At 38.9% G+C, this 72,089-nt stretch overlaps 3 protein-coding genes across 3 annotated transcripts; all 3 read left to right on the forward strand.

Annotated features, from left to right (window-relative positions):
• The first annotated feature begins 15,592 nt into the window (after positions 1–15,592).
• On the forward strand, positions 15,593–19,011 carry LOC145113230 (uncharacterized). The gene is made up of 4 exons (XM_079049339.1): positions 15,593–16,553; positions 16,650–17,270; positions 17,388–17,566; positions 17,935–19,011. Exons 1-4 carry the CDS (start codon positions 15,593–15,595, stop codon positions 19,009–19,011), a joined length of 2,838 nt encoding a protein of 945 aa, XP_078905465.1.
• Positions 19,012–36,965: 17,954 nt separating this feature from the next.
• On the forward strand, positions 36,966–37,757 carry CML30 (Calcium-binding EF-hand family protein). The gene has a single exon (XM_079049288.1). It carries the CDS (start codon positions 37,025–37,027, stop codon positions 37,574–37,576), a length of 552 nt encoding a protein of 183 aa, XP_078905414.1. The 5' UTR covers positions 36,966–37,024; the 3' UTR covers positions 37,577–37,757.
• A 27,775-nt stretch (positions 37,758–65,532) lies between these two features.
• Positions 65,533–70,556, forward strand: RAD54 (DNA repair/recombination protein). Its single transcript, XM_079052030.1, has 19 exons — positions 65,533–65,983; positions 66,225–66,930; positions 67,005–67,130; positions 67,204–67,260; positions 67,424–67,510; positions 67,672–67,767; positions 67,868–67,918; positions 68,003–68,077; positions 68,174–68,260; positions 68,335–68,426; positions 68,507–68,639; positions 68,720–68,839; positions 68,910–69,023; positions 69,124–69,207; positions 69,306–69,380; positions 69,473–69,531; positions 69,618–69,813; positions 69,912–70,010; positions 70,131–70,556. Exons 1-19 carry the CDS (start codon positions 65,790–65,792, stop codon positions 70,464–70,466), a joined length of 2,787 nt encoding a protein of 928 aa, XP_078908156.1. The 5' UTR covers positions 65,533–65,789; the 3' UTR covers positions 70,467–70,556.
• The last annotated feature ends 1,533 nt before the right edge of the window (positions 70,557–72,089 follow it).

Consider the following 72,089-nt stretch of genomic DNA (forward strand, 5'->3'; position numbering starts at 1 on the left):
TTCTTCTTTTATCACTAAAGCAACACACAAACACTCTCAAATGGCTTCTATAACACAAAGGCACACAAAGGGAGCTAACATTCGAGGTGAGTTTCCTCCAGTAGGAACGAGTCTAAGGCACCAAGGCCGGCCCGTTTAGCTAGTAGTAGTTCAGAACTATGGTCCGATGTCGGGCGGGGCCAGATGTAGGTTTATATGCTTTTTTGAATTTCGATTCGATGTCAGGGCGGTCCCAAGGAATGCTTTTATTCTTGATGTCTTTGTGATTCTTGCATGTGTTTGTAATGTATGTTTCCGGACTTCGGTCCGATGCTGGGGCGGTCCCGAGGAATGTTAGAATGTTATCGGATTACGGTCTGATGTCGGGCGGGGCCCGAGGAACGTTTAAGTGTTAAAGTTATATGCTTAGGGATGTGTATTATTGATTATGCTCACATGTATTCCGAGATGTGCTCGATTTCAGGCGAGGCTCGATGTCGTGCGGGGCCCGATGCCGGATAGGGTTCGATGTCGGGCGGGGCCTGATGCCGGGAAAGCCGATGCCGAGCTTGACTATATGTAGCAGGGTCGGGCCCAATATATGTTTATATGTTATGTGTATGGTATGTGGTAGTTGGGAAGACTCATTAAGCTTTGTGCTTACAGTTTTCAGTTTTGGTTTCACGTACTTCCGCTAGTAAGGGGAAGAGCTCGGGATGACTGCATGTCACACACCACTGTTTTTAGCCTGGGAGGATTTACTCTGATTTATGATACATAGTTTTGATACATTGACAGATATGATGATATTTTTTAGATACATAATTATGATTTTATGTGATGGATAATATTTATGGTTTTTATTACTGATTTAAAACGAAATTTTTGGTCTATATTTTTGGGATGTTTCAAGTTGGTATCAGAGCCTTGGTTTGATGGATTCGGGCACACTCTCAGGTGTGTCTGAACTCAAACTAAGGACTTGGTATGAAAATTTTCAAAGAAAATCATTTTTACAAAAAGAATTTTGAAAAGAGAAAAGAACCTTGAAAAGAGAAAAAGGGTATGGTGCATGCAATCAGCCGAGCTCAAGTAAGTACTCCCAAATTACCCATACAAGTTTATGTTATGATATGTTTATGAGAATTGCATGCTAGATTAGGACTAAGGATCTAGGAAGGATGTCTTACGTGCATATTATATGTGTATCGGCTTTATGAGAACTGCATGCTAGATTAGGACTAAGGATCTAGGAAGGATGCCTTATGTACCTGTTATATGTGTCTCAGCTTTATGAACCACATGCTAGTACAGATTAGTCAGTGATGGCCTGAATTAGATATGCTTGATTATGTTTACTCAATGCTCGAATACTGCTTTCTTTGTGCTTTTAGGAGTTTTAGTTATCTTTTACTAACTAGTAAATGAATATGCTAAGTTACATATTGTGAGGACTAAATAATTTCAGAAGGTTAGGTCTAACTCTATTGCGCAACTCTTGTTTGAGTCCAACCATTATAGGGTAGGATCTCTCATTTGAAGAATTATCTAGTCTTAGTGATATGTAATAGTAGTCACGAGCTAGTTAGTGGGAGATAGCAGGGACTTCTTATGCAGCTGATAGCGGAGAGTGGGTTGGTGATTACCCTAGGGCAAGCCTAGGATGAGTTTAGCATGAGATCAGCAGTAGTAGTAGAAGGGACTTGGTGGAGTCGAGGTAGTTCTTGAGGAAAGTACGGATAGATGTGGAAGGTATTTTGGAGTTTATTTCGTCTGAGATCACGCGCAAGATATGTTTATGTGTTATGTGTATGGTATGTGGTAGTTGGGGAGACTCACTAAGCTTCGTGCTTACAGTTTTCAATTTTGGTTTCAGGTACTTCCGCTAGTAAGGGGAAGAGCTCGGGATGACTGCATGTCACACACCACTGTTTTTAGTCTGGGATGATTTACTCTGATTTATGATACATGGTTTTGATACATTGACAGATATGATGATATTTTTGAGATACATGATTATGATTTTATGTGATGGATAATATTGATGGTTTTTATTACTGATTTAAAACGAAATTTTTGGTCTATATTTTTGGGATATTTCAATATTCTACATATAACTTTTTAAAAGAGGTCATATACAATATTATTATATTAGAATATTCTATATATAGACATTATTTACATGTAGTAAATCAATTTATATAATTGAAAATGCAGAACATTATTCTATTAGAATATTCTACATATAACTTAGAATATTCTAGAACATTATGCTATAAGAGTATAAAAAACCTAATTTTAATAGAATGTTATGCATACAAACTTTAAATATAAACTCATGTAATATGATAAAGATGTTACTGACATTACATGACATAAACTAAAACATTACAAGTACTATTCTTGTAAATACATAATTGAATATCAACATTATACATCATATATTCTAAAATTACAACTATAATGCCATATGTACTTGTTCATATTTTGTTGACGTGTCTTGATCAAATGACAAGCTATCAGACGAGGTATCATGAAGTATGACTTTAATTTTTTTTGCCTTTATCTATTTTCGATGATAGAAATTGTTCAACATTTTTTCTTTTAGGATCAAAAACTCGTGTTTCCCTTGATTTAGTAGTTTCTTCATTTCAATTATATCAAAACATAAACGATACTTTTATTAAAACAATAAACTAGTATATAAACAAACAATTTATTATACTAGAATATTCTAACATTCTGACAATAGTTAACAATATGAAAATTGTTAAATAAATAATTTACAATTAGAGAATTTTATTTTATTTTCACATTTAATTTTACACAGATCTAATATGATCAATGCATTATTAACAATACACAAAGTAGAATCTATGAGATAAAATAACAAAAAAACATAAATGTCCACATGGTACTGGCTCCAAATAAAGTTTATATTTCTTTAATTTCGATCAATAATATATAGTATAATTCAAACAAGAGATTTAATATTATATAAAACACAAAAGGTCAGATAACCTAATCACCTAATCAGACTTTTATGTTAATAGACACCACCAACCTAAACCAACAATTTCATTAGCTTTCGATGTGTATCAAACACTAATCCTAGCTACAGTAAAAAATTTCAAAAATATTTAACCAAAACTACAATAAAGAAGTTCATTTCTAGCCCTAACTATAGTGAATCTGGATCAAACACTAACCATAACTACAATATAAATTTTAGAAAAATAATTCATAAATTTGAATAAATAGAATAATAACTTCCTGAAGCCTATTACAATAGATGATTTAGAATCTACATTATCTAGAATCCAAATCTGAATCATATATTACTGAAATAAAACATAAATAGATGAATTCGATTATGTCAAGATAGAATAACAAATTCTCAAAACATATTATAGTTTTGACTTATCAAAGTAAGTAGTAACATTTGGTTAATCAATAAAATAACATCTAAAATCAAATTTATAAAGTAACACCTAACTTAACAAATCAGAATACCTAGAATATTAAGTTATCAAATACTATTTTACTAATATTTTTACTGGATCATCTAACTAATCAAACAAAGTAACATCTTAATCAAATTAAGAAGCACCATATGACTTATCAAACCAAAATACTCATAGTATCAAGTTATCAAACAATACTTCACTAAATTTTTACTCGATAATCCAATTACTCAAACAAAATAACATCTAAACTCAATTTAGGAAGTATGGTATGACTTATCAAATTAGAACAAGTAGAATATAGCTGCATCATTTTATAAATTCAATCAATAATCCTCATTCCATTGCATCTCTTTCTGCACTAGGTTAAGATGCTTTGTTCGATCATATTTTCCAAACTCATTAGCTTCTTCAATTAGCTTATATATAGGTTACCATTCAATCTGGCTGCATCATGAAAAGTAAAATCAATGTAAACAAATATTTATCAGAACAAAATAGCATAATATACAAACTACATTCAATTAGCAACAAACATCAAAAGTTTGTAACATTCTAAGAATAATTAACAATATAGATGAAACATGTGATCAATTTAAACAGAATTCTAACTAAACACCTATACAAAAGATAAACAAAAACTTAGCAAAATAGAATACCTAGAATATTAAGCTATCAATTTAACACTATTTTTACAAACTTAATATTGGATCATTCATTAATCCACATGTTAGCATCTATGATTAAATTTATAATCGATCAAACCTAGTTTTAGTGATTTACTACTAGATTATGTCATTAATCAACAAATTAATATCTTGTGCTTGGTGAAGGACTTGGAAGAACTAGAAGGTCGTTGAGCTTGAGGAGAAGCACTAGATCTGGGATCTCGTTCGTCTTTGGCAACTTTCTGAGGTAAAAAGTCTCAAACTTGATGCTTAATAGCTTAGATCTCTCTTAGTTTTGTTTTATGGATCTTATTGACCCCATTGTTGGAGCATGATAAACCTTCATAGTCCTGATGCTAAAAACTTCCATTCTCAGTGTTATTTGGTCCTTAGATTCATAAAAGGGTCCTAAACCCGTTCATGCTAAAAAAAGACCATATCCATAGAAGTTGGTTGCTATATCTCAAGATTAGGTCCATTTGAGGCATGCAAAGCCATCAAGTTGTCGACTTTACAAATGTATACCATGGAAACAATGTAGATCTATATTTTGGCACCTTAGATATGAGGAAAGGGATTAATAGACTAAGAACTATGAGGAACTCGGTGAGTTCATGAAGGACCTCGACGAGTTGGGTCGAACAGTCCTGATTTTGTTAAAGGGAAGAACTCGGCGATTTGGAGGAAAACTCGACGAGTTGCATCGGGATTTCGCGATTATGTGATTCATGGGAACTCAACGAGTTGAAGGGTAAACTCAACGAGTTGAGTCAACTCGGAGCGTTGACTTTGACTTTGACTTTAACTTCACTTTGACCTTGATCATAGCTGACCCAAAAGGGGTTGTGAGCATGAAATGGTATCTAAGGAGTTATTGTGGTTCAGGAAGTGAGTAGAGTTGATTACCGGGCAGATACGTTTCAGCTATCATTCGACATTGAGGTGAGTTTCCTCCTGGTTTGAACGGGTCTAAGGCACCGATGCTGGCCCGTTTATAGTATGTGTGATGATTAGCAGCTAAGTGGCAGGGCCCGTATCTTAGCATTATTTGAGTATGGATATGAATTTGCAGATTTTGGTTATACTTGTTGTCTGTGTGATACTTGTATGTATGTATTAGTTAGCGGAATGTGGGCGAGGCCCGTATCTCCTAGATAGCGGAGAGTGGGCGAGGCCCGTATCTTCTAGTCAACGGAGTGTGTCCGAGGCTCGTATCTCCTAGTTAGCGGAGTGTGGGCGAGGCCCATACCTCTTAGTTAGAGAGTGTGGGCGAGGTCTGTATCTCATAGGTAGCTGAGTGTGGGCGAGGCCCGTATCTCATAGTCATTCGAGTGTGGACGGGGCCCGTATCTCCTTGAGTGTGGATGGGGACCGTATCTCCTTAAGTGTGGGCGGGGGGGCCCGTATCTCCTAGATGCATGTTATGTGTATGGTATGTGGTAGTTTGGAGGAAATTCACTAAGCTTCATGCTTACGGTTTTCAGTTTTGGTTTCAGGTACTTCCGGTAACAAAGGGAAGAGCTCGGGATGACTGCATTGCACACACCATGATTTTTAGCCTAGGATGTTTTACTCTGATATATTGACATGTGTTTTTGATATGATGATTTAAGATACTATGACTTAAATTTTGATAAGATGATTTTGATAACTATGGTTTTATTTAATGATTAAAAATGAAATTTTTGGATCGTAATTTTAGGATGTTACAAGTGTAGGGTTTTTTAGCATTATAACACTCCTAAGTGTACATGCAACCCTAAATACTTTGGATCTATGTTTTCTCTATTATACATGCAAATATGAATATTCCAAGTTATTATCCTAACTAGCATACAAAACATTGATTCATATGGAATAATATAAGTTAGAAGACATACCTTTTGATGTAGCTTAATTCCATGAAGCTTAAGAGCCTAGTGCCCCAAGTTTGACACCTCAAATGGTTCACACAACATCAAATACACTTGGAATAACTTAGAGAGAAATGAACCACTTCTTGAAATTCGGCTAGCCCTCACCATTCCTTCATAGTCTCTCATGGTGGCCGATTTTGACAAGAATAAGATGCTTATATAGTGTGTCACAATTAGGGTTACACCATGTAAACCCTAATTGTCATTGCCTTTCATTTCCATGATCCATGGGTACAAAAACACCATGGAGCATCCTATGGGTTTTAGCCCAACTTGATAATCCATGGAGCATTAGCCCACTATACAAGTATGGATGATTTACACAATCAACCCATATATTTAATTAGTCTCCTTTTGATCACTTAATTAATTCCAAATTAATTCTTGATCAATACTAATTAAATAATCTTATTAATATATTAGAACTTATAATATATTAGCAAACCTTAAGTGTTATTTCTCTTATTTTAGTATATCCAAATGCATGATGCCATGCAACCCAAATGGACCATGCCAATCGGGTCAAGTACATACCAAATATAGTTGTGGACTTAGACACTAATCCAACAGTCTCCCACTTGGATAAGTCTAAAACTATTATTGCGTATGACTTCAAATCCCGACTAGCAAACGTAGCTCTTTAAGCCGCTGCCGTCGAACTCTGAACAAATCAATGACGCGTCCATTAGATAAGGGATCGTATATTCCTCCATTCTAGATATCATATGGACTGAGACATGGATTATAATCATTCTCTCTGTCCATTTGTTGTTTCCTGGTTTCCGATTTATGACGACCGACTAATTAAACAAATCAAATCAGTCATGGCTTGGCCAAGCACTCACAAGTGTCATCATTAAATCATCGAGGGGCCTACATATATCACTTTTATCCCTTTAAGGGTAAAAGTAATGGATAAACTTCGACTCATATGGCTTGTTCTACTACTTGTTGAATCATACACAATGGCACGTTTTATAACATCGAGTTACCAATGCGTTTTCGTGCAATCAATGTATAACCAACTCATAGTAACAACTCATATCTCTACGTTTGAAGAATATAAGATATTACCGTCTCATGATCACTCGTGATAAAATCCATGAAGTGATTCCAATGAGCGTGGGTTGAATCCAATACTCAGAACTTATGAGTACTAATGAATGTTGTAGCACCACTTGCTATGTCCCATACCTTGGACATCTACAATCCAGCTTCATGACAGTCTTGATTCAATCTACTTCCAACATATGACCGACTGTGGATAGTTTGAATAACTTAGTCATTCAGGAAGAATGACCAAGTTATTCTGGAAGTCAAAACATGCAAAGTGAAACACAAGAATAATCGAATCCAATATGGTCTCAGGACGTATGAATATAAATAAAACATCTTTTATTTATCACCATATTGATTACCCATCATTCATTGCATATTGTTTCAAACTATCAACTTTATACTTGAATTTAAAAACAATAGTTGTCCCATGCTCCAAGCATGTACACTATGTTTTTCTAAACACTAGTCATGCCATACTCCAAGTATGCACACTATGTTTTTTCCAAGCATTAGTTATGCCATACACCAAGTATGCACACTAAGTTTGTCTATGATCTTTACTCTGTGAAATAGATCGATTGAACATAATTCCAATGATACTCATTTCACAATCCCAAATCCTTACCGCAAATGCAAGAATTCCAAATTCCTGCCATTTACCTAAATCTGTTATATTCTAAACTTATATGCATTGGTCCTCTTTTAATGATTATGCACAAAGTCACAAAGACTTGTCAACAGACATTACAGAGTGTTCTAATGGAGATCAACTCCATGGAACAGAAGTCTCAAATTCAATGTTCATTGCCTTTAAACATTCTTCTTGCATTAAGTTTCCTAATCTTACACAGATTTAATGAATAACTTCCACCTATGGGAATATTTCCATATTCCGCTTTTGACCATCACTCCTGAACAAGAGTTGCCTCTTTTCAAAATATGTCAATATGGTCCTTCCAAATTAACATTATACTTCCAACTGTCCCTGAGCAACCAATTTTTGGTAAACCTTAGATTGTCCTCAACAATTGCTTAATCATTTTAGTCATATCCAATTCTAGATCTTTTCCCTTCTTAATGCCCCAGCCATTTGGAAAATTTTAGAAAGGATGAATATTATAGCACATGCAATCGATCCTATATCTGAAGCATATGGGACACGGTTCATGATGTCTCACATAAAGACATGATACTAGACCAGTCCTTTTGCTACAATATTTCTATTTGCCAAGTTCTCATAATTCAGATTATGAAAAGGGATGTCGTAATCATAATCGAATTTTAGAACGCAAATAATGGACCCATATATAGAATTTCCTTATGTTGAGCCATTCCAACACAAAATTCATATATATCCTTAACTAAAGATGATTAAAACCTCAATCTAAGCTTTTAGAATTGAAATGAAGTATAATTTCCTCTCCCTTAATTATAGCAAAACAGCTTTTCAACCCCTGCAACTTCACGAATTGAAACTTTTTTTTTCTATAATTGACATTGCTATCTTGCAATACTAATAATAATTATCATGCTCCCACTAACATGATGATTATTAGCATAACACTTATGCTCCCACTAGCCTTGACATGTACTTAGAAATCAGTTGGACTTCTAGAAATCAATCCTTTATTGACTTTCTTACAAAAGTTCAGATTTCTGATACGATATGCTTTGATAAAACTTTATCAAAATCATACACCTTTCCTTAGATAGCACACATGTGTGTCTAAGCAATTTTAGAACTATGAAAAGGGATGCCGTAATCATAGTCCCAATTGTTTAGACCTTTGCCATTTCTCACAAGTCCATGTTAGTGTGCCGGTTAACCACACACGATCCACTAACGACTTTGAGAATGCAAATATCACAACTGTTATCTACTTAAAATCTACTTAGTGAAAGTGTTTCCTTACCATCATTTTCATGAATCAGAGAGAAACCTTATGACACTTAGATTTTATGGTGTATGTGTTCCTATCCATGTGAATTTGTCAAAACCATAATCACAAGACAAGGTTAGTGACAAATCCAAACTCATATGGTATGAACTTGTGCAGTCTTAACTTCTTGCCACCTGGCAGCACAAGGGCCTGCCATTGCTTCCAAGTTGTTATGCAACCGATTGAGAACTCTCAGAACTCATATGCAAAGCCAACTTTAACTAGAATGGGCACAGGAATAGGAATATGTCAACACGATAGGTTATAAACCTCACGTCGTGTGCTAGTGTCAAACTACAGGTTTTTATTCTTGATTAGATCTTGAAATTCTTTCAGGATCTTTAAGACTCCCAATGTCCTCTTGACATATAAGACTATCTTGCCAAGACTCAATCCTTGACAAAAAAAATATTCAAGAGATAGTGCGGATTCTTATCAAGACAAACACTTCACACAATTGGCCTTAGTTGGTCTTTGTTTTATCCAAAACATCACAACTTACCAATTTCAAATGTACAAGAGTAGAAATCCTTTTACTCTTACATTTTACAAGTGTTAATAAACCTTCTTTAAGATGTATCACTCAATTTACAATCTTGGAGTATGACTCTAAGACTTGTTTTTTTTTTTGGAATGAAGTATGACTCATCTCCTTGATTTAACCATTTCACCAATTCATGATTCATCTTCTTAGCCATAGGAATGCACTAATATATCCTTATAGGACTAATTATGATATGATTTCTTAATCATTAAGATGATCACAAAACATGATACTAAAGTACTCTCCCATCTTTTCAGATTTGAGAAACTTTTATCTTTCTGCCAAATTTGATTCTTCTTATTCGTTCTGCCATACATCGAAACTTTTCCAATGCTTCAAAATTATACTTAAACTTGTAAGTATAACCATATTTATTAAACTTTAGTAAATCATGACGAATAGTCTTATAGATCTTTGTGGTGGACTTGATCAGTGCACAAGAATGTGTACTCGATCCCTTAGTCCTTCACTTGACTCACATATACATGTGAACAAGGAATTAGTCTTAATTTTCCAAAGATGAAAATTCTCATTCATCATACTATACAACTTGCATGATTCCAAGTTTCAGTCCAATTAAAACTTGGGTGATGAGAATATTTCCTTATTTGGTAAATTAGACATTACCACAAATGAAAGAAACAAATCCATTAATGGAATCATATAAGCAACAATTTTTCACAAATGCCATTGTAAGGATACTTAGAATAAATAAAAATCAAAAAATTTCCTTTTATTTTAAAACTTTGCGGAAAAACTTATCCTTACAGTGCAAAAGCATATGAAAAACTTGTTGTTATCTATTCCTAAGCAATATATCATAACTCCTAAGCAACAGCTCAAAATTCTGATCACCGAACCATGCGATCGAAATCCAACTTCGCGATCAGAAACAACATATACTTCCTTTAAGTTTCTTCACTTTTCTTTGATTCTTAAAACATCAACATGTGACCTAGTCACATCATGTAATAAGAATCTCATAATAGAAACTTAACAGAGTTAGATAGTGGACTTTACCTGAAGGAGAGTCAAACTTTTTGACTTGACCTTCCTTATGATCTTTCAGGTAAATAGGCAGCTTCGCAATCAATGCCCATTCCTTTGGCAAGAGAAACATATGGATTCTTTGGGAATGGTACATGGGACTATCGCAAACTTAGTGTTTCTCTTTACCATTTGGTCAACCGAGTTAACTGTGGCCGGTCCCTTTCCATTGGGAAGAGAAAGCCTTTTCTAGATATCCAATGTTACCATTGTCAATGTCCATTGGGAAGTTGATCTCCTAATCAAATTTGCTTTACTAGTCCTCAAATCATTGCTGATTCAGCAGCACCAAGCAAACAGATAAGATCATTAAGGGTCATGTCATAGTCTGTTCCATAGTAGTCCCAAAGGAACTCACTATGTGACTTAGAAAGTGATTAAACATCCAACTTTCTTAAGACTTTGACACCCAACTCTCCCAGCTTGTCAATATGTGACTTCATCTCCAAGATGCGATCACACATAGACCTTTCTTGCCAATAGGGCTTGAGTGACCTTGAACTTGTGGGTTAGGGAGAATAATTGGAGGAGGTGGAGGAAGTGAAGTTCCAAGAGATTTGGGAAGATCATAGATGTCTGAACTAGACATCTTTTGGGAGATATTCAAGATAGTTGATCTAAAGTCCTTAATATAACACCCAATATGAAATATTAAGGCTAGGACCCAACACAATACTTTTATAACTTGGAAGAGGGATGTCGTAATCCAAGCTATAAAATATTTGAAGGTAGGCGAATGACGATTCACCAATTTCCACCATGAAAACAAAATAATTTATTAGGTTTTAATTGGATTTACTGTTGGATTTCAATCTCGATTGTGCCCTCTCAAGTTTTGTGACTAGGATGCCGAGGATCACAAAATAAGGTGTGAATAACCATGCAAATATACTTGGTACCCTTAATATTTACCCCTCAATCGATGTGCCGGTTAACCACACGCGCTCCACCGATACTATGATAAACATTAAGTTACCCTTTTCCTACCTTGTTAAATCAAGCTAGTGTGTCGGTTAACCACACACGCTCCACTAACCGACTTAAGCAAAGTGCAAAAGTGTAATTTCATGGGTTAGCACCAAATTCACATTTTCCTAAGTAACTAAGATTGGGAATTTATAAAAGTTTAGTTACTTAGTATTTATCATTAATACTTTTAATGAAGGGAGAATTCTAGTCCTTGTCCTACCCGTTTGGCTAACAACCCTCCACCAGTCAAGGAAGCGGTGGGTGAGAGTGGACACCCATTAAACTGCCATTTTATAGGCAGTAACCTTATACCCCCTTATAGACCGGCTTCGTGAATGAGGCCTACTAACGGTAAGACTGACTTGCTCTTATATATATATATATATATTATTAACTTGTAATACTATAAAGTATAAGGGTTGAATTTTAACTTTTAAAATTCTAAGGGCTTAACTTGGAATTAAAGTATTCATAAGGGAAAACTTTACAAATTCCAAAACTTGAGGGCAAGTTTTGAAACTATTCAAAACTATTCAATTCCATAACTTATGTGTTTAAAGTGGTTGTAATTCAAAAAACTCTTCAAGTTCCATAACCTGAGGACAAGTTATGGAAGACTTTAAACTATTAAAAGAATATGACTTTTCTTTATTTATGAGTTTTATGAATCTTAATTGTGACTTTTCATGTAACTTGAGGACAAGTTACAAAAACACATTTTAGAACCAACTCTTAGATTAATTTGGATTGAAAACAACAATTTCACATAACTTTTCTATTAATCTAAGCAACTCATAAGAACAAGATAATTCAATCAAACTTTTTCATGTAATTAGCCTAACCATTAAACTAATACAAAACATGAATCTATTGACAGTTATCTTTGAAATTGGATTAGCATGAATATTACCACATCAAAAACAGGTTTATAAGTTGAAAAACAGCTTAGGGTAATGTTCCTAGTCCAATTCCATCCAAAATAGTCGAAGATATGCTGTCTGGGGGTCCAACTCGTTGAGTGCATGAACCAACTCAGCGAGTTGGATGATAGCTTCATTTTATTTACTTCTTTTTATAGTTTTTTTTAGCACATTTCATTTACATTTTAGTTGATTTCCATGCATATTTTCCTTTTTGTTATTTTTATGACCATTTCGGGTACTTTCTAGTTTCTTGAGCATTATTGCAGATTTTTTGGAGACTAGCGGAGCAGGATTTTTGGGAGGCCATTGGACTTGAAGGGCAATGGGGATTTCATGCTTGATGGCTATGGAGGTGATTCATGGAGTGGACTTGTCAATTGCTTGAAGGCTTGGAAGTGTTGAACTTTAAATTTGAAAGGCACGGGAGAATTCTTGAGTGTGCAAGATCGATTATTGGGGAGTTTGCGGAAGCTTTGAGTGATGTAGAGAGGCAAATTGGGCTCAAATTGAAGAGAAATGGGATAGAAGTTAATTAGACTCGAACTGGGCCAATGGAATAGTTGTGGGGGCCCAAATCTTGAAGGAGCCCAAAAACTCCGTCATAGTCACGCGGCCCGCGTAAGATTCCCCGCGGCCCGCGTGGATTCCTGACAAGGGCAAATTCGGGATTTTGTCTAAAGCTCTATATTGGGAAGGTTGGTGTGCCTCTTCAGCCTTATCTTGGATGTCCGATTTTGACACTTTCTCTCTGGAGTTTGGAGCACTTTTGAAGGCCAAGAACACCTCAAGAACATCTTCTTTTCACCTCTTGATTATTGTGAAATGTTTGGTACAATCTTCTCTAACTTTATTTCTTTGAGTTTAGCCATGCTTGGCTTAACTAATCTTGGTTGACTTTTGTTGAATCCTTTGAACTTTTGTTGAATGTTGAAGAATCCATGAACATGTTCTTAAATCTTTATGGGAATGTTTTGTGTTTTAACATCTTATCACTACTTGTATGTTTTAGTTCAAGAGTTTAAATGTGTTTGTGGTGATTAGTTGGCTAATTTCTTGATTAAGTAAAGGATCCTCAAATTAGCAAGCAACAAATGATTTTTGTGTTGTTTTTGCTTCACACAATCATAAAAACATTTCCTCCAACATGGTGGTGAAAGCATTTGACCCCTCTTGGATTTGGTGACTTTTTGGTTCTTAATGCTAGTTGACTTTCACTAATTACATGCTTAATGGAAATTGTGACTTTGACTAAGGAAATTGTTATGAGCTTCTCTAACCATTTTAACAACTAAGAAAAGTCTAGGTAATCTCAAGCTTCTTGGATTACTATAGCCAAATTAAGGATTTAAAACAAGTATTGCACCATTGGATTCTAATGATATGTTCATCAAAAGTCAAAGTGAGGAAACCTTAAGTCAACCATCTTTCTCTTATTGATTTCACATCAAATTCTTATTTTTGCCAAATTGTTCATTTAAGTTCTAGTTTAATTCTAGTTTTAGTTTAAGTATTTCAAAAATATCAAAACTCCCATTTTTATTTCATTGTCATTTTACAAGTACTGTTGCAAAAAGATTTTCCATAGAGTCATAAATTGAACCAATCTCCGTGGATCGACCCCTTTACCACTATACACTATTTTAGTGTAAAAGATTTAGGGTTATTGATTTTTGTTGGCCTCGACAACCACCAAATTTTGGCGCCGTTGCCGGGGATTGGTTTATTTTTAATCAATTTGTTTCTCTATGCCAAGATCTCAGCGTACAGGTGACTTGATTTACAACCCAGAAATCGAAAAAGAAGCAAGGCGTTTGGCGAAGGAAAAGCGAATTGAACGTGGTCAAACTTCTAATCCTCACGGGGATCCGGAAGTTGAACCCACTTCATCAAGTGATACGGAACCCGATTCTAGTCCCGACCCCCGCCAAGAAATTCCCGAAACACCACCTCTACAACAAACCCGCCCCCATTATTGAACCAGTTGCAATGGCGGAAGGAGGAGAGGCTCCCGAAGAACTTTGAGGCAAATGATGGAGACCGATGTTACACAAACTCCAACCGGTATCAATTACCCGGTTTTAGAAGGAGGTTCGGAATTGAAGTCAAGTTTAGTCCATCACCTCCCAACTTTTCATGGATTGGAGAACGAAGACCCGCATAAGCACTTGAAGATGTTCCACATTATTTGCACTATCATGAAGCCACAAGGGTCAACCGATGACCAAATCAAGCTAAGGGCATTCCACTTTTCATTGGCCGATAGAGCAAAGGATTGGTTATTTTATCTTCCTCCGGGGTCGATCAATTCATGGACCGACATGGCAAGAGCTTTTCTTGATAAATTCTATCCCGCTTCAAGAGTCTCAAGTCTTAGAAATAAGATTTGTGGAATCCGCCAAGGTCAAAATGAGACTTTTCATGATTATTGGGAGAGGTTCAACAACTTGTGCTATAGTTGCCCACAACACCAAATTTCGGAACAACTCCTCACTCAACACTTTTATGAGGGATTGTTGCCAATGGAGAGAAGACTAGTTGGTGCCTCAAGTGGTGGTGATGTCTTTAGTAAAACTCCACAACAAAGAAGACAACTTTTCAACACCATAGCCGCGAATTCCCAACACTTTGGCCCGCGCCAAGACATGAAAAGAGATACACAACACAAAGTCAACGAAGTGGGAACATCAAATCTTGAGTCTCAAATCAAAGATCTAACCTCCGTCGTCCAAAAGCTAGCCATGGGACAAACTCCACAAGTGATGGTTTGTGGGATATGTGCAACAATGGGACATCCTACGGATATGTGTCCCATTCTTCAAGAAGATGCGGAACATGTAAATGCCACGGGAGAGTTTCAAAATTACCACAACAAGCCATCCGGTTACCAAAATGTTTACAATTCAAGTTGTAAGCCAAATCCCAACATGAGCTACAACCCAAGACCATTGCCTCAAAATGCATTGGTTAGACCTTCCTATCCATCACCACAACCTCACTACCAACATCCACAACCACACTATCAATGCAAACCACACCCTCCACATCACCAACAACCTCCTCAATCCCAATCAAGTAGCTCCGGAATGTCTCTTGAAGACATTGTCAAATCCTTAGCCACTAGTACCCAACAACTCCAAAAAGAGACAAGAACTAGTATCTCCAACCTTGAAGCACAAATGGGAGATATAGTTACATCCATAAGCAAGTTGGAGTCCCGTGGGAAATTGCCTTCTCAAACCGAAAAGAACCCAAATGTCAATGTGGTGACCTTGAGAAGTGGCAAACAAGCCGGAGAGAGTAGTTCAAAGAAAAAGCCAAAAGATGAAAAGGAAGAAATAGAAGTTATTCCCGTTGAAGAACCTATAGTCAAGAACGATGCACAAGCCGGAGTTCCAAAGAAGACTACCCCTCTAGTAACACCCATAGCCACTCAACCGCCATTCCCCTCCCGACTTGCGACTTCGAAAAAGAACATGGAGGAGAAAGAGATTTTGGACACCTTTCGAAAGGTGGAAGTAAACATCCCTCTACTTGATGCAATCAAGCAAATCCCGAGATATGCAAAGTTTTTGAAAGAAATTTGTACCAACAAGAGGAAGTTGAAGGGAAATGAGAAAATTTTGATGAATGAAAACGCATCCGCGGTTTTACAAAGGAAACTTCCACCCAAATGCAAAGATCCTGGAATGTTCACGGTTCCTTGCAAGATTGGAGATGTCACTTTTAGTAGTGCTATGCTTGATCTTGGTGCCTCTATCAATGTCATGCCCTATTCGGTGTATGAATCATTGAATGTCGGACCCTTAAGTGAAATCGGTGCCATAATCTCTCTTGCGGATAAATCAAGTGTCTTTCCTAGATGTGTTTTGGAAGATGTCCTAGTTCAAGTGAACCAATTGGTCTTCCCGGCAGATTTCTATGTGATTGATCTAGATGAGCAAGTGTCCTCCAAATCGGCTCTAATCTTGCTTGGGAGACCGTTTTTGAAGACGGCTAGGACGAAGATCGATGTGTATGCGGGAAGTTTGACAATGGAGTTTGATGGTGAAACAATAAGTTTTAATATTTATGATGCCATGAGATATCCTAGTGATGTTTCGTCTTTGTACTTTGTTGATGTTGTTGAGCCAATTACTCAAGAATTGTTTGAGTTATCTAACGGTGATATGTTGGAGATGATCTTAAGCAAAGGATTCGATTGTGGGAAGCTAGCCGAGCAATTAAAGCTTTATTCTTTGGATCCGGAAGTTGAGAAGTTGGTAAATAAAATGGAGATGAAGAAATCCACAAGATTAGATGTCAAACAAATTGAATTGCCCCCAACTCATACAAAATTGCCTCCATCCCTTGTTCAACCACCCGAATTGGAATTGAAGGTCCTACCTCAACACTTGAAGTATGCCTACTTGGGAAGGAATGAAACCCTCCCGGTTATCATTTCAACTCACTTAACCAAATTTGAAGAAGAGCAACTCCTCAAGGTGTTGAAGGAGCATAAAGAACCCATGGGTTGGACGATTGCGGATATCAAAGGGTTGAGTCCCTCCACTTGTATGCATAAGATCTTAATGGAGGATGAATGCAAACCAAGTAGAGATGTGCAAAGACGGTTGAATCCGCCAATGATGGAAGTGGTCAAGAAAGAGATTTTGAAGCTCCTAGATGCGGGAATGATTTATCTAATCTCGGATAGCAAATGGGTGAGCCCGGTCCAAGTTGTGCCTAAAAAGACGGGAATCACGATGGTCGAGAACAACAAAGGTATGATGGTCCCCACCCGTGTGTAAAACGGGTGGAGAGTATGTATTGACTACCGCAAACTCAATGCAACCACACGAAAAGATCATTTTCCATTGCCTTTCATTGACCAAATGTTAGAAAGGTTGGCCGAAAAATCTCACTATTGTTGTCTTGACGGGTATTCCGGTTTTCACCAAATCCCGGTGGCGCCGGAAGACCAAGAAAAGACAACTTTTACATGTCCATTTGGCACTTTCGCATACCGTAGAATGCCATTTGGATTGTGTAACGCCACGGCCACTTTCCAACGTTGCATGGTTAGTATCTTTTCCGAATATGTCGAAAACATAATTGAGGTTTTTATGGATGATTTTACGGTATACGGGAACTCCTTTCAAGAGTGTTTGACCAATCTCACCAAAATTTTGAAAAGATGCATTGAAACAAATTTGGTTTTAAACTTTGAGAAATGTCATTTCATGGTGAGTCAAGGTCTCATTTGGGTCACATTGTGTCTGAAAAAGGAATTGAGGTAGATAAGGCCAAGATCGATGTTATTCAAAGCTTACCTTACCCGACTTGTGTTCGGGAAGTTCGTTCTTTTTTGGGCCATGCAGGTTTCTACCGACGATTCATCAAGGACTTTTCAAAGATAACAAGACCAATGTGCCAACTCTTGCAAAAGGAGGCCGATTTCGAGTTCAATGAGGCGTGCAAAGAAGCTTTCGACAAGCTCAAGGAATTGCTTACATCCGCCCCCATCATACAAGCACCAAATTGGGATCTCCCTCTCGAGATCATGTGTGATGCAAGCAATTATGCTATCGGCACCGTTTTGGGTCAAAAGAATGGAAGAGCCTCCCATGTGATTTATTATGCATCAAGGACACTAGACAATGCTCAAAGCAACTACTCTACCACGGAGAAGGAGTTATTGGCCATAGTGTTCGCTTTGGAGAAGTTTCGGCAATATCTACTTGGCACCAAAGTTATAGTGTATTCGGATCATGTGGCTCTCAAGTACTTGATGACAAAGAAAGATGCAAAGCCAAGACTCATCCGATGGATCTTATTATTGCAAGAATTTGATTTGGAAATCCGGGACAAAAGTGGATGTGAGAACCTTGTTGCCGACCACTTAAGCCAGATCACTTCAAATGAAACTCCTCTCCCTTTGCGGGACGAGTTTTCGGATGAGCATCTCTTTTCCCTTATTCAATCTACTCCTTGGTATGCTGATATCGTTAACTTTTTGGTCACAAAAAGGTATCCCGACATATTCTCACGTGCTCAAAAAGACAAGCTTAAAAGTGATGCAAAATACTATGTGTGGGATGAGCCTTATTTGTGGAAACATTGTCCCGATCAAATCATTAGGCGATGTGTACCCCAACAAGAGCATCAATCCATTTTACAATTTTGTCATGAATTTGCTTGTGGGGGACACTTCGGACCTAGCCGAACTTTGAGAAAGGTTCTTGAATGTGGATTATTTTGGCCAACCATGTCACGCGATTGTTATATGTTTTGTAAAAGCTGTGAACGGTGCCAAAGGACGGGAAACATTTCACAAAAAAATCAAATGCCACAAAATCCAATCCTTGTTTGTGAAATTTTCGACGTATGGGGATTGATTTTATGGGCCCATTTACCGTCTCGTTTGGCAACGTTTACATCTTGCTCGCGATTGACTATGTTTCTAAGTGGGTTGAAGCCAAAGTCACAAGATCGGATGATGCCAAAACAGTTATCGACTTTTTAAAATCTAATGTCTTCGCGAGGTTTGGTGTGCCTAGGGCTTTGATTAGTGATTGAGGGACGCATTTTTGCAATAAGATGATGGAGGCCTTGCTGAAAAAGTACAACGTGACCCATCGTGTCTCTACCGCCTACCACCCTCAAACGAATGGTGAAGCGGAAGTCTCAAATCGTGAGGTGAAGAGTATTTTAGAGAAAACAGTGAATCCGACAAGGAAAGATTGGAGTTAAGGCTTGATGATGCCTTATGGGCCTATCAGACCGCTTACAAGACCCCGATAGGAATGTCGCCCTTTAGGTTGGTTTTCGGAAAGTCATCTTGAAGCTCGTTTGTGGGGTTGTTTTAGCGATTAAAGCGTCAAATACGAAGCAAAATCATAAGCTTGGGGTGTGCCTTGGAGAATCTCTTCGGTGGCTCTAATTCCGCCTCCACCATTCGTTCCGGGTCTAAGAAAATTGGGTACTTTCATTCCTTTATCTTGATTATTTGCATCCCAATTTCCTATTTGTTGTTGGAATTGTGTGCCTTTGGTGTGGCTTGAAAGTTATTATTGATAAATTTTTGTCCGGAGTAAATGTCTAAACGTGCAAAAACAGGGACGGGAGCTACTTCCTCTAAAGGGGGGTCGAAAGGAAAATCCAAGGATCCCCCGTTTCGTTTGTTGAATCGCGAGGACCGCAAAACATATGATTTTCTCGTTTCCAACAAACGTCAAGTCAAGTCAACAAAATTCCTCCATAGGGAATCTTTTGCTAGTCTTGGGGTACTCGATGGAGTCCAAGCGTTATTTAACAATATTGGGTGGGGCCAATTCCTCTATAACCGCGCCGCCACCTATGTTGAACCAACCTTGGAATTTCTCACCACATTCAATCCCGAAGAGGAAGGCGAAACCGTCACCTTCCAAATGCTCGGCGAGAAACGATCCCTACCATATCGGGTGGTGAACGCCCTGATGGGCACTCCAGTGGACAATCTATATCACCAACAAGACCTATGGCCCGGAAACTTCAATGAGCATCACTTTTGGCAGCAAATTACCAACGAGCCACAATATTCATCGTCTTCGTCAAAGGCCTCCTCCATAATTCACCCATGTTTGCGCCTAGCGCATCGAGTACTCACATGCACCATTTTTTCCTGCTCCGAAGTGGGACAAATTTCAAAGGCGGAATTATTTTTTCTTTGGTGCATGACTCGTGAGAACAGTCCGCGGCCGAATTTTGCCTCCTTTTTCTTCACCAAATGTTACAACCTCACAACTATAGACAAAGGAGACATTTTCATTGGGGGATTGATCACCCTCATTGCATCTCGGCCACCGCTTCAACTTCATCTCTCCACTCTTCCATTCGAGAAGGCTTCCGACCCCTCTAGCCTTGACGGCCACGCACTTCGCCGAATGCAACTAGTCCGGGATTCGGTCGTTGGTCCCATGTGGATTCTTGACAACCAACCATACCTCATTCTTCCCCACGAGTATATAGGGAGTTTCGAGCCAACCGACCCTGATCAATGGATCATTCCATCCGACTACCCTCCTCCTATAGATGATGAAGATGACCAGTTTCAGCCTCCACAACATTTTGCCGAGCCTCAATATCAGCCACAGCAGCAGGGGGGACACGAAGTCCCACCATATTTCCCCCCTACGTTCTTTGACCAATTCGCCACAATGTTCTCCACGGTACAGCGCATCGACACCCAAACGCAAGAGAACACCCGGGCCATCCAGGATGTGGTGACACGTGTTAATCGGCTGGAGCAGTCCTTCCCGTCAACTTCCCGCCAGGTCCAGGATATGTGGGACTACCACTATCGCCACGAGCATTTCCCGCCGCCCGACCCTCCGATTTAGGTAATTTCCGTCCTTTCCTTAAGCATTGAGGACAATGCTTCTTCTTAAGCTTGGGGTGGGGCATTTCCCTTTTCTTTTACTTTTTCATGCATTTTTTAACTAGGTTGCATAACATTTTAGTTTTAAGCTAATTTTCATTCATTTTTTTATTTATATAAAATTCCAAAAAGATTTTATTTTCTTCTTGTTCACCTTTTATATTTTTGCATAACATTTAGCTTAGGGCATTAGCATTCATGCATTTTTGTTGTCAGTTTATTCTCACCCCCTTGGATGCCATGGAACAAGTTTATAGTTATTGTATCATTATTGGTCCAGGATCTTGTTGCTATCTCACCCATCGAACCGGGACCACTAGCTGCAGTTTGGGACTTCATACTTGGGATCACATGCTGGAAGCTTAAAGGGGTAAGTGATCATGGCCAGGTAGTTTTCATGAAGAATTATGCATACAATACTAACAACTGTAGGATATACTATAACAATGGATGTTCTTAGCCTTGCGGTCACTACCGCTGAGAGGATCACACTTGATCATGTTTGAACTGTTAGGATGAAGCATTGGTGCTTGTCCCCGAGTAGAATCCATATCCGGTCTCTTTACATCACCATATATTTTTGCGATTTTCTTAAGATTTTAGAGAGTCTTTTAGTCCGCATGTGGACATTTTCATTACTTTTGAAAAATTGCAAGTTTGAAAATGAGCTTACATTACATCTTTATGCTCCACGCATGGTCATTTTCACACTTAGACCATTCAGATTATATTACTACCCTTTCGGTCCCACTTACACACTTTTGGGAACCAAATTTTGAGTCAAAGGGTTTTCTTGTTAAAAAATCCGATTGTTAATACATTACCTTCAAGTGTTTATTAAAAAAAAGAGAGAGAGAGAGAGAGAGAGAGAGAGAAAGAATAGCATGCGAATTTCCAGCTGCAACTATCTTAAATAGGTGACCGGTTCAATTATTGAACAAATTTTCCAACATTTTGGTCACCCGACGTTTGATATTCATTTGTATAGGCTTGTTTTATTGTATATAGATCGAGTTGTTTTTCGAAAATTGGTGATGTTAGGGAGACTGTCGAGTCGGATACTACGGGAGGTTTGGGCCAACACTAAGTGAACCGATTCCTACAACGGTGCCCAAGCGATTAAACCCAATTACACATGAGAGTAGCCGGCAGATGTGAGATCAGAGTGTACACTTAAAAGAAGAGCTCCACACGAGCCCATCCAGCTGCTTTCTCCCTACTACAGATGTTCTTCATTGTATGCATGTTCCATTGGGCTGCGACTGCTCATCCCTCCTTACTCACCTAAAGGAGTTGTCCTGGCTGTGGTTTATGGTCCCTTTGTCATCGGATTAAAATTTCGTGAGGTAATAGCAAGATCAATTTTGACCATGTTGACTAACGGTGATCAGGTTCCGCGGTTCTATCCATTCATTTTATTTTCCTTAGGATAGTTCATCCCAAGTTCATTTTAGTCTTGTCTTACTTGAGGACAAGTAAGGTTTAAGCTTGGGGTGATTTGATAGCTTCATTTTATTTACTTCTTTTTATAGTTTTTTTAGCACATTTCATTCTCATTTTAGTTGATTTCCATGCATATTTTCCTTTTTGTTATTTTTATGACCATTTCGGGTACTTTCTAGTTTCTTGAGCATTATTGCAGATTTTTTGGAGACTAGCGGAGCGGGATTTTTGGGAGGCGATTGGACTTGAAGGGCAATGGGGATTTCATGCTTGATGGCTATGGAGGTGATTCATGGAGTGGACTTGTCAATTGCTTGAAGGCTTGGAAGTGTTGAATTTTAAATTTGAAAGGCACGGGAGAATTCTTGAGTGTGCAAGATCAATGATTGGGGAGTTTGCGGAAGCTTTGAGTGATGTAGAGAGGCAAATTGGGCTCAAATTGAAGAAATATTGAAGAGAAATGGGCTAAAAGTTAATTAGACTCGAACTAGGCCAATGGAATAGATGTGGGGGCCCAAATCTTGAAGGAGCCCAAAAACTCCGTCATAGTCACGCGGCCCGCGTAAGATTCCTTGCGGCCCGCGTGGATTCCTGACAAGGGCAAATTCGGGATTTTGTCTAGAGCTCTATATTGGGAAGGTTGGTGTTCCTCTTCAGCCTTATCTTGGATGTCCGATTTTGACACTTTCTCTCTGGAGTTTGGAGCACTTTTGAAGGCCAAGAACACCTCAAGAACATCTTCTTTTCACCTCTTGATTATTGTAAAATGTTTGGTACAATCTTCTCTAACTTTATTTCTTTGAGTTTAGCCATGCTTGGCTAAACTAATCTTGGTTGACTTTTGTTGAATCCTTTGAACTTTTGTTGAATGTTGAAGAATCCATGAACATGTTCTTAAATCTTTATGGGAATGTTTTGTGTTTTAACATCTTATCACTACTTGTATGTTTTAGTTCATGAGTTTAAATGTGTTTGTGGTGATTAGTTGGCTAATTTCTTGATTAAGTAAAGGATCCTCAAATTAGCAAGCAACAAATGATTTTTGTGTTGTTTTTGCTTCACACAATCATAAAAACATTTCCTCCAACATGGTGGTGAAAGCATTTGACCCCTTTTGGATTTGGTGACTGTTTGGTTCTTAATGCTAGTTGACTTTCACTAATTACATGCTTAATGGAAATTGTGACTTTTACTAAGGAAATTGTTATGAGTTTCTCTAGCCATTTTAACAACTAAGAAAAGTCTAGGTAATCTCAAGCTTCTTGGATTACTATAGCCAAATTAAGGATTTAAAACAAGTATTGCACCATTGGATTCTAATGATATGTTCATCAAAAGTCAAAGTGAGGAAACCTTAAGTCAACCATCTTTCTCTTATTGATTTCACATCAAATTCTTATTTTTGCCAAATTGTTCATTTAAGTTCTAGTTTAATTCTAGTTTTAGTTTAAGTATTTCAAAAATATCAAAACCCCCATTTTTATTTCATTGTCATTTTACAAGTACTGTTGCAAAAAGATTTTCCATAGAGTCATAAATTGAACCAATCTCCGTAGATCGACCCCTTTACCACTATACACTATTTTAGTGTAAAAGATTTAGGGTTATTTATTTTTGTTGGCCTCGACAACCACCATTGGACGAGTTTAGCCTTGGACTCGTCAAGTCCCTTCATGGACTCGGTGAGTCTACTGAGCAGACAGCAACAAACTTCGATTTTTCAGCCAATTTTGCAAGTATAACAAGAAAACAAACCTGGCTCTAATACCACTGTAGGGTTTTGAGCATTCTAACACTCCTAAGTGTACATGCAACCCTAAATACCTTGGATCTATGTTTTCTCTATTATACATGCAAATATGAATATTCCAAGATATTATCCTAACTAGCATACAAAACATTGATTCATATGGAATAATATAAGTTAGAAGACATACCTTTTGATGTATCTTAATTCCATGGAGCTTAAGAGACTAGTGCCCCAAGTGTGACACCTCAAATGGTTCACACAACACCAAATACACTGGGAATAACTTAGAGAGAAATGAACCACTTCTTGAAATTCGGCTAGCCCTCACCATTACTTCATAGTCTCTCATGGTGGCCGATTTTGACAAGAATAAGATGCTTATATAGTGTGTCACAATTAGGGTTACACCATGTAAACCCTAATTGTCATGGCCTTTCATTTCCATGATCCATGGGTACAAAAACACCATGGAGCATCCTATGGGTTTTAGCCCAACTTGATAATCCATGGAGCATTAACCCACTATACAAGTATGGATGATTTACACAATCAACCCATATATTTAATTAGTCTCCTTTTGATCACTTAATTAATTCCAAATTAATTCTTGATCAATACTAATTAAATAATCTTATTAATATATTAAAACTTATAATATATTAGCAAACCTTAAGTGTTATTTCTCTCATTTTAGTCTATCCAAATGCATGATGCCATGCAACCCAAATGGACCATGCCAATTGGGTCAAGTACATACCAAATATAGTTGTGGACTTAGACACTAATCCAACAACAAGTTGGTATCAGAGCCTTGGTTTGAGGGATTCGGGCATACTCTCGGGTGTGTCTGAACTCAAAATGAGGACTTGGTATGGAAATTTTCAAAAGAAAATCATTTTTATAAAAAAGATTTCCAAAAAGAGAAAAAGGTGTGGTGCATGCAATCAGCCGAGCTCAAGTAAGTTCTCCCAAATTACCCATACATGTTTGTTATGATATGATATGATTATGAGAACTACATGCTAGATTAGGGCTAAGGATCTAGGAAGGATGCCTGTATGTCTGCTATATGTGTATAACAACTACATGCTAGATTAGGGCTAAGGATCTAGGAAGGATTCCTTGTATGCCTACTGTATGAGCTTATTGAACTGCTTGCTAGTACTGATTAGTCAGTGATATGATGGCCTGATTAGGATATTCTTGGTTTTGATTACTGAATGCTCGAATGCTGCTTGCTTCGTGCTTTTAGGAGTTCTAGTTATCTTTAGTTAACTAGTAAACGAATACGTTAAGTTACATATTACAAGGACCAAATAATTTCAGAAGGTTAGGTCTAGCTCTATTTCGCTGCTCTTGTCTGAGTCCAATTGTTGTTGGGTAGGACCTCTCATTCATAGAATTATCTGGTCTTAGTGATATGTAATGGTATTCGCGAGCTAGTTAGGGAGAGATAGCAGGGACTTATTATGCAGCTGATCCCGGAGAGTGGGTCAGAGATTACCCTAGGTCAAGCCTAGGATGAGATTAGCGTTAAGAGAAGTAGTAGTATAAGGGACTTGGTCGAGTTGAGGCAATTCTTGAGGAAAGTACGGATAGATGTGGAAGGTAGTATGGTCCCGTATGGTGATGCTACACACTAGACCAGCTGGCAGTTCAGGTGCCGGGGAGGGATCAGGCTCGGGCTCTGGAGCCGGGCAGCTCGATGATCAGATGAGGGAGTTCATTTCATCTGAGATCACGCGCAGTATATTGGACCAGACTCCTGTGATCTTCGGTACGGTCAAGGAGGCAATATTGGAGATTCTTGACGAGAGGTTGGGTGCATTCCACACCGAGATGACAGCCATGATAGGGGCGCGCACGATGACATTCAGGGATTTCCGAGCTTATGGAGCTCCAGACTATCATGGGGCTCGGGACCCCATTGCTAGTAGTAGGTGGTCGGATGATGTTGCCAACGCCTTTCGCATCAGTCGTTGTACCGAGTGGACAAGGACCGACTTGCTTCCTGCCTTTTGAAGGACAGGATGCGTGATTGGTGGGAGGAGGTTGGGCATTCCATTGGAGATGATGCCGCCATTGATGCGATGACCTGGAGTGACTTTTCGGCCAGGTTCAGGGTCGAGTTTGCACCAATGATTGAGGTGCAACAGCTTGAGGGAGTTCCAGGATCTCCAGTAGATGACTGAGACGGTGACTGAGATCACCACCAAGTTCAGGGAGATGGACCTTCTTGTTCCGGAATATTTGACAGATGAGGAGATGAAAAAGGCCTGGTACCATGAGATGTTGAGGAGCGACATTCGGCAGTTTGTGAGCCCATCCAGTTGCAGGACGTTGGAGGATATGATAGCGAGGGATCGGGAGAGAGAGATTGATTTTGAGATGGAGAGGAAGAGGAAACCAGATGTTGTGTCTGGTGTGGAGGGTTCGGGCAAGAAGCCTAAGGTGGATTCCTGAGGGAAGTGCCAGCAGGGCCGAGGCCGCTGCGACAAGTGTGGTAGGACGCACGAGGGGATGTGCAGGGAGGGTAGTTCGGGCTGCTTTAAGTGCGGCCGAACTGGTCATGTTAGTAGGGATTGTACTGATACCACCACCACCACTGCAGCATCCAATCTGATTTGCTTCAAGTGCAATCAGAGGGGACACAAGAGGTCCCAGTGTCCGAGTTTGGCAGCAGCTAGACGAGTGGCGGCACCCGCTCCTACTAGATTGAGGATTACCGACGGCTCCCAGGGTCGAGCGTAGGCGCCAGTGGCGAAGAGCAGAGCCTTCTAGCTGAGAGCAGAGGAGGCACGTGCAACTCCCGATGTTGTGACGAGATCGTTCTTAGTGAACCACATATCTGCTCTGGTATTGTTCGATTCGGGGGCTACCCGATCTTTTGTATCGCTCGCACTCAACAAGAGATTTGTGGGAGCTCCAGGAGAGCTGGACTGTCCACTTGATGTAGAGATAGCGGATGATAGGACCGTTCGGGTTGCGAGGGTTCATCAGGGATGTACACTGCAGTTGTTCGATGAGAAATATTCTGTGGATTTAGTCCCCATTCCCATGCGAGGGAATAAGGTTATCGTGGGTATTGACTAGTTGATTCCCAATGGGGCAGTGATTGACTGCGAGCAGCAGCTAGTTAGAGTTTGGATCCCAAGTGGGAGAGGGTTGGTGATTCAGGGCGAGAGGTCGTAGCACGGACCGACGTTATGTTCAACAGCGAGAGCTAGGCTCTACCTTCAGCAGGTTTCGCTGGTTATGTCGCCAATGTTATCAATATCCGAGATAAGGGTAAAGTGACCATGGATGATGTATCGATCGTGTGAGAGTATCCGGACGTGTTCTCGGAGGATTTTCCTGGGATACCTCCGGAGAGACAGGTAGAGTTCAGGATTGACCTCGTTCCTGGTGCGGATCCGATAGCCAAGGCACCGTATCGATTGGCTCCTCCCGAGATGCAGGAGTTGTCTACACAGCTGCATGAGCTGTTAGACAATGGATTTATCAGACCGAGCAGTTCGCTATGGGGATTATGTTTGTGAAGAAGAACGACGGGTTACATCGGATGTGTATAGACTACCGGGAGTTGAATAACGTAACGGTGAAGAACCATTATCCCCTCCCGAGGATTGATGATCTATTTGACCAGCTACAGGGTGCATCTTGGTTCTCTAAGATTGATCTGCGATCAGGTTATCATCAAATGAGATTCAGAGACGAGGATGTACATAATACAACCTTTCAGACTCGATATGGTCAGTACGAGTTCGTGGTGATGTCGTCTGGGCTCACCAATGCTCCTGCCGCATTCATGGATTTCATGAACCGCGTGTGCAGACCAATGCTGGACCGGTCTGTGATAGTATTCATCGATGATATCTTGGTTTACTCAAAGACTCAGGAGCAGCACGAGGAGCACTCGAGGGAGGTGCTGGAGACACCGAGGAGGGAGAGAATTTTCGCAAAGTTTTCCAAGTGTGAGTTTTGGTTGCGCGGGGTGCAGTTTCTGGGGTGTATCCGAGTCTCTCAAACCAAGGCTCTGATACCAACTTGTAACGACGTAAATTTCCAAAACAATTTTTCATTTTAAAAACATACTCTCATTCATAAAATATCATAGTAATCCAATGTAACACATGTTATCTCAATAAACAAATCCCAAGATCCTCAAATACATAAATCCTCTCAGTGTGTACGGATCATGCCGGCGCCTTCCCGCGATCCTCGCTAGTACCTGAAACACATAACACAACAACTGTAAGCATAAATGCTTAGTGAGTTCCCCAAAATACCACATGCAACACATACGCCACTCGAGGCTACAATACGACCCTCCGGTCGATGTGTCTCAGTGGGACCCTCCAGTCCCGTAGCTCGTTGGACCCTCTGGTCCGGTCATAGCTCGTCGGACCCTTCGGTCCAGTCTGTGTCGTTGGACCCTTCGGTCCGGTCTATATCGTTGGGCCCTCCGGCCCGGTCTGTTCAACACATAGCATACATACAACACAATGCACATAACTCATATATATACACATAGCATACAAGACCCTCTGGTCTACACATAAATACCACTCTAGGTAATGTATAGTGAGAAGACTCACCTCAATGAAGTCGGATAAACTCTCGTGCTCAACGTCCCGACTTAGCCTCCTCCTATTATTCAGATAACATCCCCGATCAATATTCACTCATGTCTCATCTCTACAGATTGGGTAGAAGGCCATTCTACCCTTCCCTGAACTCTCCTGAATCAGTCTTGACCAGAACCCTAAAGTCAACGAAAGTCAACGGTCAACTTTGACCCGACTCGTCGAGTGCACAAGGGCGACTCGGCGAGTCCATGCGGGTCCTCTGAATCCTTTCAGCCTCTCTTGGCTCGTCGAGTCATCCTTCTACTCGACGGGTTACACCTGTCACGAATCGCGGGGCAACCCCGACTCGACTCGTCGAGTCCACTTATGGACTAGGCGAGTTGCCTCCATGTTCATCCTCAAATGACCTCCTAAGGTCAGATCTGCTTCCCTAACTATCCGATCTACCCTTCAAATGTTCAAATGTCACGTAAAGGTGCAACCTTTACGTGCATGCAACCCACAACAAGTCATAAATGGGGAAATAACTCTAAAAATGGCAACCTAGTCCCCAATCTTTCATTTGCTTGCATAAAGCTGAGGGATAGTGACTCTATGGACCTCTCATGGTCCAGATGTGATGCTCTTAACACAAAGGGGGCCTCATACTTACTAGATCTAACATAAAATGGAGGTAAAAACCCTAAAATCATGAAATCTATCATATCAACACGAAATATAAGGGATTATACCTCCAGAGATGAACTCTCAAGATGATTAGCCCAGATCCAAGCTCCCTTCACGCTCTAGATGGGTGTTTCCTTCTTCCTTCTAGCAAAACTACACCAAAAGTGATGTATTAGCCTCTTCTTGCTCTCAACTCTCTCACTGCTCTCTCTAGGGTTTCTCTGGGGTGCATTGGCCGCAAATGGAGGCCATAAAGGCCTTTAAATAGGGCACAGGCCCGAGGATTTAGGGTTTCACTTTACAGTGCGGACTCGCCGAGTCCACGTATCTACTCGTCGATTCCGGTCATTAATCCAGTCAAGAACTCGCGATCCTACTCGGCGAGTCTGAGCGTCTACTCGTCGAGTCCCTCCATAAAATCCAAAATAAATAACTAAAATAAGATACCTGGGAATCCGGATGTTACAATATTAGATTTTGGTGGGAGTTGGGATATGTATCTTTCATTAGCGGAATTTTTGTATAACAACAGTTATCACGCCAACATAGATCGACCTCCCTTCGAGATGATTTATGGGAGGAAGTGTAGGATCCCAATTTGTTGGGGTGAGGTCGGTCAGAGAGTCATGGGAGTACTGAGGTGGTACTCAAGACCACGGAGAAGATCCAGTAGGTCTGGAGCAGGCTCCAGACTGCACAGAGTCGGCAGAAAAGCTATGCCGACAAGCGCCGTTCATACCTATAGTTTCAGGTAGGGGATATGGTCCTCCTGAAGGTGTCACCTTGGAAAGGTGTCATCCGGTTCAGGAAGCAGGGCAAGCTGGGCCGGGTTGCGTATCGACTGGATCTACCAGTCGAGCTTAACCATATCCACAACATTTTTCATGTATCCCAGCTGCGGAGGTGCTTAGTGGATGACTTCGTGGTTGTTCCTTTAGAGGATATCTAGGTGGATGACCGCCTGAATTACATTGAGAGACCAGTAGCCATCCTCGACAGGAAGACGAAAACTTTGAGGAACAAGGTTGTACAGTTGGTGAAGGTGCAATGGCAGCACCGTAAGGGCTCAGAATGGACTTGGGAGCCAGAAGAGGAGATGAGGGAACATTACCCAGAGTTATTCGAGGCAGCAGACTTCGAGGATGAAGTCTGAGACAAGTGGGGGGAATTGTAATGCCTGGTTCCCGGTACGTATTTAATTTATTAATCATTCAATTTATAAGAGCAACTCGACAAGTTGGAAGCCCCAAACTCTTCGAGTAGAGATCATATGGGCCGCGTAATTTAAGTAACCTACTCGACGAGTTAGCAGGCCTTAACTCGACGAGTAGGCTGGCAGGGATGAAACCCTAATTTCCAGGGTTTTTCACCCTATATAAGGACATAAACTCCTCTAACCAGCCCCTCACCAGCCTCCCTAAACCCTAAATCGTATTGTGAGCTCCTTGTTGAGAAACTAGAGGTTTTGAGTGGATTTTTATGTGTTCCTGTGCTTGGTGAAGGACTTGGAAGAACTAGAAGGTCATTGAGATTGAGGAGAAGCACTAGATCTGGGATCTCGTTCGTCTTTGGAAACTTTCTGAGGTAAAAAGTCTCAAACTTGATGCTTAATATCTTAGATCTCTCTTAGTTTTGTTTTATGGATCTTTTTGACCCCATTGTCGGAGCATGATAAACCTTCATAGTCCTGATGCTAAAAACTTCCATTCTCAGTGTTATTTGGTCCTTAGATTCATAAAAAGGGTCCTAAACCCGTTCATGCTCAAGAAAAGACCATATCCATAGAAGTAGGTTGCTATATCTCAAGATTAGGTCCATTTGAGGCATGCAAAGCCATCAAGTTGTCGACTTTACAGATGTATACCATAGAAACAATGTAGATCTATATTTTGGAACCTTAGATTTGAGGAAAGGGCTTAATAGACTAAGAACTATGAGGAACTCGACGAGTTCATTAAGGAACTCGACGAGTTGGGTCGAACAGTCTCGATTCTGTTAAAGGGAAGAACTCGGCGATTTGGAGGAAAACTCGACGATTTGCATCACAATTTCGCGATTATGTGATTCATGGGAACTAGACGAGTTGAAGGGTAAACTCGATGAGCTGAGTCAACTCGTGGCGTTGACTTTTACTTGACTTTGACCTTGATCATAGCTGACCCTAAAAGGGTTATGAGCATGAAATGGTATCTAAGGAGTTGTTTTTGTTCAGGAAGTTAGCAGAGCTGATTATCGGGCAGAGACGTTTCAGCTGTCATCCAACACTGAGGTGAGTTTCCTACTGGTTTGAACAGGTCTAAGGCACCAATGTCGGCATGTGTATAGTATGTGTGATGATTAGCAGGTAAGTGTGGACAGGGACCGTATCTTAGCATTATTTGAGTATGGATATGAATTGGTAGATTTTGGTTATACTTGTTTTTTGTGTGATACTTGTATGTATGTATTAGTTAGTGGAGTGTGGGCGAGGCCCGTATCTCCTAGATAGTGGAGTGTGGGTGAGGCCCGTATCTCATAGTTAGCGGAGTGTGGGCGAGGCCCGTACCTCTTAGTTAGAGAGTGTGGGCGAGGTCTGTATCTCATAAGTAGCTGAGTGTGGGCGAGGCCCGTATCTCGTAGTCAGTCGAGTGTAGACGGGGGCCGTATCTCCTTGAGTGTGGGCGGGGGGGGGGGGGGGGGGGGGGGGGGGGCGTATCTCCTAGATGCATGTTATGTGTATGGTATGTGGTAGTTTGGAGGAAATTCACTAAGCTTCGTGCTTACAGTTTTCAGTTTTGGTTTCAGGTACTTCGGGTAACAAAAGGGAAGAGCTCGGGATGACTGCATTACACACATCATGATGTTTAGCCTGGGATGTTTTACTCTGATATTAACGTGTGTTTTTGATATGATGATTTGAGATACTATGACTTACATTTTGATGAGATGATTTTGATAACTATGGTTTTATTTAATGATTAAAAATGAAAATTTTGGACCGTAATTTTGGGATGTTACACCTAGCTACAGTAAAGTTGGATCAAAGACTAACCATAAATGTAGTAAACAAGTAAATTGCTACAATACACAATTTCACAAGAGTGCGTCATAAATCATAATCATAGAATAATTAGAATCAAAATCGAAAATAATTCAATAGCATTTAGCAAAAAACTTCGTAAACCGATGCTGATTTATAACATAAAATAATGATATCATAAAGTAATACTAGTATATGAATTAGCTTTGACTTATCAAATTAAGAAGTAAAATTTTGATTAATTAATAAAATAACATCTTAAATCAATTAGGAAGTAACATCAGATTTATCAAATTAGAATACCTAGAATATCAAGACATTAAACATTATTTTACTAAATTCTTTTTTTACAAGATCATATATTTATTCAAACAAAATAACACCTGAAACTAAATTAGAAATTAACATTTGACTTATAAAATCAGAATACCTAGAATATCAACTTATCAAAAACTATTTTACTAAATGTTTTGCCAAATTATCTAATTAATCAAACAAAATAACAGTTTGAATCAAATTAGGAAGTAGCATTTGACTTATAAATCATAATATCCAGAATATCAAGTTATCAAACATTATCTTACTAATTTTTTAATAGATAATCTAATTAATCAAATAAAATAACATCCAAATGCAACATCTGACTTATCAAATCAGAATATGTAGAATATCAAGTTATCAAACAGAATGTCCTTAATGTTGACTACATCATGTAATTAACCAAACAAAATAATATATAGAAATGAAATTATACTGATTAGAATACTTAGTATACACATATATGATAACATATTTCACATCATTTGTAATAGTAGATAATTAATCGGTTTTGTGGAACTGGGGTTTACGTGATTGTTATTGCTCATGTGTTGTGTTTTTACCGATATGAATATCAACTCCATATTGATTTATGACATATGAAACTTTGAGACTGATTAAACATGACAATTAAATAACAATCACATTGTTAGCACATGCGTTAGATCTTATATATTATATCGTTCAAGAAAAATAAGCTCAAGCCTACACTTCAAATTTGTTATGAACAAAAATTTATATGTAATATTTTTAAAGATTTACATCATTGACACAAAATCAAAATCTAGAATACTATTAGATTTCGAAAATTGACATATTCCACTTTTATATTATAACAACTGTGGATTTAATTCAAACATAAACGATTGAATTTTGAAAATCAAAATGGGTTGTAACTTACCGTCGAGTCTTGGGACACGATCATAATCGGAATCCTCTAAAATTTAGAAAAACAAGAAAGTTCAAGTCCCAAAAACACAAGACAATTTGGTTTTAACATTTTTTTTTATATGAAGTTCTAGCTGAAATACCTGTAATATCTTGACAAGGTTTGGTAATAATGTCCTTAAGATGATCTTATGGTGTAGATTTTGAATCACGTTGTGTTGATGTAGCCATTTCCGATAATAGAAGCCTATGTATTCTATTTTAACATGCAATAATGAAACGAATGATAGATTCCCACATAAAAAACATAATTCTTTTAATCAGTGAATAAAAATCAACATATATATGATTTAATCATCAAAATATATTAAAATAGTGAAGGAGAAGACACAAACTTAGCGAAATTCTCTTTTTGAGAAACATTGGGTTAATTGGGAGAATGGCTAACAATGTGGATACGATCCAGGGTTTTGATTTGACCGACTAGGGTTTTCCGAATTAGAATATGTAGAACCCGAATTATTCAACAGGTTAATTACACAATCCGAAATCTAAAGGTTTGAATTAATACCTATTTTGCGAAGTGAATTAGTGTATAATCATAATCTGCTTCTATAGAATGAGGCATTTCCCTGATTGTTTCAATGCGTTTATCATGGTGAAATAAAAAAACAGATTAAAATCGAAAACAAATTGTTGAATTTAGAAAGAGATGAAAGATTTATGAATATGTTTCTAGGGTTTTGAATGCACAAATCTGAATCAAGATTAAATTTGAGATCATCTATGAAGAGGTTTTTTTTGGAGGAAGTAAGAAGCAACATGAAGAGATATTGAATGACGATTGATTATTTTGACGGATAGAAGTTATATTGTCAAAACTACCCCTCCGTGTCCTTCCTCTAATCCCGAAGTTTGATCAAATTGCAAAATTGCCACCGCCCCTGTTGTTTTAATTTGAGTTAATTCTACACATAGATTATTTATAGATTAGTGGTTCAGATTTTGTCTCCACGTCTCATAAAATATCATTGTCTCACATGAACTAACCACTCTATATACACACACGGTTTAAAATCATTGCATTTAACCTATGAATAAGAAGTAAATGAGAAAAAAAAAACAATTGTTTAGTGATATTAACATGAGATTTTTTTTGAACGGTAGAAATATATTAACTAAAGACTAGCAAAAGGAGCTAGTTACAACCACAAACCACACCGCACATGCGGTTTCAGATTCTTGGAAACCGCAAACCGCACCGCGAAAGTCCCAAACCATAGTATATGGTGCGGTTTAATGCGGGCGGTTTTACGGTTTCAATGCGGTTTGATAAGATACTTCAATTTTTATTATTTATATTGGTATCATTAAATTTTTGATTCAATAAGCACATGATAGTACATGCAATTATGTATTTCTAATTCACTCCTACAGTACAATTGCTCTCTATTCCCCGTATATTTGACCCACTATTTCGATAAAAAAAATTGAATGTATAATACATGCAAAAAGTAACCATGTTTGAAAACTAAACTAATTACATGATTTCTATAATTTAATTAAACAATTGTTGTCATGTGGATTAACGAATTTGCTATATGACCAGAAATTAATCATGGATTAAAAATCTCAAAGCATCACAGTATCATCTCATATACATGTCTAAAATTTCACTTTTATATATATATATATATATATATATATATATATATATATATATATATATATATATATATATATATATATATATATGGTGTGGTTTGATCCGCGGTTATGTAATTATAAACCGCAAACCACACCGCTTATTGCGGTTTACAAAAATTACAAACCACAAACCGCACCACGAAACTCCAAAACTGCATTATGTGGTGCGGTGTGGGCGGTTTATATGGTTTGTACGGTTTGATGCACACCCCTAAAAGCAAGTAGTTACATTGATGGCCATCTTCATATACAAAAATGTACTAATTGGAATTAGTTTAACCAATATTGAAATTTATATAGTATAAAAACAAAACTCTTGACCCATGAAGCATGGACATCTTTTCTAGTTAGTTAATAAAATAGTCCATTTATCCACCTCAAGACCACTAGACTGGCAATTCTTTTTTTGAATCATTAAAATTGAATCATGGATCATAAAAATGATCCATGCTTCAATTTTAATGATCCAATTTGTTTTTTCAATTTTTTAACTTTTTTTCAATTTTTTAAGGTGTCCTCACCGAAAAAATAGTCATCATCGGAACCAGACCCTATATAAATATACCTCATCTAAACATAGTAAAGATGTGAAACATTTTTCCTCTATCTACACAATAATACAAGTATTAGATATTATACTTTATAGTTAAAAGGCATTTGGCCTAGTTGAGTAGTTGTAAATAGTGACTCTCAATTACATGTCATAAATTTAAGTCTTGTTAGGGATATATATATATATATATATATATATATATATATATATATATATATATATATATATATATATATATATATATATATCATTTAGGAGTGATTAATTTGTTGTTTTAAAAATGAAAATATTTTTTGTAACATTTAAAACCAATTAGCTCAAAAAGACATTTATGAATATCAAACAACCATGGTAACTTCACCTGTTAAACTTGTTGGATAAAGGTCCAATATACAAATTTTGTTGGGTCAAAAAAGTCTGATTCTTGCTGAACTAAACACTTTTGCCCAATAAATGAAAAGATAATATTATCCCAGTCATTATTTAACACTTTTAATAATTTGATTTAAGAGATTGTACAATTAAATATATTTAGGTCCGAGGCAAAAGAAAAAAAAAATGGACCCTATCGTAGATAAGATTTAAGGGTTTTGTAAAGAAATTAATGTCAAAATTGTTTCCGGGTCTTTTATAAAAAAATTAAACTATTATGAGCAAATAAACTTAAATATATCTTTAATTGTTGAAGTAGTATATAAACTATAAAGCCATTAAGAAGTAAACGCATCACAAAAAAAAAAAAAAAAAAAGTTTTTAATGGCCAAGAGTCGAACGGAGGACATAGTATTTTGTTGGATTTTTATGTTTTAACTAGTTTTACATATTTAACCCATTGGACATGATTCTTTAAATAGTTTTTTTTTTTTAATCATATCAATTTAATCATTATCATTAAACGTTAATATAATTAATCGACCTATTTCGTAATTGTGACATCGGTTACCAAAGGAAAACTTGCTTTCTTAAATCACACAAAGAATCAAGAATAACTTTAATCCATTAGTTGAGAAGAATAACTTGTACAACATCCTTTTTATATCTTTTTATCTCCTAACAAGTTGCTTCACATATTCTATTCTATCTTTTGATAACCTTTACGCATCTAACCTACACGTATATTTAGTATTTTAGGTATTCTTGATCTAGAGCAAGCCATCTATCAACCCTTTGATTGATTCAATATATCGATGTCGAAAACAAGCTTTCTTGACATCCAATACAACATCTCAAGGCGTAAGTTTCTTCGGAAACCGTCACGGATGTTCTCTAGCAGCGACAGACAGTCGTCTGGCCTGCCTATATTCCAACCAAACGTGACTGAGATGAGGCGCGTTTTTGACAAGTTTGATCGTGACAAAGATGGTAAAATATCGAGGGGAGAATACAAGGCTATAATTAGGGCACTGAAACAAGGGGCTACAGATAGAGACGTACAAAAGATATTTGAGGTGGCGGATTTGGATGGTGATGGGTTTATCAGTTTTAAGGAGTTTATGGAGGTGCAAAAGAAAGGCGGCGGGGTGAAGGCCGTGGATGTGCAAAGTGCATTTCGGACATTTGATATGGATGGAGATGGGAAAATAACTGTTGAAGAAGTGTTTGAACTGATGAAGAGGCTTGGGGAGAGGTGTAGCTTGCAAGATTGTCGAAAGATGGTGAGAGCTGTGGATTCGAACCAAGATGGTGTGATTGATATGGATGAGTTCATGACAATGATGACTCAAAACATGAACATTTGAGTGTTATTCTATTGTTGGTTTATAATACAACGGTATTAAAGGTGTTTTTAATTTGGTCTAACGGTATTAAAGGTATAGGTACGAGTCTTTGTAAAATCATGTGTCTAATGTCCAAAAAAAATGAAAACAAGTCTCCTTTGTATTCATATTTATATAATTATAGTAATATATTTTATTGGTATGGTTGTTTTACAAATTCTTTTACTAAATGATGAATATATATATATATATATATATATATATATATATATATATATATATATATATATATATATATATATATATATATATATATATATATAATCATCAAATTTATGATAACTGGTTTTAAACAAATTATGTTTGATACCAATTAGGTGGATATAATTTGAGGTGGCAATCGTGCCGTGTCGTGTCGGGTTCGTGTCGTGTCGAAACACTAAATGGGTTGAAAGTTCTTGACCCTAACCCGAACCGTTTAATTTACGTGTCATGTTGTGTCAATCCGTTTATTTTCGTGTTAGGAGTATACCTTAAAATATGTCGTGTTATGTGAGGTTAAAAGATTGAGCATGTTGAAACACTAAATCTATTTCACAAACGTGCTGATTGATATGCCGCATTTTATAACTATAAGTATACTTCTATAACATACAAATGATTTTATTCTTACTTTTTGAAATAAGATATATAAATAATACATCAACACTTACATTTTGTTGTTGTTTTGTGTTACTGTGTATATGTTTTAATTTTCCTTTTGTTGTTTTCCTTTTACCTAATGAAATAGGAATATGCCAGATTAGGAGACTATAAGCATAATTATACAACATAAAAATCATTTCATTCATATGCCGCACTCTATCTGTTTTCTAAAATGCCTAAAACAATAGAGTTTTCTAAAATGCCTAAAACAAATAAAATTCCTAATCTGACATATCTAATATTCAATTGTATATACTATGCTGATATAATCTATTTCACAAACTTGTTGATTGATATGCCGTAATTCAACCTTAGACAAAATTGCAAGAATGGTCCCTATGGTATATCGAAAATTGCCACTTTGGGCAAACAGGTTTGGACTAGCACCAATAGTCCAAAAAGTTTCATTTTGTTGCGAGTTTGGTCTATTTTTTATAAAATGACGATTTTACCCTTTGTATTTTCTTTTTTCAGTTTTTTTTATTACATAAATCAAAAAGAAAAAAGGAAAAAGAAAAGAAAAAAAATGCTCTCTCTCTCTCTCTCTCCCTCCCTCCCTCCCTCTCTCTCGTCATTAATGTCATACCACCACAAAAACCAGACCACCACACCACAGTAGCCAAACCACCACCGCCAGTTGGATCACAACCTCTTATCGGAACCCTAACATTTTCCGATGCCAACTTCTCCTGTGCTACCCATTTCATCGTCGAATCCCCAGATCTGTTCGTCAGTGGCGAGAAGGGTTTGGCTAGAGTAGTTCCCCCGTCTGTGGCTCTGGCTCGAGTTTATTCAACCTCGTGTTTCTAGCACCACCGGAGTCCAGACCAACCTGTGGTGAAGAGAGAACGATGATGACATCTGTCTGTCACTGACGAGAAGAGTTTCGTCGCCGCCTGTATACAAAGTCTAACTCCGATCTTTGTTTGTGAAGGGGTGAAGCAAGAACAAAGATGACATCTATGGCTCGAGTTTCCAGCGCAGCTGCCGACTCTACAAACTCTAGCAAACCCTAGCAAGAACGACGTCGTTGATCCACATTTGTTGTTACGACGAAGACGATGGTTGCTCCGGTGAAGCTGACGATTGAAAACCCTCGGGGGTTTTGATTCATTTCCGATCTTCGTCTTCAAAAACCATTCCCGGATCCATAAAACCTTCTAGCTTCTGACACCACCTTCGCAACCCCTCCTCACCGTTGCAAACCCTAGTAACTCGACGAAGACGATGGTTGAGCCGCTGCAAATCGGATACACCTGGAGCCTTTCCGATCTTTGTCTAGTTGCCTTCTTCTTGGCTGTTAAGTCTCCGACGAGGTTTCCATCGATCAAGAGGGTCAGCGGAGCAGTGGGTGAAGGGATGGGTGTTTGTTGGTGCTACCCGACCGGAGGGAGGCGGGGAGCGGCTACGAAGGTGCTGATCGGCAACCTCTTTTCTTCGTCGGAGGAAGAGAGGGAGAGAAACGACCATCTTGTGGTTTTAGTTGTGTGTGTGTGAGAGTGTGAGAGAAAGAGAGAGAGAGAGAGAGAGAGAGAGAGAGAGAGAGAGAGAGAATGAACATTTTTTTCTTTTCTTTTTTCTTTTCTTCTTTTATTTTTGTAATAAAAAAGGAAAAAAGAAAATAACAAGGGCAAACTAGCAACAAAATGAAAACTTTTGGACCATTTATGTTAGTCAAAACCTGTTTGGCCCAAAATGGCAATTTTCGATATACCACAGGGACCATTCTTGCAATTTTGTCTCAACCTTATTTTGGATCCACACTCCATCCACTTCTGTATAATGGTTTCCTTATTTTGTGTATTTATTGTAAATTGTCTTTTTTCCCTACTCAACTAACTACTTTGTGACGGGTTGTTTTATGTTATAATATATGAATATACTACCACATTCTACCACTTTAATCAACAAACTGAAAGTATTATGTTTTACTATTTGTGTATGTGAACATTCCAAAAGTAAAATATTTTTCAAAAATGCAACATCCTGCATACATTTTACTGTCATTATATATACCAATTTGTTTAAGTAAATTGTATATGTTTTACCTTGCAGTTTCTCTACAAGGTCGGAATATGCTTATATACGTCGCTAAACTCCATTCTTTTCTTTAATCGTGTTATAATTGTGTGTTTGTGTGTAATTATGTATGTCAATTGTATTTGTGTCTTTAATTCTGTTTTATGTGTATGAATGGGCTGCAACCGAAACAACGCCCATCGTTGATGTGAATTTTTTAGTTTCTTGTGGAATTGAGGCCATTTTATGGTTATATTCAATGATCATATGGACATAAACACCATCATTTCAAGCAAAAATATATTCAATTGTCTTAAAAGTAACAACTTAATTAATATATACCAATACACATCCCTATGTGGATTCTTGGACTCTTTGATGGAGTAGCTCGGGGTCAACTTCATATATAGGTTCTTAAGCATTCAGTTGCATCTAACCGATGTGTATATAATTAAAAAAACACATTCAAACAAATGAAATTTCAATATACGTTGTTCTTCATTTATTAACCATATGTCAATTACATAAGCAATATATGTTTTGTCATGAAGACTACACAATATAATATATTAAAATTATTTTACATGCCTATACATATAACTTTATACTATCACCATTTTAGTACGTGAACTACTTTAAATAAATTAACACTTTTAGTTACACTATTTATTACAGGAATATAAAATTTCAACAAACTTTCGAATCTACCTTCGATTTTAATTTAAGAACTCAGTTATCTAACATTTCCATCAATATGAATACATTTTGTTTAATATTTTTTATTTTATATGTTACTTATGTCAATCTGTATGCATTATATGTGTGTGTGTGTGTGTATATATATATATATATATATATATATATATATATATATATACATATATATATATATATATGTCACAACTAACATTTTAGCTAGGAAATTCTGTCTTTATGTAATCAATTCTTGATGTATCTTGTAACTTCAAGTTTAAGGATATACATGTTATTCATTTCAAAAACAACTATTCAAGTCAAAACTCATTCGTGAAGCCCAAAACCTAATCCTATACATTTCATACACTCTATTTGGGGTTGTAACCCTAATTTCCCGATTCAAACAATTGCTGGGCCAGGAATCATTTATTGGGCCTAATGGACCAATAAACCCTCAACTTGATTATCTTGGGCTAAGAATTCTCATTTGGGCCCTAAATGGACCCACATTCATTAAACTATAACATTTTGGGCCATAAGGCGCCTTATTGGACCTAGAATGTCTCACTTTGTTTTCATGGGCCTATTTGGGTTGTAAACCACTTTCTTGAACCTCATTGGGCCGTAAACCCATATATTTGCCCTTCTTGGGCCGTAAACTCTCAAGTGAGCCCACATAAATAAAAAAATTCCTAATGAGCCCATGCAATATAAGCCCAACATCTAAATTTCATCTATTTCCCTCTCATTCTCGACCATTATAAAAAAAAATAATATTAAGAAATAAAAGGATGGAGACTATGGGGTGACACCTCATTAATGTATGGCGGTTATCTATGTCATTAGCATCACATACATCTAAGCATGACTCCAAATCCTTCATGTAAAAACCAACCTACTCACTCTCTCTTCTTTCTTTTTATCCTCGGCCGAAGATGTTGGATTAGGTGTCTAAGCCCATAACTATAATTGGTATGTACTTGAATTGATAGCAGCACAGTCCTTTTGGGTTGCCCTCAACCTAGCAACTGGACAAGGAAATTATGAAAGGAGAGATATTAATTTATAAGATTAATAAATTAATATATATATATATATATATAAATGATTTATTAATATGTTAATGGATTAATATATTAATTAGAAATCATTATGTTTAATTAATTGTTAGCCAGAAATTAATCAGAATTGATTTTGGGGTTAAAAGAATTAATTATAAGGTGCAAGGACTAGTTTGCAATTATCTAATAGTTGAGTGGAAGGCTCTAGAACCCCCTTGGAAGAGGGTGGACGAAATCTTTAGGGGAAACCCTAATAATTTCGTCCATAGGGGCTTGGATAAGGCCCTTGGGTTTGCTTAGGCCCTAAGCAAAGGATAACTAGTGTTTCCCTTAAACCCTAGATCCCTCAGCTATATAAGGAGCCTCCTGGTTCATGTTTTTGGTACTCTTTCTTTTGAAGAAACCCTAAGGCCGAGATTTTGCATACTCCCTCCCCTCTCTCTTCTTCTACTTTCCTTCTTGCTAGTCATTGGGTGTGATTCCATTAGAGGCATTACACTTGTGGTGCTAAAGCTTCCAAGAAGATCAAGATCAAGATCAAGGGAATATCAATTGTTTGCTATAACAATTAAAAGGTATGTAAACCCTAAACCCTAGTTTGTTAATTTCGAAATTAGCCTCTCTCCTCTAGGGTTCTTGTTTTGCAATTCAAAGTTGTATGTTCAATAGTTAAAACATAGATCCAAAGTAGGTTGCATGTGAACTTAGGAATTGTTTCTAGTTTATTTGTTGTACCTAAAACCCATCAGTGGTATCAGAGCCATTGTTGTTTTAAATTGAATTGCTACAATTGTTGAATTGCAAATTAGGGTTTATAGCTATTAAACCCTAAAGGCCAATTTTTTGATTTCTAGGGTTTTGGATCAAAGGGTTTTTTCGAAAACCCTAGCCTCCAAAGAACCCTAATCGAAATTAGGGTTAGGGTTTTGAAAACCCTAGCCTCCTCCCTTATGAATTTCGAAATATGCTAAGAGGATAACTAGGGTTTCTTGTTTTTGGATAATTGTTACTTAATTAGATTAATTGGATAATTATCCTTACCCTATTTTTCGAAATTAGAGGGATAAGGATTAGGATTAAATTAATTGATTAATTTAATTAGATAATCCTTACAAGATTTAATAATTTGATTAATAGTTAATTAATAGATAAATATTAAATCTAGTTAATTGGTTTATTTAAATTTGAATTTAACAGCTTAAATTTCGAAATTTATATAAACCCTTGAAGTTTTAAAAAGTTTTAAAACACACCTTATATATATATATATTATAATTAAAGGTTTAATATTATATGTATAAGAATATGGTCAGTCAAATCGCTAGTATGTCTCATTCACGAAGCTAATCTATAAGGGGGGTATAAGGAAACTGCCTATAAAATGGTAGTTGAATGGGTGTCCACTCTCACCCACCGCTTCCTTGATTAGTGGAGGGTCGTTAGCAGAACGGATTTGATAGGGCAACTACTTCTCATTAAAAGTATAATGATATTAAAAGTACTAGAACATTATTTTCAAAAATCCCAACTCTAGTTACTTTAGGAAAAATGTGAAAAGTATGCTAATCCATGAAATTGCACATTATGCTTTATTGGTCGTTAGTGGAGCGTGTGTGGTTAACCAGCACACTAAAAGGCACTAATAAAGAGTAGTAATGGGTATCTCATAATTGTCATTTTGATGGAGCGTGTGTGGTTTACCAGCACATCAATAGTTAATGATAAAGACAATGAGGTTACCAAGCACATTTGCATGGTTATTCACATCTTGTTTGTGATCCTCGGCATCCCAGTCACAAATAGAAGAGCATAATCTGAGATTAAAACATGCCATTGAATAGTTTCAATGTATCTCAAAAGAATTAGGAATTTCACTTCGTTTGTTTCGTCTAATGGTGGAATTGGTGAATCGTCATTCACCTACCTTTATGAAATTTGCACTTGGATCTCGGCATCCCATTTCTGAGTTGTGAATCTTCATAGTTGGATCCTAACCTTGATATTATATCTTTGGGTTATTTTATTAAGGTATCTTGAAATCTAACTAAAACTTTTTTTTCAGATGTCTACTCCTGGAAACACTTCTGCTTCGTCCTCCTCCAACCAAAACTTCTCTTTGCTCAATATCTGCTCCAAAGTCGTTATGGATGGCTCAAACTATAACGATTGGATGCGCAACATCAAGATGGCTCTTCGTTTCGAGAACAAAGAATATGTTCTTGAAAAGGAGCTCAAAGAGCTTGATGAGAATGAAGCTACTCCTGAAGATCTTGCTGCCTACAAGAAACATTACGATGATGCTACCAAAGTGGCATGCATCATGGTGGCAACTATGTCCCCAGAATTGCAGAGGTACTATGAGGACTACTGGCCTTTCGAGATGAACAAGGACCTTATGGAAAAGTACCATAAGCGAGCTCGTCAAGAAAAGTTCGAAGTAGTCAAGTCACTCATGGCTTGCAAGATGAAAGATGGGGAGTCGGTTGTGTCACATGTGCAAAGAATGCAACGCTACATAGAGCGTTTGGTCAAGCTCAATATTCACTTTGATGAGGAATTGGCCATTGACATGGTCTTGAACTCACTTCCTGAATGTTATGGTCAGTTTATTCTAACTTACCATTTGAACAATACAGAGCAGACCTTGGCCCAATTGCACAACTTGTTGCAGACAGCTGAGGCAGGGATGAAGGGTAAAAGTATACCCTCCACACCTACGAGTGCCCCTGTTTTGGCTATTGGACAGGGAAAGGGGAAAAAGAGGAAAGGTCCTCCCAAACAAAACTGGAAGAGCAAGGCTCAAGCTGGGTCATCTAGTAATGGCCCAAAGGCTAAGCCCAATGGTTCCACTCCCCATGTTTCTGATCCAAAAGAGGCAGTTTGCTTTTACTGCAACCAAAAGGGGCATTGGAAGAGATCTTGCCCACAATATCTGCAAGATATCAAGGATGGCAAAGTGAAGCCATCTTCGGCAGGTATTTACACTATTTCTGCTAATAACTCATTATCTTCTCGTTCATGGGTCCTTGATACAAGATGTGGTTTTCATATCTGTTCTGATTTGCAGGGTCTAAAGGAAAGTGAGGAGATAGAGCGAGGAAGGATAAACCTGATCATGGGAAACAGAAAGTCTTCACCAGTAACCAAGATCGGAGTTTATCAGCTTCTGCTTAGTAATGATGTTAGATTAGATTTAATAAATTGTTGCTATTCGTCTGAGATGACGAGAAACATTATTTCATTTCATGCATTGTTCAGACAAGGTTTTACATATTCTTTTAATGATTTGAATGGTTCAATTTCTGTTTATAAGAATGGTGTTTTTATGTTTGAAGCTTTACCTTGTAATGGTGTGTATGAAACAGTGACTTGTGTTGATAGCCTAGGAAATAGTGTACTTAATATTGACTTGTCTAATAGTGTAGACAAGGCATGCTTGTGGCATTGTCGTCTTGGACACATCAACAAGAAACGCATAGCCCAACTCCAAAAGGATGGAGTGTTGGAATCATTTGACCTAAAGTCAGATGACATGTGTGAATCTTGTCTTTTGGGAAAGATGACAAAATCACCATTCATAGGGTCTTGTGAAAGAGGTGAAGGTATGTTGGATCTCATACACACGGATGTGTGTGGGCCCTTCAGATCAACTACAAGAGATGCTAATCGATTCTATGTGACTTTCACTGACGATTATAGCAGATATGGATATATCTACTTGATCAAGCATAAGTCAGAAACTTTTGAAAAGTTCAAAGAGTTTAAGCATGAAGTCGAAAATCAATTGGGCAGAAAGATAAAGATACTTAGATCCGATAGAGGCGGGCAGTATCTTAGTATCGAGTTTAACGACTATCTGAAAGAATGTGGGATAGTCTCACAATTGACTCCTCCTAGGACACCACAGTTAAATGGTGTAGCTGAGAGGCGCAATCGAACCTTGTTAGACATGGTTCGTTCTATGATGAGTCGGGCTTCGCTTCCTATTCACTTCTGGGGGTATGCCTTAGAGACAGCCGCCCACATCCTCAATCTTGTCCCTACAAAGAAGGTTGCCAAAACACCTCACGAAATGTGGACAGGGAAAGTTCCCTTGTTAGCACATATTAAAGTCTGGGGTTGTGAAGCTTTCGTAAGACGAGAGACTCACGACAAGCTAGCAGCTAGAAGTGAGAAATGTGTTTTCATTGGTTACCCAAAGCAGTCTTTTGGATATTTGTTCTACAGGCCTAGTGAGAACGTGGTCTTTGTAGCACGAAGAGGAGTCTTTCTTGAAAGAGAGCTCATATTCAAAGAGGACAGTGGGAGCACTATTGACCTTGAAGAAATTCAAGAGTCAGCCAATGAAGGAACCTTAGATGACACTAGCACTCAACCAGAGGAAACAGTTCCTGTTGAACCAATCGATAACTCATTACCTCTTAGAAGATCCACTAGGGTAAGTGTGCCACCTGAGTTGTATGGTTTTCATATTACTTCGGATGGTGACACATTCATAAGTGACAGAACACTGGTAAACTTAGATGAACCAATCACTTATAAGGAAGCAATGGCAGGCCCAGAGGCTTCCAAGTGGAAAGAGGCAATGGACAGCGATGTATGACAACCAAGTTTGGAATTTGGTTGACAGTGCACCAGGTCGTAAGACAGTTGGGTGCAAATGGATCTTCAAGAAGAAGACAGACATGGATGGAAATGTGCACACATTCAAGGCTCGACTGGTTGCAAAAGGTTTCACTCAAACCCCAGGGGTTGACTATGATGAGACCTTCTCGCCAGTGACTAAGATTAAATCTATTAGGATATTGTTCGCCATAGCTGCCTTTCATGATTATGAAATCTGGCAGATGGATGTCAAAACTGCTTTCCTTAATGGGAAGTTGGCTGAAGATGTTAACATGAGTCAGCCAGAGGGTTTTGTTGATGCAAAGTTCCCCAATAGAGTGTGCAAGCTTGAGAAATCCATTTATGGATTGAAACAAGCATCTCGCAGTTGGAATCTTTGCTTCCATGAGAAAGTCAAAGAGTTTGGTTTCTCTAGAAGTGAAGATGAGTTCTGTGTGTATATCAAGGCTAGTGGGAGTATAGTAACTTTTCTGGTGTTGTATGTCGATGACATATTACTCATTGGTAACGACGTTCCAACTTTGAAAGAAGTTAAGTCTTGGCTTGGAAAGTGTTTTGCCATGAAAGACCTTGGAGAAGCTGCCTATATTCTTGGGATTAGAATATTGAGAGATAGAAAGAAGAGACTAATTGGACTTAGTCAGAGCACATACTTGGATAAGGTACTAAAGAGGTTTAGTATGGAAAATTCCAAGAAGGGAGAGCTACCTATCCAGAGCAATACCAAATTGAGTAAGACTCAATGCCCGAGTACAGATGTTGAAATAGATGACATGAGTCGTGTACCTTATGCTTCCGCTGTCGGATCGATCATGTACGCTATGACATGTACTCGTCCTGATGTGGCATTTGCTTTGAGCATGGTCAGTCGCTATCAGGGAAACCCAGGTAGAACTCATTGGATAGCAGTTAAGAATATACTCAAGTATTTGCGAAGGACAAAGGACTGGGTCCTTGTGCTTGGTGGCAGTGACACTTTGAGAGTAGATGGTTACAGTGATGCCAGCTTTCAGACGGATAGAGATAACTTCCGTTCTCAGTCGGGCTGGGTGTTTTTACTGAATGGAGGAGCAGTTACTTGGAAGAGTTCCAAGCAAAATACGGTGGCTGATTCTACTTGTGAATCAGAGTACATAGCAGCAAGTGAAGCGTCGAAAGAAGCAGCTTGGTTGAGGAACTTCATCGGGGATCTCGGAGTTGTTCCAACCATCCAGGAGCCTATGGAACTATTCTGCGATAATGAAGGAGCGGTTGCCTTGACAAAGGAACCGAGAGATCATGGTAAGACCAGACATATCGACAGAAAGTACCATTTCATTAGACATAGAGTTGAAGAAGGCCATCTTATAGTAAAGAGGGTGTCATCTGAAGATAACCCAGCAGATCCCCTCACAAAGGGTCTGAGTAGGGCTAAGCATATTCAGCATGCTCGGAGCATAGGACTGAAAGATGATATTAGTTTTAGTAGTTAGATTAGTTTTTGAAACTTGTAACAAAGTAAATGTAATTGACTTTTGGTGATTAAATAATAAAGTATTATTTATAAGTTTGGCTACTACCTTTTGTCAATTGTTTATTATTGTGTTTCATTTTTGCATGTTTTACTTCCTGAATAATGAGATTATTCAAACTCCACAGTCGCTCGTACTCTTGGAAGTAAGTAGTGAATTAAGACTGTCATGAATTGGATTGCAGATTGTCTAAGGATAGACATGGCAATAGAATTGCTGTAATGTTCATGAGTACTCAGAAATTGAGATTTGAGTATTGGATAAACCCTCGCTCAGAGTATCACTTCATGGAATTCATCACGAGTAATACTGAGACGATAATATCTTATAATCTTGAAACGAAGATATATGAGTTGTAATTTACAAAGTCGGTAATACATTGGTGATACGAAACCGCATGAGTAACTTGGTGTTATAAAACGTATTGTCATGTATAATTTGATGAGTAAAAGATACAAGCATATGAGTCAACGTTTATTCGTTCCTTTTGCCCTAACAGGAAAAGCGATATATGTGGGCCCCTCGATGATTTGGTGTTGACTTATGTGCTGGGCCCAGCCAGGACTAAATTGATGTGTTCAATTAGAAGTCCTACATCATCACAAATCAGGAATCGGGAAACATAGATTCTGGACAAAGAGATTGATTACATTCCATGTCTTATGTCTAGGGATATCTAGCAGAACGAAGGATTATATGATCACTTATCTTAGGACACGTAACTGACTGGGTCAGAGTTCGGCAGCAGCTTTTGGAAGCTACAATTTGCTGGTCAAATTTAGAAGGCATACTAGCAATTATAGTTACAGACTTATCCAAGTGGGAGACTGTTGGATTAGGTGTCTAAGCCCATAACTATAATTGATATGTACTTGAATTGATAGCAGCACAGTCCTTTTGGGTTGCCCTCAACCTAGCAACTGGACAAGGAAATTATGAAAGGAGAGATATTAATTTATAAGATTAATAAATTAATATATATATAAATGATTTATTAATATGTTAATGGATTAATATATTAATTAGAAATCATTATGTTTAATTAATTGTTAGCCAGAAATTAATCAGAATTGATTTTGGGGTTAAAAGAATTAATTATAAGGTGCAAGGACTAGTTTGCAATTATCTAATAGTTGAGTGGAAGGCTCTAGAACCCCCTTGGAAGAGGGTGGACGAAATCTTTAGGGGAAACCCTAATAATTTCGTCCATAGGGGCTTGGATAAGGCCCTTGGGTTTGCTTAGGCCCTAAGCAAAGGATAACTAGGGTTTCCCTTAAACCCTAGATCCCTCAGCTATATAAGGAGCCTCCTGGTTCATGTTTTTGGTACTCTTTCTTTTGAAGAAACCCTAAGGCCGAGATTTTGCATACTCCCTCCCCTCTCTCTTCTTCTACTTTCCTTCTTGCTAGTCATTGGGTGTGATTCCATTAGAGGCATTACACTTGTGGTGCTAAAGCTTCCAAGAAGATCAAGATCAAGATCAAGGGAATATCAATTGTTTGCTATAACAATTAAAAGGTATGTAAACCCTAAACCCTAGTTTGTTAATTTCGAAATTAGCCTCTCTCCTCTAGGGTTCTTGTTTTGCAATTCAAAGTTGTATGTTCAATAGTTAAAACATAGATCCAAAGTAGGTTGCATGTGAACTTAGGAATTGTTTCTAGTTTATTTGTTGTACCTAAAACCCATCAGAAGATCCCACCACCACCCTCACTTCATCAAACACCAAAAATTCTCTCTAAGAACTCTCAAGAAAAATCTCATCTTTCCCTCTCCAAATTCGTATGTGCTTGTGTGTAAGTCCAAGGATACCTCATTAAAATCCATCCATTCTTCGTAAGCTACTTCCTCATCAAGATGTTTAACTTCATGTTTATGTTAAACCTACTTCTCTTAACACTCCATTTCATGATCCATGTTCCTTAGAAACCCCATAAGTTCGAGATCTACTCAAGGGAGCTTTCTAGAGTCGAAATCTCTCTCATTTCTTCACCAAAAACGGAATCCATCAAACCAAAGTGAGTTCATACCCTTATTTTCGGCTTTATATTGTTTTTGGGGGAGGATACAAGTTGCCTTGTGTTAGATCTATGTGTTTATGTATGTATATGTGTGTTTTATATTATGTGATGTGATTTTTACTATGAAAACTTGTTGAAACATCACAAAACTCGAAATATTCACTAAACATGGTGATATTTGCAAACTAAAAGTAATACATGTAACATACTATGAAGTGAAATGAGGAAACATGGTGAAGAACACCAAAAAACTAAATAAATTCGTATAGAGGGCCATTTTTGACAAAACAAACAAAAAGGTGAGATCCTTATGTAACTCACGGTTTTTGAGAGGACCAAATGGGTCATTTTTAAATAAAATGGTTTTTTATGATGTTCATAGTTTTAAAAGGGACAAAAGTGTAATTTTCACAAAATAGGCCTCAAATTGGGCTTTCACGGTTTCATGGGCTAAATTTGTAAATTTTTGACCTTTGTGGATTAAAATTGCCATTTTAAACAAATTTGAGCCAAAAATGTAGATTTTTGGTTAAATGGGCTGAAAATGCCAATTTCATTAAATTTGGGCCGAAAGGGTAAAACTATACACAACTACGCCGAAAATGTCAAATTTCATAGAACTGGGCCGAAAATATCATTTCTAACCAACGTGGGCTAAAAATGTTATTTTATTGGAAATAAGCCATTAAATGTAAATTTTTGGTCTTAAGGGACATAAAGTGTCATTTTTACCAAAAATGAGCCTAAATTGTAGATTTTCGGTCTAATGGACCAAAAATGTCATTATTACAAAAAAAGGGCCTTATACGTCATTTTGGTAAACAATTGAGCTTAAACAACCAACGTAATAACAAATGAGTTAATTACGTCATTTTCACTTCTATTGGGCTTGGAATATAATTTACATGTTTAGTGGGCCTTATATAACATCCGGATTTCCAAGTATCTTGAATTGAGTATTTATTTTGAGTTGAGAAGAGGGACTCGACGAGTTGACGCCTGAACTCGTCGAGTAGGATCGCGATTGATGACTCGGATTAAGGAACGGACTCGACGAGTCGGTGAGGCGACTCGACGAGTCCGCACTGTTGGCAGAAACCCTATATTTTTGGGCCTAAGCCCTATTTAAAGGCCTTTATAGCGTTCAGTGGTGGCTACCTTCCCAGCAGAGAGAACCCTAGCATATTTGAGCGTAGTTAGAGAGAGAGAGAGAGGGCCATCTTGATCCTTTTGTTGTGGTTTTGCTTAGGAGGAGGAGTGATTCAACAAGAAGGACCTGAGGAGGTTGTTGTTCTGAGACTTCCAGGCAAGGAGGCTTCTCTTTGAGGTAGCATTTCGGCCCTTTTCTTCTTTATTGTGTAGGCTTCTTGAATCAAGGGTTTCTTACCCTTTTCTTGAGTTGAAATAAGAGCATGAGAGGTCCCAATGTGAAATAGACATTAGATCTGGACCTTGAGAGGTCCAGAGAGCCCCAAACATCCAACTTTATGCAGTTCCTTCTTGAGTTTTAGAGCATGGTTGTCATTTTAGGGCTAAATCATCATATAGATCCATATGAGTGTTGCATGAGCGTAAAGTTTGGACGTTTACGTAACTTTCGAGGGTTAGGAGGCCAGATCTATAGGTTAGAGAAACAGATCTGACCTGAGAAGGTCGTTTGAGCATTCTCATGGAAGAAACTCGTCGAGTCCATGAGCGGACTCGACGAGTCGGATCGTGTTGCACCACGGTTCGTGTTCATTGGTAACCCGTCGGAGAAAGGTTGACTCGACGAGTTGAGTGAGACCTTGGAAGGATTCAGAGGACACGCATGGACTCGCCGAGTCACCCGAGTGCACTCGACGAGTCTGGTCAAAGTTGGACCGTTGACTGAGGTTGACTTTTAGGGTTTGGTCAACATTTGGACATTGGACCATTGGAGGGGTAAAATGGTCTTTTTCCCTTATGAGAGAATATAGGAAAGGACTAGTCTAGCCTTTGAGAGCCGTACTAATTAGAGATAATTATTTCGTGTGATTAGGCGGGGGCTAGATTAGTATTTTGAGTTTGAGACTTTCTGAGATTACCCGAGGTGAGTCTTCTGACTATACATTACCTAGAGTGGTAACTATGTGCAGACCGGAGGGTCTTTTGTGTTATGTGTATGTTTGAGTTTATGTGCATTGTGATATATGTATGCTATGTGTTGTATAGACCGGACCGGAGGGTCCTACGATATAGACCGGACCAAAGGGTCCAACGATTTAGACCGGACCAAGAGGGTCCAACGAGCTAGACCGGATTGGAGGGTCCAACGAGCTACGGGACTGGAGGGTCCCGCTGAGACACATTGACCGGAGGGTCATACCGAGTTATAGCCTCGAGTGGCTTATGTGTTGTATGTGGTATTTTGAGGAACTCACTAAGCTTTTATGCTTACCGTGTTATGTGTTATGTGTTTCAGGTACCAGTGAGGATCGCGGGAAGGCGCCGGCATGATTTGTACACACTGGCAGAGATTATGTTTTGAGATTATAGGATATGTTTTATTATGATGACATTTGATTGTGGGATTCTGGGAACAATATATATGTTTTTATTATGTTGGAAAATGAAAAATTGTTTTGAAAAATTACGTTGTTACAAGTTGGTATCAGAGCCTTGGTTTGAGGGATTTGGATGCACCTTCGGGCGTATCCGAACTCAAACTGAGGATTTGAGAAAAAAAAAATTTAAAGAAACAATTTTTCTAAAAAAGAGTAAAAAGATTTTGAGAAAAGTAGAGCGGAGCAGTGTGTACAATCAGCCAGCGCCCGAACGGTGATTTCCCAAAATACCCTTACATTATGTGTTATGAGATATTATGTGATGAGCTATGCATGCTAGAGTAGGCTAGGTAATCATATTTAGGACTAGAGTGGGCCTGATTTGTGATGCCTTAGCCTAAGAGTTCTGCTACTATGAGATACTTCGAGAGTGAGTAGGTAGCAGCGAGGAGCTTATGAGTGGTCTACTGGAGGGTAGCCTGAGTTTAGTGACATATAGAGTACTTGTGATCTGGGATCCTAGGAGGAGGACTTGGGGGGAATACCAATGCGTTGTGGAAGGTAGTATAGGGCCCGTACTACTGGAAACACCGGATTGGTGAGCAGTCCAAGTAAGAATCCTTAGGGTACTAAGGAACAAGTAGGGTTGAATATCGAGTGCGAGTATACTCGAGCGAGTCTCTGATTTCTTTTGTGTTGTATTTCAGAGACATCATGGTTGGGACGCGCCACAACCCAGGAGGCAGTGGTACCAGTGGTGCCACTGATGAGGAGATCCGCAGGTTGATTCATGAGGAGGTGGCCGCAGCTATTCGAGCTGATATTCCTGAGATGTTTGGGTCTATCAAGACCACTTTGATCGAGACGTTTGACGAGCGGTATGCTTCTCTTACCGAGGCTGCTGTTGCTGCAGCCACTGCATCCGTTACCGCTGTCAGGCCACAAGGGGGTGACTCGTTGTTGTGCCGAGAGTTTAGCAACACGAAGCCACCAGAGTTTGATGGGACTCAGGATCTGATAGCCGCGATGAGGTGAATCTCTGACATTGAGGGATGCTTCTACACCTATTCTTGTCCAGGGCATCTGAGAGTCCGGTTAGCGCTGAACCAGCTTCGCTTGGGAGCGAAGGACTGGTAGAAGTTTGTTACAGCAGACTTCACTCCTACAGAGATTACAACGATGACCTGGGAGAGGTTTACCACCATGTTCCGAGATGAGTATGTTCCCCCGGTGGAGAGGGAACGATTGGCGTAGGAGTTCTTGTCCCTCAAACAGGGGACGGAGTCCGTGACTGTGATTACACGGATGCTTCATGAGAGGGCATTGTTTTGCCCTGAGCACGTGTCTACCGAGCAGGCACGTATGAGCCGATATCTGAGCATTCTGAGGAGGGACATTCGTGAGTTCGTGGCGAACTCGACATACCAGACATTTGCCGAGCTCTAGGCAAATGCCTGGAAGAGGGAGATTGAGCTAGAGACTCAGGCCAGGGAGGAGGCCGAGTCTCAGAGGAGGGATAGGCGGTCGGTACAGTCTCAGCCGGCAGCCAAGCGGGCAAAGCCCGCTGATTCGAGATCTGGAGGTCCGAAGGGCCGCACTTGCGGGAAGTGCGACAAGAGCCATGATCGGGTGTGCAGAAAGGGTGTGTGCTACAAGTGTGGGAAGGAGGGGCATATCACCAGGGATTGCCCTAAGGGATTTTCGGTTTGCTTTCATTGCAACCAGACAGGACATCGGAAGGCCGAGTGCCCGCAGCTACTTCAGGGATCTGCACCTGCTGCTAGAGCTACCGAGGTCCGGCCAGCGAAGGCCGAGGCACCGAAGGCTCGCGGGAGAGCCTTTCAGTTGACAGCGGAGGAGGTCCGCGCAGCACCCGATGTCGTGGCTGGTATGTATTCTTTATTTTCTTATTTTGAGCTTGAGATTTTGTGCTTATATTGTGGTATGCATAGGTACTTTTCTTGTGAATTTTGTACCTGCGTTGGTGTTGTTTGATTCGGGTGCGAGTTGATCTTTCGTGTCATTAGCATTTAGTCAGTACATAAGTGCCCGTCGAGAGGCGTTGAGTCGACCTCTGCGAGTTTCTATAGCTGACGAGCGAACGGTTTATGCTGCTAATGTGATTCGAGGATGTATACTCGAGATTTTCGGTGTTGAGTTCCCGATAGACCTGGTACCGATTGCGATGGGTGATGTCTGTGTCATCGTGGGCATGGACTGGTTGAGCCGATTTGGAGCTGTTATAGACTGCGAGCGACAGTTTGTGACCATACGAGACCCTAGTGGGGGAGTACTTACGGTGTATGGCGAGGGTACCCGATCTGGGTCAACTTTTTGTTCGGCTGCCAGAGCGAGATAGAGTCTACAGCGGGGCTGTAGAGGGTTTGTAGCCTATGTGATGGATACGCGAGTTGCCGCGGAGAGGCTGAGTTCTGTCAATGACGTACCGATAGTACGAGAGTTTCTGGATGTTTTCCCCGAGGAGTTGCCGGGTGTGCCTCCCGAGATGCAGGTCGAGTTTCGCATCGATTTGATTACGGGGGCGGCACCTATTGCCAAGGCACCTTATCGCCTTGCGCCACCGGAGATGCAGGAGTTATCCTCACAGCTTCAGGAGCTGTTGGGAAAGGGATTCATTCGTGTAACGCCCCGTTTCTCAGGTATTGATTTAGTGTGTATTTCTTGATTTCAAGGGCTACTCGACGAGTTGATTGCCCTACTCGTCGAGTAGCAGCGGGTTGGTCCGCGTATTTTAATGACCTACTCGTCGTGTCCAATAAGGGACTCGACGAGTAGGAGCTGGCAGATGAAACCCTAAATCTCGGGGTTTTGCACCCTATTTAAAGGATCATTGGCCTCCCCCAGCCTCCCCTTTTATTGCTTCCTGTCCCCCTCAAACCCTAATCGAGTGTGTATGTTCCTTTTGTGTGTTTTTGAGCTTGGAAGAGGATTTTGTGGAGGAAGGAGCTTGGAAGAGCAAGTATTCAGAAGCAAGGAGCTTGTGGGATATGAAATCCACCTTTTTGGGCATCTTCTGGAAGGTATAATCGTTACCCTGACCTCATTTTATTCTAAATCCATTCTTTGGACAATCCTGGGGTTTTCATGTTATGTTTGGAAGCTTTTCTTGTGTGCAAGCTAAGATCTGAAGTTGTAACTCCAGAACTGAGCTCCTTTAGGCTTCTTAGTCCATAAAGTTTCCAGCTGATGCAAGAATGAGACTCTCCCAAGGTGCAAAGCTCCATTGGAAGCTTAGATTGGTCATTTAGGGCCTTTAGAGCCTTGCATGTGCGTAAAGTTGGCAACTTTACGTGATAAACATGCCTTAGAAGCCTGGATCTATAATCTGGAACCTTTCCATGGCTTAAAAAGTGTCTACATGGATGAAAGTCTGCAAGGACTCGACGAGTTGGAGGAACAACTCGGCAAGCCCGTTGAAGATGGCCATGAACTCGACGAGTTGGATGAACAACTCGGCGAGTCCGTTGAAGATTGCCTTGAACTCGGCGAGTCATTCGAAGAATCGGCGAGTCGGCTAGGGTTTCTCCCAATTCTTGGACACGTATAAACTCGGCGAGTTAAAGGGGAACTCGACGAGCCAATCAAGGATTTCACGACTTCTCGAGTTCAGGAAGGACTCGATGAGTCGGAGAACTGCACTCGACGAGTCGAGTCAACATGGACTGTTAACTTTGACTGTGGACTTTGAATTGGACCAAGGGTTGACTAGTTGACTTCTGAGGGTACTCTGGTAATCCGGAGATTTATGAAAAAGGGGTTGTATGGTACCTATAGGTGGCGGAGTTCGTGTTGGTGATCCGGGAGTTGAGCCTTCTAGTTTCAGACGACAGTTGCAAGGTGAGTTATCCTCACTATACTAAGGGGTCTAAGGCACCAAGGCCGGCCCATTGGATATGTTATCCTAGCAGTGTTAGATGTTGAGTATGAGTTAGTGTTGCGTGCTAGTGGTTATGCCAGTTAGGTAGACCTGTAGGACTACCTGTGATGTTATATGATTATTGCATGCTCAGTGGTTATGTTATGTGTTTGTTATATAGGACGGGTTGAGGTTGTACTGCTTCGTGCGGTAGCCAACAAACCCTGGGAGCATTCCAGTTACGGGCTAAGGGAGACTCGTACTGTAGGCTCGGGAGCATTCCAGTTACGGGCTGAGGGAGACTCGTACTGTGGGCTCATGGTATTACAGTCTGTAGGGCTGTGGACCCGTTATGTGCTGTTCTGTTTAGTTGTTTATGATATGTTATTGCTGACATGGTTATGTGGACTGTATGTGTATCGGTATTTTGGGGGTAACTCACTAAGCTTTCGAGCTTACAGTTTCAGTTTATTGTTTCAGGTACATCAGGGGATCGCGGCAAGGCGAAGGCATGATCGTATAACTCCTCCTATTATGTTTATGTTTCTGGGAATACTCTGATAGATAGTATTTTGAAAACAAAGTTGTAATGTTTTGATGAACTTGACATGTTTTGAAAGTTTAAATTTGTTTGAAATTTTTGGGTGTTTCAATCCGACCGAGTAGCTCGCCGTGGGGAGCGCCGATCCTTTTTGTCAAGAAAAAGGATGGTTCACACTGGATGTGCATTGATTACTGGGAGTTGAACAAATTAACGGTCAAGAACCGTTATCCATTGCCGAGGATCGACGATTTGTTCGATCAATTGCAGGGTGCGTCTTGGTTTTCCAAGATAGACTTGAGGTCTGGATATCACCAGATGAGGGTGCGTGATGAGGATATCCAGAAGACAGCCTTTAGGATTCGTTACGGGCATTACGAGTTCGTGGTGATGCCTTTTGGGCTCACCAATGCACCAGTGGCGTTCATGGACCTCATGAACCGAGTATGCAGGCCGATGTTGGATCGATCGGTGATTGTGTTCATCGACGACATTCTAGTGTATCCGAGGACCAGAGAGCATCATGAGGAGCACCTGAGGGAGATCCTTGGAGTGTTGAGATCGGAGAGGCTTTACGCCAAATTCTCCAAATGTGATTTCTGGCTACGAGAGGTCCAGGTCCTGGGACATCTCGTCAATGAGAATGGGATATTAGTCGATCCGGCCAAGATTGAGGTTGTCATGTGTTGGGAGGTGCCAAGATCCCCCACCGAGATCAGGAGTTTTCTGGGGTTGGCCGGCTACTATCGGAGATTTATCCGAGATTTCTCCAAGATTGTCGTTCCCCTCACCAGATTGACCCGGAAGGGCGTTGCTTTTTCTTGGGGTCCAGAGCAGCAGACCTCGTTTGAGACCCTTCGCCAGAGGCTATGCGAAGCCCCAATGTTAGCCCTTCCGGAGGGAATGGAGGATTTTGTGGTTTACTGTGATGCGTCTATATCAGGGTTGGGTGCGGTGCTTATGCAGAGAGGGCACGTGATAGCATACGCATCGAGGCAGCTGAAGCCTCATGAGACGAGGTATCCCACCCATGATTTGGAGTTGGGGGCGTTGGTGTTCGCCCTCAAGATATGGCGCCATTATCTATATGGGGTTCGGTGTACTGTATACACGGACCACAAGAGTTTGAAGTATCTGATGCATCAGCCCAACCTGAACATGCGTCAGAGGAGATGGTTGGATGTGGTAAAGGATTATGACTGTGAGATTCTGTACCACCCGGGCAAGGCTAACGTGGTAGCCGATGCTTTGAGCCGCAGGGCGGAGAGTTCCCTGATTCGAGACATATGTATGAGGATGACGGTGATGACTCCGGTATTGGACACTATTCAAGAGGCCCAGGCAGAGGATGTGAGACCGGAGAACCGCAAAAGGGAGCGGGTGATTGGACAGGTGTCCGAGTTTGTGACGGATAGCCGAGGGCTCATGACTTTTCGTGGTCGAATTTGGGTGCCGTATACGGGCGGGGAACGTAGCACTCTGATGGAGGAGGCACATAAATCGAGATTCTCGATCCATCCCGGGGTCACAAAGATGTATTTGGACCTGAAGAGAGACTATTGGTGGCCCTGTATGAAGAGGGATGTTGCATGGGTAGTAGAGAGGTGCTTGACCTGTCGCCGGGTTAAGGCCGAGCACCAGCGTCCGCATGGCAAGTTGCAGCCACTAGAGGTTCCCCAGTGGAAGTGGGAACAAATCTCTATGGATTTTATCACCAAATTGCCGAGGAACGCGAGGGGTGTTGATGCAATTTGGGTGATTGTGGACCGGCTGACGAAGAGCCCTCACTTCCTTGCTATCAGTGAGAGCTCTTCTGCGGAGAGGCTGACAGAAATGTATGTGAGAGAGGTGGTGTCGCGGCATGGGGTGCCGATCTCGATTGTGTCAGACCGAGATGTACGTTTTACTTCCAGGTTCTGGAAGAAGTTTCATGAGGAGTTGGGTACGAGATTGCATTTCAGTACTGCTTACCACCCACAGACGGACGTGCAGAGTGAGCGTACGATTCAGACACTCGAGGACATGATTCGAGCATGTGTTATGGACTTCAGAGGAAGTTGGGATACATATCTACCATTGGCTAAGTTTTCCTACAACAACAGCCACCATTTGAGTATTGGTATGCCTCCCTTCGAGCTCTTATAGAGGAGGTGTCGGACTCCCATCTGTTGGGGAGAGGTAGGGCAGCGAGTGATGGGTAGCACTGAGATAGTGCTTAAGACGACTGAGCAGATTCAACAGGTCAGACAGAGGTTACTGACAGCCCAGAGCCGCCAGAAGAGTTATGTGGATAGGCGGCGATCCGAGCTCGAGTTCCAGGTTGGAGATTTCGTATTCCTGAAGGTATCTCCTTGGAAAGGAGTGATCCGGTTCAGGAAGAGGGGCAAGCTGGGACCCCGATACATTGGTCCATTCAGGGTGATCGTGAGGGTGGGTAACGTAGCATACCGCCTGGAGCTACCCGAGGAGTTGAGTCAGATCCATGATAACTTCCATGTATCCCAATTGAGGAAGTGCATAGCCGATGAGACGGCGGTTGTACCGTTAGAGGATATTCAGGTGGACGCGGGTTTGAATTACATTGAGAGGCCGATCGCGATCTTGGGTCGGAAGGTCAAGGTTCTGAGGAACAAGGAGGTGCCCCTGGTTCAGGTCCAGTGGCAACATCGGAGAGGGTCCGAGCTGACTTGGGAGCCGGAGTCAGAGATGCGGGAGCAGCATCCAAAGTTGTTTGCAGAGCGAGACTTCGAGGGCGAAGTTTGATTCTAGTGAGGGAGAATTGTAACATCCGGATTTCCAAGCATCTCGAATTTAGTATTTATTTTGAGTTGAGAAGAGGGACTCGACGAGTTGACGCCTGAACTCGTCGAGTAGGATCGCGATTGATGACTCAGATTAATGAACGGACTCGACGAGTCGGTGAGGCGACTCGACGAGTCCGCGTTGTTGGCAGAAACCCTAAATTTTTGTGCCTGAGCCCTATTTAAAGGCCTTTATAGCCTTCAGTGGCGGCTACCTTCCCAGCAGAGAGAACCCTAGCATATTTGAGCGCAGTTAGAGAGAGAGAGAGAGAGGGCCATCTTGATCCTTTTGTTGTGGTTTTGCTTAGGAGGAGGAGTGATTCAGTAAGAAGGACCTGAGGAGGTTGTTGTTCTGAGACTTCCAAGCAAGGAGGCTTCTCTTTGAGGTAGCATTTCGACCCTTTTCTTCTTTATTGTGTAGGCTTCTTGAATCAAGGGTTTCTTACCCTTTTCTTGAGTTGAAATAAGAGCATGAGAGGTCCCAATGTGAAATAGACATTAGATTTGGACCTTGAGTGGTCCAGAGAGCCCCAAACATCCAGCTTTATGCAGTTCCTTCTTTAGTTTTAGAGCATGGTTGTCATTTTAGGGCTAAATCATCATATAGAGCCATATGAGTGTTGCATGAGCATAAAGTTTGGACCTTTACGTAACTTTCGAGGGTTAGGAGGCCAGATCTATAGGTTAGAGAAACAGATCTGACCTCAGAAGGTCGTTTGAGCATTCTCATGGAAGAAACTCGCCGAGTCCATGAGCGGGCTCGACGAGTCGGATCGTGTTGCACCACGGTTCGTGTTCTTTGGTAACCCGTCGGAGAAAGGTTGACTCGACGAGTCGAGTGAGGCATTGGAAGGATTCAGAGGACACGCATGGACTCGCCGAGTCACCCGAGTGCACTCGACGAGTCTGGTCAAAGTTGGGCCGTTGACTGAGGTTGACTTTTAGGGTTTGGTCAACATTTGGACATTGGACCATTGGAGGGGTAAAATGGTATTTTTCCCTTCTGAGAGAATATAGAAAAGGACTAGTCTAGCCTTTGAGAGCCGTACTAATTAGAGATAATTATTTCGTGTGATTAGGCGGAGGCTAGATCAGTATTTCGAGTTTGAGACTTTCTGAGATTACCCGAGGTGAGTCTTCTCACTATACATTACCTAGAGTGGTAACTATGTGCAGACCGGAGGGTCTTTTGTGTTATGTGTATGTTTGAGTTTATGTGCATTGTGATATATGTATGCTATGTGTTGTATAGACCGGACCGGAGGGTCCTACGATATAGACCGGACCAGAGGGTCCAACGATCTAGACTGAAACAGAGGGTCCAACGATTTAGACCGGACCAGAGGGTCCAGCGAGCTAGACCGGACTGGAGGGTCCAACGAGCTACGGGACTGGAGGGTCCTGCTGAGACACATTGACCGGAGGGTCATACCGAGTTATAACCTCGAGTGGTTTATGTGTTGTATGTGGTATTTTGGGGAACTCACTAAGCTTTTATGCTTACCGTGTTTTGTGTTATGTGTTTCAGGTACCAGTGAGGATCGCGGGAAGGCGCCGACATGATTTGTACACACTGGCAGAGATTATGTTTTGATATTATGGGATATGTTTTATTATGATGACATTTGATTGTGGGATTCTGGGAACAATATATATGTTTTTATTATGTTGGAAAATGAAAAATTGTTTTGAAAAATTACGTTGTTACACCTTAGTTGTCCTTTTACATGTTAACTGGGCCTGGAATAAACCTTGCATGTTTATTGGGCCTTAGTGGTCCATTTACATACTTGTTGGGCCTGAAATATACTTTACATGTTTATTGGGCCTTAGTGGTCCATTTACATGCTTATTGGCCCTAAAATATACACCACATGTTTATTTGGTCCTTTGTGGTCCATTTACATACTCGTTGGGCCTTGTAACCTTAAAACATACTCGAAAACATTATTTACTACATTAAACAGTGTGATACAATATTCGCGTAAACATGGTTAAGGTTCTTGTGAGACACGTTCTTTCATTTGTACCTATCTAGTGTACAACCTTTAGTCTTGTAGTTATAACCAGAGTCTCATGGAGGGAGAGTGAGAGTTTGTGTATAGATCTATACGAGGTTGACAACCCCGCACCTGAGCTGTTCGCTACAGCTAGACTAGGCCAGTCTAGGGTGACAAATGTCTTACCTTATACAAGTCGACGCCTGAAAAACGTAATGACATGCAATTCCGTCATATCAATCATGGTTATAATGACTCACATAAAAATTAACTCCAATGTAAACTTTACGGAATACATAACCAATTATACAGCTGCGATACAATACAAACACTATTCTACGGTCTTTGAGTTTAATACCACAACACTTTTACAAGCAGAAAATATCGGATTTTCTGGGAAAAATTACACTCTACATACCTTCTACTTACAACAAAAACATAGGATTTTCTGGAATACTCTCTTTATACATTTTCAAAACAGAAACACACATGCTTTAAATACAAGATTTGATACAAAGCGTTCAAACCATTTATTTCTTTAACAGAAAATATCGGATTTTCTGGTGTTTACAAAGTGCTACAAACCTTTCATACAAATATATTTATGAACTCACCAACATTATATATGTTGACCATTTTCAAAATAACTTGTATTCTCAAGAAATCGTTAAACAGGTTGACTTTCAAGAACTCGTGGATTTGATGTATCTTTGCTATTATCGTACACTTATGTTTTGAGAATGTAACTTTTGTAAACAATCACAATGATGTAAACCCAATATTGTTGTAATATTGTACGTGTGATGATGATGCTTGCCTTGTTTTAATTATATTCACTGTGATGATATTACAAGATGAAGTCACCCAACCCCCGAACGTTTCCGCCGTTTTCTTCTATTCGGGGGTGTGACAATATATATATATATATATATATATATATATATATATATGTCAATTTATGTTTATATCCATTTCATTTCTAAATTCAATACTAACAATCAAACATTGTCCTCAGGAAATGGACAATATTTTGTATATTTGATCATATGAGTTCATCAACTTCATCAAGAATCACTCGAGATTCTTCCATAAGTTTATCGTTCGGGAAGCAAACTTTAAAAATGAAGACTGCAAATATATCTGCTATACCCTTTTTGACTTAACATCAGATGAAGACTTAAATGATCATCACATTCTTAAACATGTAATTTCAGGTCTCTCAAAAGGTAATGTTCATAAGCTATAAACCCATTTATTTTTAATTAAACTAATGCTCTATTAAACTTTAATTTTTTTTCAATCTTTTAACAACTTCTAATATATATATATATATATATATATATATATATATATATATATATATATATATATATATATATATATATATTCAGATTACTTGGACCATGGCGATGAGACTCCTGTGTGTGCTATTGTCAGGCAAAATTATGGAAAGATGAAGCCCATCGAGGTAATAAATCTGGGAAGAACACATATTTTTCCATGTGTTGTGGTAAAGGCAAAGTTGAGCTTCTCGAGTTAAAAGAAGTGCCTCCAAATTACCAAAATCTCTATCATCATCTTGATCCCAAATGCAAATATTTCATGAAGAACATTTGTCGCTTCAATTCGATGTTTTCATTTACTTCGATGGGCGGAAAAGTTGATTCTTCCATTAACAGAGGCAATGTTCAGTACACTTTCACTTAGCGGTCAAAATTATCATAGTATGAGAAATCTTATACCTTCATATGGATCCAAAAAGTTTTCTCAACTTTACATATATGATACTGAAAATGAAGTTTCAAATAGACAAAACGCTTTCAGGTTTGTCTTCATATTTATTTTCGTATGAATTTTTAAAAATTTTATTATCTACTTATTTAATTATTTAATTACTAAATATTTCATACAACCTTTATTATAAACAGTAAAGAAAAAGACGGGTGTACATCACCTTCTCATTCACTTGATAACGAGATCATACAGTTCTTGAAGGTTATGTTGGATTCAACAAATGAGCTGGTTAAGTGGTATATAATGGCAAAAGATTGTTTTTCTGAAAATCCTCATATGAATTTAAAGTTACGTCTTATAGGAAGAATGCAACAAGATGGACAAACATATAACCTACCTACTGCTTTTGAGGTTGTTGCTTTAATTGTTGGTGACATTAGTGATGCAATTGATAATAGAGATATCATCGTAACAACTCAATCAGGAAGTCTACAACGTATAAATGAATTACATCCTGCTTACCTTGCTATTCAGTACCCACTACTCTTTCCTTATGGAGATGATGGATATAGAGTTGACATCCCTCATAGAGGTGTTATGCCTTCAACGGATACCCAACGACGCAACTGTACAATTAGAGAATTATTTGCTTATAGAATTCAAGACAGAGTCAATATTTTTTCATTAGTTTTGAATTCAAAAAGACTTTTTCAACAATTCCTAGTTGATGCCTATACGATGATCAAAAGTGAGCGACTAGATTACGTACCCAACCAACAAAAAGTTATTAGATGCGAATCGTATGAAACTTTATGTAGCCTACAAAGTCATGGAAATACTGATATTTCCAACATCGGAAAACATGTGATTTGGCTTCTTCTTTTACGAATGGTGCACGGTACATGATGTAGAATTATTTAGATGCCATGTCTCTTTGTAAATGGTATGGGTACAAGGATTTTTTCATAACTGTAACATGTAATTCTAAGTGGCCATAAATTAAAAGGTTTCTTAAGGATACAACGCTTAATCCCGAAGGCAAGCCATATATCCTATCTAGGCTATTTAAAATGAAGCTCAACTTACTCCAATTGTATAATCGACTTACCACATTTCCCCTTCCATTTCTAAAAACAACCACAAATATTTTTCAACATTTCCTTACTATTGTAATGTTTTTATTATGTTACATTGCAAAATCAATTGTTCAATGGAATTACCTTATTTACCCATGTCGCTGTTGTTGTTTTTGTTTGTGAATTTGTGTAATGTTGCATCATAATTCATATTTCGTTTTTATACCATAATAACATCCTACTTGCGTTTTTATCCCTTAATAGCATCATAGTTTCATTTGTATCATATAATGTATTATGTGATACAAATGAAAGTATCATGCTACTAAGGGATAAAAATGCAAATATTCATTTATTGTAATAACGGGTCTCACACTTAGTTCTAATGACAAAATAAGGGTTAACTGGGTTACCCCTTCAGTTTTTTCGGTAAAGACAAACCAAAAAGTTCGAGTTTATGTCTCTATGAATAAAAATAAAAATAAAAATATAAGTGATTTTAAAAGTGGGAAAAATTTATAGATTTTTTTTTTTTATATTTTCCGTTTTCAGAAATTATATAGCTTGCTTGGAACAACATTGTGGATTGTATCATATTATTTGGAACCAAAAACAATTATACCGGTAACAAATGGAAAAACTTTGATGCCCCTTGCAATTTTGCTACCCTGGGCTCGCGTCGCCTTGTCCGTGGGCCAGCCCTGATACGATATTTCAAGTTTTTCTTTTTATATAAGAGACTACATAAACGAGTAGAACCCATTGATTATCGGGTTCAAAATAATCCATTTTCGACATGGTGAGACTTGAACAAAGAACCTGCCAACCTGGCTCTATCCAAACGTAAACGTTCACGAATAATCGGTTTAAGGTATAACCCATTCCATCACCGTGATGACCCGCCCCGGTTCAAATGGAAAGAAGGCGCCGACATCTTACCGCCATTTTGGTATCAGTTCGAACCACAACTAATCGTACTAAGCACACCATATGAAATCAGAACAATCATAATCTTAACTCTGAAATAAGAACCCTAGGTTTATGGAAGAAGACGACGAAGAAGTTTTATCTGTCTCCGATACCAGCGATTCGAGCCAAGATTTCATTTGCGACGAGTCTGAAGATGACAGTGATGATTTATGTAGATCTGGCAGTGATGAAAATTGTGAAGGAAACACCGCCGCACAACCAGCTGTGCACAATCAAAAATCGCAGAACGTTGATGCTCTTTTGAGGTACACCTGTTGGTAGTTCAATTGGATGTTCGTAGCTCTCTTATTTTCTTATTCTTTTCCCCTTTTGGCATTCGAGTTACACAATCTAAACGGAATTTAGAATACAGAGGGGTGTGTGTGTGGGTTTATTAAGTTATTTTGTATTTTTTTTGGGGGATGGAGGGAATGATCAATTGTTTGCTTGCACTTCACCGTGCTATCGAAACTTATCAACTGACATGAATTCATGTCTTGATGTCAGAGGAAATCTTGTTGTTAAACGGCAATCTCTACTTCCACGAGTTCTTTCAGTGACAGAAAGAGAAGCTGTTCTTAAGAAGCCTTTCAAACCTCCTTCTACTGATGGCTACTCCAATCAGAATGAACAGTTGAATCGGCGTCTGTGGGCTCGTAAACGATTTGTACCTTGGGGTTCAAACAGGCCAGCTTTGGTCCTCATTACAAACAGGTTAAATCCTCTTGTTTCTGTAGAGGAGGAAGTGCCAGAAGAAATTACAAAGCTGCCACCAGATATTGAACCTTTGATCTTATGGCAATCTGAAAAATCTGAAGATGGAGATAATAATTCAATATCAATTGAAGTCGATCATATGCTTGTTAAGTTTCTTCGACCCCATCAAAGGGAAGGTGTCCAGTTCATGTTTGAATGTGTTTCAGGTTTATGCACCCCTGATATCAATGGCTGCATTCTGGCTGATGACATGGGATTGGGGAAGACTTTGCAGTCAATTACACTTCTGTACACTCTTCTTCGTCAAGGATTTGATGGAAAACCAATGGTGCGGAAGGGCATAATCGTAACTCCAACTAGTCTAGTAAGCAATTGGGAGGCAGAAATTAAGAAATGGGTTGGTGAAAGAATTAAGCTTGTTGCTCTATGTGAAAGTAGTCGTGATGATGTCATCTCTAGCATTGATAACTTCAGAAGCCCACGTAGCCAGTTACAGGTAGAGGTTAAATCTGTCAATAAACTTTATTGATGTCAGAAATAGATACCCACTAACCCTGATTTTTCTTCAAGGTACTGATTGTTTCCTATGAGACCTTTCGGATGCATTCATCAAAATTTAATGATAGTGGCTCTTGTGATCTTCTCATATGTGATGAAGCACACAGGCTGAAAAATGACCAGACCTTGACTAACAGAGTAAGACTAGTAATTTTGTAAATAATTCAAAATTCTAGATTTAGGTTTTCTGATACCTTGTTTATTGAATCAGGCATTGGCAGCTCTATCTTGCAAAAGACGCATTTTATTGTCTGGGACTCCAATGCAAGTGAGAATTATTTCTATATTATTAATTTCTTTACCCCTCCATATCATAAAAATGACAACTTTTTCCTATGAACTTAGTTTTGTAAAAAAAATTTACAATCAATACTATCAACATTTTGTTTTGTAACACAAACTCCTCCTTGTTTCTTGTGTTAAACCACCAGAATCATCTAGAAGAGTTTTTTGCAATGGTCAACTTCACCAACCCAGGGATATTGGGTGATGCTGCATTTTTTCGGCGTTATTATGAGGTCAACTAACTTCTGAAGCTTTCAGTTGTTGCTTATCATATATTGATCAATTCTTACAATTAATAATCATGGATTTAAACTATAGTAGGCTTGGACATTATAGTCCTTGTATAGTATAACTTCAAATTTTTTTTTTCTGCTCTCAATTTACTGTTTTGAAGACACCAATCATTTGTGGAAGAGAACCTATTGCCTCTGAAGAGGAGAAACATCTTGCCAATGAGCGGTCTGCAGAACTGAGTGCCAAGGTTAATCAGGTAATTTTGTCAGTCTTATTGAAATATCATAGATTTAAGATCTTGTAAGCAGCAGTTAGTTTTTCAGCATCTTACTTGTTTTTGGGACTTGTGTTCTCAGTTTATATTGAGGAGAACTAATGCATTGCTATCAAATCACTTGCCACCAAAGGTATGGAACTGTATAATCACTTTATTCATAGTTTCATACTTCATCCACTTTATTCATTCTAAAAATGATGTCTACAATTTGCAGATAGTTGAGGTTGTATGTTGCAAACTGACTCCTCTCCAAGCAGAATTGTACAATCACTTTATTCGTTCAAAAAATGTAAGTTTCTGTTTGGACATTATTAATATATGCTCTTCATATGTGTTTCGAAAGTGGTCTAAAATTGAAATTTGAACACACATGATTGTATTGTAGGTGAAACAAGCAATTGTTGAAGATGTGAAACAGACAAAAATTCTGGCTTATATAACTGCCTTGAAGAAGCTCTGCAATCATCCAAAGGTAATATATGTCTGGAAGAATCACAACATTATTAGAAGGAAAATGTTTTGTGATGCATTTCTGTGATATTGTAGCTGATTTATGATACAATGAAAAGTGGGAAGCCAGGGACATCAGGGTTTGAAAACTGCATGCGTTTTTTCCCTCCAGAAATGTTCTCTGGAAGGTAAAACTAGATCATCTCTTATTTATGTTGTGTTATTTTCTACATTGTTCTTGATATTTATTTATTTATTAATTTGTTAGATCTGGATCTTGGACTGGTGGTGATGGATCATGGGTTGAACTGTCAGGAAAAATGCAAGTCTTGGCCCGATTGTTGGCCCATCTTCGTAAGAGAACAGATGATCGAATTGTATTGGTTTCAAATTATACCCAGGTATAAATTGGGAGTTCTTTTATGTAGTTAGGAGTTTAATAAAAGTGATTAAATCTTTAAATAGCTGTGTCATTCTTCAGACTCTGGACCTTATTGTTCAACTATGTCGAGAAAGAAGATATCCATTCTTAAGGCTTGATGGGTCAACATCAATCAGCAAAAGACAAAAGTTGGTCAACTGCTTCAATGATCCATCAAAGGTATTTATTTTTTAATCATTTAATAAGTACATAATCATTTATTAAAGGAATACGCATCATTATGTTGCAGGATGAGTTTGCATTTCTTTTGAGCAGCAAAGCTGGTGGTTGTGGCCTCAACTTGATAGGTGGAAATAGACTTGTTTTGTTTGACCCTGATTGGAATCCTGCAAATGACAAACAAGTACTTACTACTTAGACACTCAACTCTCTTTTTTTTCTTTTTTCTAGGGACAAAGTCGTCTCTTTTTTTTTTTTTTTTTATACTTTTCCTTTCCATGTAGGCTGCTGCAAGAGTCTGGAGGGATGGGCAGAAGAAGAGAGTATACATCTATAGGTTTTTGAGCACTGGGACTATTGAAGAAAAGGTAGTAGTAGATAAATTATAAATATTTCTACTGTTTTTGCCTTTTGACCTTTTCTATTATCAGTTCAGTTAAGCAAGGGTAAATTTGGTATTCTGCAGGTGTACCAGCGTCAAATGTCGAAAGAAGGGCTTCAAAAAGTTATTCAACAAGAGCAATCCGATTCCAAGATTCAGGTATTTCAGTATTTGTTACTTCTTTTTGAACATATGCAAATGCTTCTTGAATCTTGATGAATAATGAATAATATCACACCTCATGAATGCAGGGGACAAATCTCTCTACTGAGGATTTACGTGATCTATTTACATTTCATGAGAATGCAAGGCAAGTTTACTTTTTATCAACTGTATTCTCCATGCATTGAAAGTCATAGGTTGATGATTTTTGAAGCTTGTTGTGTATCTTTTCAGGTCTGATATTCATGAGAAGATGATCTGTACACGTTGTGAGGAATCTGGAGAACAAGAAACAGATGCAATACCTGATGTGTGCATGAAGGATGGTGTTGGTTCTCCAGATGAAGATTGCCAATGTGATGAAGAGGATATTGGGGGATTTGCAGGTATTTCTGGATGCTTGCATAAGTTAAAAAGATCAGAGAAACAGGTAAATTGAACACTATATAATAAAGTTGAATCAGCTGTGGTTGACATGGCTAAATGTTTCTGTTTTCTCAAGTAATCTGTTGTAAAACATTCCTCCAGGTGGGTACTCCATTGGAAGAGGATCTAGCTAGCTGGGGTCATCATTCTTCCCCAAATACTGTACCTGATACTATTTTTCAAGCAGCAGCTGGAGATGAGGCAATTACTAATTAAAACCTAACAAAAACATACAAAATTTAAGCTTAGTAGTAATTAGTACTAGCTGTTCCATATTGAGTATTGATGATAATAGATATGTTGATGTTGCTTTTGGTGCAGGTGACTTTTGTTTTCACAAACCAAATTAGTGGAAAGCTTGTACCTGTGGAATCTGTGGTTAGGTCAAAACCAGATGTTACTACAGACACAAACACAGGAAAGGGAAATTCATACACAAGTCACGTCATATCATCTAAACCTTCATCATTTATCAGTAGAAGCAAATTACCAACTTTTGTTAAGCCTTCACAAGATAAAGATAAACACTTTATAGGAAGATCAACTGAAGGTACATCCAAATCCAATGTATCATTAAAACCTAAGCCTTCTCTTCCAAATTATTTGCCTCAAAAGAGACTCTCTTCTGCTCCTGTAGATGATGATGATTTTGCATAAACTCAAATTATTTTTTTAACATGTCGTTTTCCTTTGCACATTGGTTATAAATAGCTTTATCACTTTATTATAATTTCTTCTTCACTCTAATATTTTCATGTCTATTGTGTAATATTCACATCTTATCTAAAGCTAAAACAAAAAAAAAAAAAAAAAAAAAAAAAAAAAAAAAAAAAAAAAAACAGCTTGTTAAGTCTTTTGACTTGTTCCATATGTTTTTGTTTCCCTTCTTTCCCAAGCAAGGAGCTAGAGTAAAAAAGAGAAAATTACATCAAAGTGTTCAAAATTGGATTTTGAAGCCAATTATTCCAACCAATGTGGAACTTGTGCTTCCTATGTTATACTCAATTAAAAATTATCACGGCAATACGATCAAACAATTTATCCTTTCTAGGTCTCGTCCTATCAAAAACACATTTATTTTTGGAAGTCCATAGAACCATTACCACATCATAGCCACAATACCATCCAAAACCTCTTTACAGGCCAAAGACAAGCTGTGGACTCCAAGAAAGCCGATGAAGGTCAAGCCCACATCACACTACCTACCAAGCTTCAAAATAGTTTGATTGACAACTTCACCATTCAACAACACATGATTCACCTCTTCCATTTGATTATTGCAAATCGGGCATAAGGCACACGACACTTCAATACCATGGTTAAAGAGATTATCTTTAGTAGGAAGACGATTCAAGAAGGCCCTCCAACGAAAGATATTCAGTTATTCACCTTAAGACAAATTATTTTATTCCAAACTGTTTGTTTATGCCGAGTAGCTAAAATATGATCATCAATGAAAAGACGGGAGTCCTTTACCGTAAATTCCACCTTATTAATCAAGTCCCACTTCTAATGATTGGATTCAACGAAGATAGAAACTCCTGGCAAAAGTTCTTGCAACTTCAAGAACTATGTCATCTTAGTACCACCTCTAGGATCCCTTCTAAACCTCCACTTCCAAGTATTATTCTCTCGTCTATCATCAATAGAACAATCAATACTAGCTTCCATCGTTGTTTCAACAGAAGAGCATCATTAAAAGCCGAAAGACTACCAATCCCGAGACCATGGTGATATTTTGAAGCTAAAACCTAAAACCGAGTAACTCCCCAAAAAAACAAAGATCTAGCCTCTTCTAAAATTTGACCAACTTTGACGAACATTTTACACAACAACCAAAAATAAATACCCAACAAACCATACACTGATCTAATCAAAGTGTATTTACCACCAATCGATAACATCTTCAATTTCCACCAAATTAACTGCTTCTTGAACTTTTCAATGATCCCAACTAATTTTAGTCATATTACTACCAACGGGAACCCCACGACACTTGAATGAAAATGATTCGGCCTCACAACCTGCCATCGAGTCATACTTTAGATTTCGCCATCGCTTACCCCAACCATATAAAATTTCGATACATGAAGGTTAATTTGCGGCCCTGAGACTTCATAAAAACACTTCAAAATCTAAATAAGATGTTCGACATTTTAAGTCGACTACTGCTCAACAAACAAAACATTGACATACAAATAAATGAGAAACGTCAAATTCGTCCACACCTACTTTAATAGGATTAAACAAACCCGCATCCACTGCATCAAACATGGCAAC

The sequence above is a fragment of the Lactuca virosa genome, chromosome 5 (genome assembly GCF_052849685.1).
Source record: "Lactuca virosa cultivar CGN04683 chromosome 5, Lactuca_virosa_CGN04683_v6, whole genome shotgun sequence".
NCBI lineage: Eukaryota > Viridiplantae > Streptophyta > Magnoliopsida > Asterales > Asteraceae > Lactuca > Lactuca virosa.

What these genes read in the sequence shown, in the direction of transcription:
- LOC145113230 (XM_079049339.1), top strand. Translation starts at nt 15,593, where the DNA reads ATGTCTCTTGAAGACATTGTCAAATCCTTAGCCACTAGTACCCAACAA. An exon ending in TTTGACAATGGAGTTTGATG is followed by an intron (nt 16,554 to 16,649) that starts GTGAAACAATAA and finishes CAATTACTCAAG; the next exon opens with AATTGTTTGAGTTATCTAAC. An exon ending in GATGGTCGAGAACAACAAAG is followed by an intron (nt 17,271 to 17,387) that starts GTATGATGGTCC and finishes ACCAAATGTTAG; the next exon opens with AAAGGTTGGCCGAAAAATCT.
- CML30 (XM_079049288.1), top strand. Translation starts at nt 37,025, where the DNA reads ATGTCGAAAACAAGCTTTCTTGACATCCAATACAACATCTCAAGGCGT.
- RAD54 (XM_079052030.1), top strand. Translation starts at nt 65,790, where the DNA reads ATGGAAGAAGACGACGAAGAAGTTTTATCTGTCTCCGATACCAGCGAT. An exon ending in ACATTTCATGAGAATGCAAG is followed by an intron (nt 69,532 to 69,617) that starts GCAAGTTTACTT and finishes GTATCTTTTCAG; the next exon opens with GTCTGATATTCATGAGAAGA. An exon ending in AAGCAGCAGCTGGAGATGAG is followed by an intron (nt 70,011 to 70,130) that starts GCAATTACTAAT and finishes CTTTTGGTGCAG; the next exon opens with GTGACTTTTGTTTTCACAAA.